This window comes from Martes martes (assembly GCF_963455335.1).
Source record: "Martes martes genome assembly, chromosome: 16".
NCBI lineage: Eukaryota > Metazoa > Chordata > Mammalia > Carnivora > Mustelidae > Martes > Martes martes.
The window spans coordinates 39,928,067-39,997,854 of record NC_137904.1 but is presented as its reverse complement, the minus strand read 5'-3'; the positions used below and the strand labels follow the sequence as shown (position 1 = coordinate 39,997,854).

The 69,788-nt window shown below is 54.0% G+C and overlaps 2 protein-coding genes across 2 annotated transcripts in view; one reads left to right on the top strand and one right to left on the bottom strand.

Annotated features, from left to right (window-relative positions):
• Positions 1-2,353, bottom strand: part of DLX3 (distal-less homeobox 3) — a 5,189-nt gene extending 2,836 nt beyond the window's left edge. Inside the window, exons 1-2 of the mRNA XM_080826492.1 lie at positions 1,804-2,353; positions 577-767 (exon numbers count right to left, since the gene is read on the bottom strand). Coding sequence (XP_080682618.1) covers positions 577-767; positions 1,804-2,128 — 516 coding nt within the window. The 5' untranslated portion in view covers positions 2,129-2,353. The remainder of the gene's footprint in view (positions 1-576; positions 768-1,803) is intronic.
• A 35,726-nt stretch (positions 2,354-38,079) lies between these two features.
• On the top strand, positions 38,080-68,557 carry ITGA3 (integrin subunit alpha 3; the record flags this gene model as incomplete). Its single annotated transcript, XM_080827424.1, has 25 exons — positions 38,080-38,285; positions 45,982-46,109; positions 46,425-46,504; positions 48,216-48,465; positions 49,976-50,062; positions 50,446-50,653; positions 51,104-51,300; positions 52,963-53,051; positions 53,179-53,315; positions 53,479-53,565; positions 54,720-54,787; positions 54,859-54,995; positions 55,615-55,764; positions 55,861-55,958; positions 56,310-56,457; positions 56,722-56,790; positions 57,852-57,931; positions 58,041-58,118; positions 58,653-58,755; positions 58,896-59,078; positions 59,279-59,401; positions 60,172-60,285; positions 61,252-61,350; positions 64,217-64,342; positions 65,611-68,557. 25 exons carry the CDS (start codon positions 38,080-38,082, stop codon positions 65,764-65,766), a joined length of 3,201 nt encoding a protein of 1,066 aa, XP_080683550.1. The 3' UTR covers positions 65,767-68,557.
• Positions 68,558-69,788: the final 1,231 nt, after the last annotated feature.

Genomic DNA, 69,788 nt, shown 5'->3' with positions numbered 1-69,788 from the left:
TTTGGGTAGAAACGAACATTTTTGTACACATGCTCGCCAGTGTGCACAGCTGTGGACACAGCCATGTACACGTGTCCCTCCATCTATAAACACAATGACCCTTGAAAGGTCACACTCCTGTTGCGACCCTTTCCACATGTACACTGGCCCATTGGCGTGTGTGCAAATGTACACGCATACACACGTGTATGTACGCTGCTACCCACACAGGCCTGGCCTTCTGGCCGGGAGGGGGTGCCCAGACGGGAGGTGAACTCCTGTTAAGTGAGGACGAGCCCTGCGGAGAAGCGTGGGAGCCAGGGCGTCTGGAGTAAGGGGAGGATACCTCTCCTTGTGGCAGACAGACACAGTTGCACAGGTTCACAAATAATGCACGCCTGTACACGTTTTAATGCAGAAACTTCCGACAGCAGTTGTGGTTCGGCATGGGGGAGGGGTGGCCTTCGCTCTATGAGCGAGGGTTTCAAGGGCCTGCCGGCGATCTCAAAGGCCAGCCAGTTTGGCGGCGCCTGGGGAGCCCCCGGGTCCCGCGCGGCCCCACCAAGCCCCAGCGGCCGTCGCCGGCCCCTCACTGACCTGTGTCTGCGTGAGGCCCAGCTGCGCGGCCAGCTCGGCGCGCTCGGGCAGCGCCAGATACTGGGCCTTCTGGAAGCGGCGCTGCAGGGCGGCCAGCTGGTAGCTGGAGTAGATCGTGCGCGGCTTTCGGACCTTCTTGGGCTTCCCGTTCACCATGCGCACCTCGGCTTCCGGCTCCTCCTTCACGGATACTGCGGGCAACGCACCGGGCGGGGGGCAGCTCAGCCTGGGCCTGCGCCCCCTGCGCCCTTCGCGCCCCCACGGGCAGTCCCAGGCTCCCGCCCAGCGACTCGCTCCGGGCCGCCCACTGGCGCGCTCCGCCGCCCGCACCCCGGCAGGGTGCTGCGGCGACCGAGCCGGACGGGGGGTTGGGGGCGGAGACCCGGACCCGGCGGCCGCCCACGACGCGCGCCCCCAGGCCACAGCTCCGCGCCAGGGCCCCAGAGCGCTGTCCCTGGCGCCGGCCACCCGGGCGAGGACAGCCGAGGCTTCGCTCCGACGCCTTCCCGGCTCGCCTCCCAGCCTCGCGGCTCCTTGTCACCCTCCTGCCGGCCGCCCCCTTCCCGCCCCACCTTGCCCTCTGTCACCTCTGTCGCTCATTCCCTCCTCTCACCCTTCCTTCCTTTTTCTTTTTTTAAACTTTTTTTTTTAATCTTGGAATCGTTTTAGATTCTCAGAAAAGTTGCAAGCATAATACAAACTCCCTCTTCCTTCCTTCCTTTCTCCTTCTCTTTCTTTCTTGGCCTTTCTTCGGTTCCTTTCTCTCACTTTGTCTCTCCACATTTCTCTTTCGCTCCTTCTCCACCTCTTCTCTTTTTTTCACTTTTCCACTTCTCAGTCTCTGCTTGCGTGTGTGTCTGCCTTTCTCCAAGTTACCCTTACCATTCACCCCTATCCCCGGCCCATTTCCAGAGGATCCCTGGAGTTTCCAGTCCCCCCTGCTTAACCCCGAGCCTTGCCACCCGCTGGAAGAGTTGATGTGCCCGAGAAAGCAACTGGGGTCCCCTGACACCCCTCTTCTCCTCCCTCCTCTAGCTGGCCCCATCCTCACCTAGACCCCGGCGCACAGCCTTGTGACTGAAAGGTTGTCTGACCCCTCTGGGGTCATTTAGCCCACCCTGCCTAACTTTAGACAGCACTTTCTTTTTTAATCCCCTCAACGCGTCCCTAGATCTGGGGTTCAATTCCCCGTCTTTCTCTCCCTAGGGGAACCCTCCAGGCTCTCACCTGGATCCTGGGCGGGCAGCGGCTGCTCCCGGTACGCCCCGTATTGCCGGTAGGAGGCTCCATAGGTATATTCCGACTTGGGCGAGTAAGCGCCCGTGCCCGCAAGCCCGTTGAGATTGAACTGGTGGTGGTAGGTGTAGGGGTTCACGGTCTGGCCGTAGGGCTGGCCCGAGTAGTAGTCGTGCTGGGGAGCGCTGTAGTAGCCCAAATCGGTGACAGAAGATTCGGGCAGGGTGGGCGAGTCCTTGGAGCCCGCATGGCAGCTCAGCGAGCTGGAGATGTCGGTGAGGATGCTGCTGAGCTTGCGATCGAAGGAGCCACTCATCCTGGCGGGCGCCGCGGGTCCCGGGGCCGGCCTGGGCCGCCGAGCCGGAGCGGGCAGGAGCGCGGAGGAGGCGCAGGAGACGAGGCGGGGGTGTGCGTCCGGGGGGCCGAGGGGAGGGCCCGCAGGGTCTCGGGGGAGGGGAAGCCGAGGGGCGCCTAGACCATCGCCGGCCTTCCGGCGGTCGCTGCGCGCCTCTCGTCGCGTCCCAAGCCACAGTCAAATGCTGCCAGCTCCGCCCGGCCAGCCGGTTATAGACTCAATAGTGGAGTCGCGGAGGGAGGCTCCTGCGCTCTGATTGGCTGCAAGTCTTGCCTTCGAGGCAAAACATGCTCTTGCGCTCTTTCGTTCTCTCTCTCTCTTTCTCTTCTCTCTCCCCCATTCTTTGTTGTTACCCAAAACACACACACACACACACACACACACACACACACACACCCCTTGTTACTCCTCCTGTGGCTCCCACCCCCAGTTCAGATAACCCCTCCAGTGTCTCTGCAGGAAGGCGTGGGGGGCGGGTGTCTCTGCCCGGCGCCCCCGGGATTTGTCAGTCTGTCTGTCTCCCTGGCTGCGGCTGGGAGGTGGGCTCAGGTGCGATGGAAAAGCAGGGGAACTTGCCCATTGGGCGTTTGTAGAGGGAGGTGGTCCAAGGTGGTGTGTGTGCGACACTATGCAAATGATGGGCGGACAGATGTGCCCAGAATGAGAAGGACCCAGGGCTCATGAAAATATTTTTAATTTCTTTTACAATCAGAAGAAAAGGGATAGACACTTTAGGTTGAAGAAAATGTTTGACTATAGGATATTGATATATTTACAACGATGCAGTCATAAAATGTAACCTTGAATGTTTTTCCAGAGAAAGGGGCCCATCAGGACAAAGTGCCACAGGACTGTGAATGTCATAATGGGGCCGTGAGGGTCCTGTTGGAGAGGTGGGGGGGGGCGGCTGGAGTGGGGGAGCAAGTGGGTGTGGGTTTAGGGGTTTATCCAGAGGGTGGAGGGGCATAACCTGTCGGGCAATACAGTTTCAGAGACTGCCTGAGCTTGCTGGAGGAAGCAGGGGACCTGAGTCCCCATGAGGCTGGGTGGGACACAGGTTGGCTCTCTGTGTGTCTTGGTAAGTCTGGGGGGCTGATTCTGGGCACTGGGGACAACATTAAGGGAATGCGGGCATTTTTAGAGGTCAGGTATATGGGACGGGTGGACTTGGGGCCTGTGGTGTAAGGGTTTCACGTGTTCCACAGTATACAGACATGCACAAAAATGTAGGAGTGTGTGTGTGTGTGCACGTGGGAGTGGGCATGGGGGAGAGTATAAGCGGTGTTGAGTGGAGGGCCGTGGGAGGGGGTTTCTGCAGGTGAATGCGTAGTTGTATGCAGATATGTACAAAACTCTTAGCGCCTTCCCAGTCTCCAGTAGCTCCAACCCATAATGTGCCATTGAGTCCTGTCCCTCGGAAAGGGCCCTGAAGAGGCTCCCCTTCCTGCCGGCGGGCGGCTCTTAAGTCCTATCTGGCCTGCAAAGTCATCCAAGTTGTTTCCAAGCCTACATTTCTTCATTCCACCCCCTATTCTGCTCTCCGCCTTCCTTTGGGGGGAGGGGAAGGTCCTCCAAATCTCAGTTCTTGGCCGCGTACGACCTTCACACAGGGCAGCCCCGTCAATTCTTCCCTGTCTCCTTGGGGGGCACGGCCGAGCTAAGGCCACCAAGGACACGCAGTGCCAGCGCGCCACCTTGTGGTTATTTCTGGACTCGGCAGCCTCCCATCGTCTCGCCAGGCCCGGGGGGACGGGTTTCCCTTGCAGACTCCCCCGCCTGGCAGATAAGTGTGCAGGGGGCTCTGTGCCCCTGTCCAAATTTAGACTCCGTGGGCAGGCTGCCAGGGGCTCCCAGGGCTTTGGGAGCTGCAGCTGGCGGAGGCAGAGGGCCCGGTCCTCGGGCCGAGGGGTTGGAGGGCCCGCCAGGTCTGAGCGGCTCCGGGGAGGCCGCAGCGTGGGAAAGGTGGGGGCGGGGGCCGGGCGAGGGGAGCGCTATCTGTCTGTCTATCTCCGCGTCCCCCTAGCGCCTATCGCCCGCCGCTCTGAGCCCGTGGCGGGGCGAGTTGCCACCCGCTCGGGATGCCCTCTGTTCTGTTGCCAAGAGGGCGCCTAGAAAGCCCGAGGCGCTGGGGGCAGCGAGGGCACTGGCCTGGCCGGCTCCCCTCCCAGGATGGGAGCAGGGGAAGAGGTCAGGGCCTGCTTTGGAGCACCCAGCTCCCCCCAGAAAAGAGACAGCCTATGGCAACCCCCCTTCTCATGCCTTCATTCATTCATTCACCACCTAGGCAAGGAGGGCTGGGTGATTGGCAGATGGCAGGGAGTTAGTCTGCCTTCTTTATGAGGTCCTTGAAGAAGCTTCCCTCCTTTCTCTCCTCCCCCCACCCCAACCTGCAGCTCCCAAGTTCAGTGAGTGAGCACTGGACTGGGAGTCCGGAATCCTGGAATCCTGCAAGTGTGGTGGTGGTGGTGGATTACATTAGGATAGTTTCTGTGCTGCATTCGGCTCGGAGAGTCTGAAAGAAATGGGCAAGAGCACACAGTGAAGACTTCAGTGAGCAATTTGACAAGGTTGGGTACGGTGAGATTAGCATCTGGTTTTCTGTTGCACTTTATGCTCCAAGACTCTAGGGACTGTATCTTGCTGTTCACTATCACCTCCCAAATACCTAGAACAGGTCCTGACACACACAACCTCAGTCCTCAATAGATGTTTGTTGAATGAATAACTGAGATTCTCTAGTCCTAGAGAGGGACTGAATCATCTTGGCTGAGTGTGCTTGCAGAATGAGAGAAAGGGGAGGCGTGGAGCCGGCCCTGGCGTCAGGCTACCTCCCTCCAGGGTAGAAGTAGCAGCAGCTTCCCAGATAGGGCCACGTGTGGCCTCAGAGGGGCCCCGTCAGGTCACTGGGACTGGGGCCACCTGCCTTTGCCCAGGACCCTGCAGGCTCGGAGTTGGCGAGGCAGTGGGAGGATGTAGTGGGATCAGTGCCGCCCAGTGCACCTGCTCTGGGCCAGCATGGTGAGCAGGTGTCAGCCGGGCCAGAGCCCCACCCCTGGTGCTGGGATGCTGCAGGGAAGTCTGTTGGGAGCCTCTGCGAGGCTGGCGGGACAGAGGAGCTGTGGTCCATTGTCCACCCTCTCCCTGGGCATGAGAAAAGGTAGACTGTTGAAGCAATCTGCTTCCTGGAACCCAGGTATTGTGCTCTCTGGGCATGGCCACAGCAACCGGGCTCAGGAGGTGCTGGATCCCAGGGAAGGAGTTCAGGAGGAAGGCTGGAGGCAGAGGGGGAAGCGGTCCAGCCCTTGCTCTCTCCTTTGCCTGGGGAGCAGACGCCATCTAGTGGTCAGTATTAGGAGGCCAGAGCCCAGCTCCACCAGGGAGACCCTGGAAGGGAGTTTCGTGCAAAAGCCCCACCATCATACTCAGAAAGAATATTGTCTTCACTGATTTTAGGAGCCCTATCAGCACTAAATATTCACTTTTCCTTTTTTGTTTTTAAAGATTTTATTTATTTATTCACGAAAGACAGAGAGGCAGAGGGAGAAGCGAGCTCCCTGTGGGACCTGGTCCCAGCAACATGGGATCCTAAACTGAGCCAAAGGCAGACACTTAATGACTGAGCCACCCAGGTGCCCCTAAATATTCATTTCTCATCATCACCTTGCTTTACTCTGCAGCTGCCATCTCCCTCCCCCCCACCCATCCTTGTCCAGCCAGTGGGTCTTTCTCTTAGGTTTGTCATTTGTAAATCAGAAAGTCAATTATTACGGGGCGCTTAGGTGGCTCAGCTGGTTGAGGGTCTGACTCTTGATTTCGGCTCAGGTCATGATCCTGGGGTCGTGAGATCGAACCCGATGTCCAGCTTCTCACTCAGCGGGGAGTCTGCTTCCTCTCTTCCTGTCCTTCTGTCCTTCCCCCCACCCTGTACTCTCTCTTTCCTTCTGCAATAAATAAATAAATATTTCTAAAAAGTGGACTATTAGATGGTCTCTAAGTTCCCTTCAAACTCTGATTCTAAATTCTCGGACTCTTGTCATTCAAGAGGGAACTCGCCTTCACCGTCTCACCAACCCCCTTGGACATAGACCCCAGACCTCCAGCCCTTGGCCGTCTGGATGTCTCCTGGAGTCCTTCATCCACCCAATAAATCCCTCCCGACCCTCTACTGTTCTTGGTGCTGGGGACAGAGCGATGAACAAGACAGAGACAATACCCTCTCCATGAAGTCCAAGGTCAGCAGGGGGAGTGGACACAAAAGCAGCCAGTTTTGCTATCATGTGACATGTACTGGGACAGGTGTGGCACTCACTGCTGTGACACGGTGACATGGAGGCAGGAAGATATCTGGACTGAGACCTGAAAGATGTGTGAGATTCAGCCAGAAAAAGCAGGGATATGGGGAAGAAGGGAGTTCTGGAAAAAGTCTTTGCAAAGACTCATGGGACTGCCTGGGGCACAGTGTAGGGGGAAGATTGGCTAAAGGGAAAGCTGGGGTGGACCCGGAGACCCAGAGCACAGAGATCTTAGAACCCCAGAGCGGAAGAATGGACTTTATCTAGTGGTGACAGGGAACCACTGGAAGATTTTAATCAGGGGAGAGACATGATTGGGTGTTGGTTCTAGAAGGGTCCCTCTGGCTGCTGTGTCGGGATGGATCAGAGGGGACAAGAATAGAAGCTGGGGGGACAGCCCGGAGGCTACTGAAGGAGCCTAAGCAAGAGAGCTATTGGGTCCAGGGTAAGGAGGAGGCAGTGAGGGGATGGAGAGAAGCAGATCGGTTTGAGAGACAGCGAGGGGGAGGAGCAGTAGTGCTTGGAAATGAACTGGAGGTGAGTGAACAGAAGAGGGGACAGTGGGGACTAGTGGCAACTAAGTGGAAAGTTGAGACCATTCTCAGTGAGAGAGGGAGATAGAACAAAAAGAAGAGGGGCTGCTTGAAGAGCAGCACTTTTTGTTTTGTTTTGCTCTTTTAAACCTTTTTGCAGAAAAGTGCACAAATCATAAATAACGAATTTGTGCGACCCAAACACAGCCGTGTAACTGACAGCCAGGGTGGGAAGTGATGGTACCAGCCCTCAGAAGCCCCCTCAGGCTTCCTTCCGGTTATGACTCCCCAAGGCTAAAGTCTCAGCTCCTAGTGCTAAAGGTCAGTTTTGCAAGATTTTGAACTTTGAAATAAAGTTCAAATAAGTAATCATGAAATAATGAAATAAATGGAAGTATACAGCGTATACTCTTTTATGTCTGACTTCTTTTGTTCAAGATTATGTTTGTGTGAGTTTGATATTATTGGATGTATTGTAGATCATTCATTTTCGCTGTTATATGCAGGTTTCTATCCTGTGAATATACCGCCATTTATTTATATGTGCTGCTGTCGGTGGGCATTTGGGTAGTTTCCTGTTTGGGGCCATCATGAGCAGTGCTATGAGCATTCTTGTACATGTCTTTTGGTGCATGCTGCTGTTGGGTACCTAACGGTGGACTTGTGGGGCCACAGGATGTATGTTTGGCTTTTAAAGATACTCCCGGGGCAGGGAGGGTACCTGGGTGGCTCAGTTAGTTAAGCGTCTGCCTTCAGCTCAGGTCATGATCCCAGGGTCCTGGGATCGAGTCCTGCATTTCCCGCTCCTCTCTTGTCTCTCAAACAAATAAATAACATCTTTTTTAAAAAAAATTTTTTAAAGAAGATACTGCTGGGGCCCCTGGGTGGCTCAGTTGGTTGGGTGTCCAGCTCTTGATTTCAGCTCAGGTCATGATCTTAGGATTCAGGGTCGAGCCCCACATCAAGCTCTGTACTCAGTGTGGAGTCTGCTTGAGATTTTTTTCTATCCCTCTCCTTCTGTCTCTCCCCTGGCCCTCCCTCTCTCTTTCTCTCTCTCTCAAAGAAATAAAATCTTAAAGAAGAAGAAGAAGAAGATTCTGCCTAATCATTGTCCCAAGCGGTTAGGCTCGGTCAGCTCAGCTCTGACCATGTTGAGTGTGACCGGCTTTGCGGGGGTTATCCAGCAGGCAGCTGGCTTCATGGGTCTGAAAAATCAGAGTCTGGGATGGGAGATGCAAGTTGGGGGTTTGGGGGCATCTTGTGGTAAGTGAAGCCACAGGCGTGGATGAGATGGTTCTGGAAGGGAGGGAGAGAAGAGAGCCAAAGAGGGTTCTAGGGCGACACCTGGGAGAGAGTGGCCAGATTGGTGTCAGGCAGTGAAGAGGGACGTGTCTGGGTGGCCCTGGGTGTGTCTGCGGGTGCTGCTGCTGCTGCTGAGCATTTCGAGGAGGAGGGAGTCGTCAGCAAGGTCAAATCCTGCTGGGGACGTGCGTTGCGGTTCAGGCAGGATGAGGACGGAGATGTGCCCTTTGGGTGACATTTCAAGGGGGGCAGTCAGTAATACCAGGAAGAGCGGGTTCGGTGGAGGGGAAGTGGGAAGGTTGTTTACAGCTGGTTGAGGGGCAAGTAGGAGGGGAGGAGATGGGGAGAACAAGTGCAGGCAACGCTTGCCGAGGAAAGGCAGGAGGGAGCGGAAAGCGCGGTCGCTGGAGGGTATTTGGCATATTAGGAAGGGTGTGCATGTGTGTGTGTGTGTGTGTGTGTGTGTGTGTGTGTGTATTTTAAATGGAAGCAAGCTTGTTTAGATGTCAATTACAGCAGCCAGCAGAGAGGGCTTAATCAAAAGATCCATCCTTGAGTAAGTGGGAGGGGAAGGATCTGGAGCGCCACCCAAGGGGGTAGACTCACAGCAATTTCTCCCTGCCCTTGAGTCAAGAGGGAAGATGCAGTGACGAGGGCTGGCTTTCATGCAGCACTGACTGTGACGGGCACTGGTCAAACCTTCTACACCCGAGTTCCTGCCCCACCACTCTATAAGGTGGCCACTCTCCTTTCCACCTTTTGACAGGGGGGAAACTGAGGCACAGAGAGGCTAAGTAATTGGCACATTCAAGATTTGGACCCAGGCAGTCTGCCTTTTGTTTTGTTTTGTTTTGTTTTGTTTTAAGGAAGCAGGCTCCTTGCTGAGCAGAGAGCCTGACGCAGGGCTCGATCTCAGGACCCTGAGATCGTGACCTGAGCCAAAGGCAAAGGCTTTAACCCACTGAGCCACCCAGGCGCCCCGGCAGTCTGACTTTTACCCCCTCTGGGATGGAGGTACATTTGCAGGTTTGGAGTCAGAAGTAAATGGAAACAACTTTAACTATTTTAAAGACTTTTAAATATTTTATTTATTTATTTTTTTGACACAGAAGTGGGGGCGGGGTAGAGCACAAGAAGGCAGAGCAGCAGGCAGAGGGAAAGGGAGAAGCAGGCTCCTGCTGAGCAGGGAGGCCTACCTGGGGCTTGATCCCAGGACCCTGGGATCATGACCCAAGCCAAAGGCAGATGCTTAACCAACTGAGCCACCAGGCGCCCCCATAACAAACATTTTTAGTCGTGTTTCAGTTTCCTTGAGATGTGCAGAAGCACAGTGAGATTACTGATCTTATACACGTGGAAGGAGATTCTCCTTAGACACCTGCCTACAAGACGACTGTCAGAGTTGCTGTCCACGGCACAGAGGTCAGAATGTTGACCTGTGAAGTCATTCTCAAAGGTTGAGAGAAGAGAAATGTCCTTCTCTAATTTGGAAGCATATGAAAGACCAAAATGAAGAAAGGAGGGGCGCCTGGGTGGCTCAGTTGGTTAAGCGTTTGATTTTGGCTCAGGTCGTGATCTCAGGGTCTTGGGATCGGGTCTGGGGCTGGCTTCACGCTCAGCGGGGTGTCTGCTTCTCCCTCTCCCTTTGCCCCTCCCCCCCATCCCTCTCTCTCTCTCTCTCTCTCTCTCAAATAAATACATAAAATCTTTTGAAAAATGAAACGGTTACCTGGTAGCTCAGTTGGTTAAGCCTCTGCCTTCAGCTCAGGTCATGATCCCGGAGTCCTGGGATCGAGTCCAGCATCAGGCTCCCAGCTCCATGGGGAGTCTGCTTCTCCCCCTGACCTTCTCCCCTCTCATGCTCTCTCTCGCTCTGGCTCTCTCTCAAATAAATAAATAAAATCTACAAGAAAATGAAATGAATCAGAGCAAAATGGAAATCTATATGCTATTTCTCCAAAACTGTTTGATGATCCTTGGACAGGCCATGAAGAACCTACAGAAGGATGAACTGACTGCCTTGGAATTGTTCCGTAACATGTATAGGCTGTGCTAAAACTCATACAGTAAAAAAAAAGACTCATATTTAGGAAACAAGAGTGTTTCAGAACTCAAAACAAAACAAAACAAGACTTTCTTAATTTTTTTAAAAGATTTTATTTATTTATTTGTCAGAGAGAGAGAGAGAGCGAGCACAGGCAGACAGAGTGGCAGGCAGAGGCAGAGGGAGAAGCAGGCTCCCTGCTGAGCAAGGAGCCCGATATGGGACTCGATCCCAGGACGCTGGGATCATGACCTGAGCTGAAGGCAGCTGCTTAACCAGCTGAGCCACCCAGGCGCCCCCTTAATTTTTTTTAATAGAAACTGTAACTTATTTGAAATTGACCTTAGTCTGGGTTCTCCAGAGAAAAGAACCAATATGATACCCATCCATCTATCCATCTATCCATCTATCTATCTATCTATCTATCATCTGTTTAAGGAATTGGCTCATGTAGTTATGGAAGATGGAATTTCAAGATCTCTGGTTAGCACGCTGCAGAACCTTGAGAGCTGACTGTGTGAGGTTTCAGCCTGAATTCCAAGGCCTGAGACTTGGGACCATGGATGGTGTAAGTTCCAGTGTGAAGGCAGGCAAAGACCGGTGTCTCAACATGAAGATAGCCAGAAGAGAGAGTGTCTTCTCTCTTACTCAGCCTTTTATCCCATGCAGGACTTCAACAGATTGGATGGGAGGACCTCCCTCCGCGCCCCCTCCCACATCCCCCCCACTCCTGTCTGCCAACCGGGACATGGGGAGAGTAATCTTTATTCAGTCTACTGATTCAAATGCTAATCTCATTCATAAACATCCACATGGACACACCAGAATAGTGTTTTGCCAAACAGCTGGGTGCCCTTGACCTAATTCAGCCCACATAAAAGTAACCATCACAGAATCCAACTTGGATTTCACACTACAGATCACCTCTGTGGGTTTTATTAAAGATTTACCTATTATTTGAGAGGGGTAGAGACAGAGGGAAAGAACCTCAAGCAGACTCCCCACTGATTGTGAGCCCTATAAGGGGGCTCAAACTCATAATCCTGGGATCATGACCTGAGCCCAAATCAAGACAGAAGCTTTAACTGACTGACCTACCCAAGTGCCCCCAGATCACCTCTGTGTTTTAAAACCATTTTTCCTAAGAAAGAAGTCAACCAGGGCACCTGGGTGGCTCAGTCGTTAAGCATCTGCCTTCAGCTCAGGTCATGACCCAAGGGTCCTGGGATCGAGCCCCGCACCAGGCTCTCTGCTCAGCAGGAAGCCTGCTTCTCCCTCTCCCCCTGCTTGTGCTCCTGCTCTCGCTGTTTCTCTCTGTTAAATAAATAAATAAAATCTTTTTAAAAATGATGGACATTTTAGACGTGGCTAGTCTATATGATTAACTCATAGACACAAAGGACCAGTTGATAAACAGCAGATCTACAAAAAACAGGATCGTAGATGCAAAGTAGCTGGGCATTTTTGAGGAGCCGTAATATATTCCCACAAGTCTAAAATCCCGCTGTTGCCAGTAAGTAGAATCCTAAATGTTCCATGCCCATATGTTTTTGTTGAGGACAGATTTAGTTGGAAGTTATCACACTGGAGGGACACAAGGAATCCTATGTTGTGGGCTTGTGAAGCACAGAGCTGTGGGTCCAAGTGACTTTGACATTTGACTCTGTGAAGTTTCAGCACTATATATAAAAGGAAAGGAGGCTGTCCTGAAAAAAGGTGCAGGAAGTTCAAAGAAGTATTATTGGAATAGAAAACCGAGAGTCACATTATCCTACCATGTCATGGGTCAGACAGAAACATGCCATTGTTGTATGATTATTATTGTTATTATTATTACTAAATATGAACAGTATCTGCTCTATTTGTCCTATCACATGTATGTTCTCCTTTTTAAAGTCTTAAACTTCTGTATCTTGAGAATAGGCAATCAGGGATGCCTGGCTGGCTCAGTTGGAAATCGCTTGATCTCAGGGTTGTAAGTTTGAGCCCCACATTGGGCGTAGAGATGACCTAAATAAATGAATAAACCTAATTTTTTTAAAAAAAGAATACACAATCATGTAGCTTGCAGAATTTAAATGTCCAGCACAGAGTTCTTAAAGAGTTCAAATAAATTTTCCTACATCAGATAAAAAGAGATGTCCTAAAAATATTGTTATATTTTTCTCACACATATTATTTAATTGGTTCTATTATCATTCGGCACTAATTGCCTCTTTTAACTAGTCGTATTATTTCATTTAAATAACAGCATTTATGGACCAGGAAAGAAAATAATAAGAAGAAAACATAATTTCAAATAACTCCATACTTTTATGTTAAAGTCATAAAACATGCTTAGATCAAATATTATCAAGTTTTCTTTTTTTCTGGTATGGCTGCATCCTTCTAGAAAGATTGGCCCTCTGAAAAGCTAGTCACTGTGGTTGAGGGCCTTCACTGCCTTCTGGAAGCCCGGAGCTTCACAGAGCCCAAATGAGGTGTACTTGTCTCTCTCTCCATCTGCTTTCTGTGGGGCTCCCCCTGCCCAGGCTCCTTCACCTAAAAATCCTAGCCAGGAAAGCGCTTCTCCAGACACAGTCTTGGGATTGGGTCTCAGTGGGTGCCCTGAGTTCACACGCCTGTTCCTGAACCCCTTACTGTGTCCAAAGGAGCCTGGGTTATCAGCTCTCCCCAGAGCAGGAGAGAGCCTGTGGGAAGCCAGCTCCCTCAAAGACAGCTAGGGGATAGAGAAGTGGCAAAGGGAAACCCGGGACTCTTCCCAGAAGAGGGGAGAGATGCTGTGCAGGCAAAAGCATCCTTAGCCATCCATTACCCTGCTGGTGGCCCGCCAAAGTGCTTTCTGCTAAATTGCTTTGGGCCAGCTCCCCGAAGCCAAACAAACATGCATCCTTTTTATCACTTACCATATTATATTGAGATGATCTGTCACTGTGTCTCTCTTACTGATTGGACCGTGAGTTTCTCAAGGACAGGGGCCACCCCTGATTCCCGCTCTGTCTCCTGCACCTTGCACCCAACCAGGCACGTCACGGATGCCCTGGGATCCCATTCTTGGCTCTGTTCTCAGCCCTCGGCTCACTGGTTCCTGGCACAATCTCTTCCGCTCCTATGGCTTTCGATGACAGTTCCAGCACAGGTCCCCCTGGGTCCAGAGCTGGGTCTCCTGCGGCCTTCCGGATGCTCTAAGTTGGACATCTCACAGACAGCTCAAACTCTTTTGGAAACGGAACCTCCCATCTTTATCCCTAAACACTAAGCATTCTCCTCCACTGCTCCCTTTCTCAGGGACCATCAGTCACTCAATTTACTTTGCTCTCACCTGCCACCATCAGTCTACCCCCACGTGTTTGTTTGTTGTTTTTGTTTAAAGATTTTATTTATTTATTTGTCAGAGAGAGAGAGAGAACGCACAAGCGGGGGTGGGGGGCGGGGAGCAGCAGGCAGAGGGAGAAGCAGGCTCCCTGCTGAGCAAGGAGACCGATGTGGGACTCGATCCCCGGACTCCAGGATCGTGACCTGAGCCCAATGCAGCTTAACTGACTGAGCCACCCAGGACTCCCACCCTTACATGTTTTTGATCCTGCCTCCCAGATATCTCTCAATGTCCCGTCTCTCTTCATCCCACTGCCCAACCTCAGGACGCCTCCCCTGGTGGTACAGTAGGCCTTCTGCTCCAGACCTCCTCCAGCCTGTCCCTCGGTGCTCAGCACCCGTCACCTTCACCTCCCAGCCACACCAACAGCACCTGCAGGCTCTGGGCCAGCCGCTCTGCTCGTTCTCCACAGCTCTAGCCCTGCCAAGGGGTCTGTCCTCCTTCTCCAGGTGGCTCACTCCTTCTTGTCCTGGGAGATCAGTCCAAGGAGAATCCCTCTATGTGGCCTCAGCCCTCAGCCGAGAGCCCCGCGCCTTGCCTTTCCGTGCTTTCCATCCCCTTACTCATTCAGTCCTCCTTTCAGCGGTGCATTTGACTGTGAGGCCGTTGTGGGACTTGACAGCAGTTCGACAGCCTGTGGTAAAGCCTCTGCTTAGACAGGTGGTCTCTTTGCTGGCCGGTTTCTCCCTGTAGACTGTGAGTGTCCAGGGAGCAGCCACCGTGTCCCTTATCTCTGTGACTCCAGCCAGAGTTTATCCCGGGACTGGCACGTAGTAGGTGCTTAGCAATTGCTCCATGGGTGAATCCGGAGGGCGGCTCCCACAGAGGTTGGCAGACTTGGAAAGGGCCAGGTAGAAAGTATTTCAGCTTCCATAGGCAGGGTGTTCTCCGTTACAACAAGAAAGCCACAGAGGATATGCAAATATAACACTGTATTTACAAAATCAGGTGGGCCACCCCGCCTCAGGCTGGCCCTCCCGTCTGGGTGAGGGGAGGGGAGCCCTCTGATTCTTTCCCTGCCTTGAGGACAAGAGGGAAAAGAGGAAAACATGAAGGTCAGCTCACAAGTAGGATTTTCTTTTTTTTTTTTTTTAAAGATTTTATTAATTTATTTTACAGAGAGGCACAGTGAGAGAGGGAACACAAGCAGTGGGAGAGGGAGGAAGCAGGCTCCTCGCGGAGCAGGGAGCCCGATGTGGGGCTCGATCTTAGGACCCTGGGATCATGACCTGAGCCAAAGGCAGATGCTTAACAACTGAGCCACCCAGGCGCCCCCATAAGTAGGATTTTCTAAGGAACAAAGGTTAGGGAGGAATTTCTTTCCTTAGAAGTTTTTTTTTTTTTTAAGATTTTATTTATTTATTTGAGAGAGAGAGAGTGGGGGGGTGCAGAGGGAGAGGGAGAAGTAATCTCCTTGCTGAGCTGGGAGCCTGATGTGGGGCTCCATTCCAGGACACCAAGATCATGACCTGAGCCGACTGAGCCACCCAGGCAGCCTGGAGGTTTTAAAAATAAGAGAAAACTGCCCAATTATAGTTTTTTTTTAATAAATTTTTTAAGCATTTTTAAAAAGATTTTATTAATTTATTTGACAGACAGAGATCACAAGTAGGCAGAGAGGCAGGCAGAAAGAGAGGAGGAAGCAGGCTCCCTGCCAAGCAGAGACCCTGATGCAGGGCTGGATCCCACTGGGATCATGACCTCCGATGCAGGGCTCGATCTCACTGGGATCATGATCTGAGCCGAAGGCAGAGGCTTTAACCCACTGAGCCACCCAGGCGTCCCTGCCCGATTATAGTTGAAAAACAAGGTGGTGAGGCGTGGGGAGGTGCGAAGAAAGTTACAATCCAGGCTTGTGCCGTTGACGAGGGCTCTGGGCCCTGACTACGGGCTGCAGTTAGCACAGTCGCCACCAGGTGGCAGGCCTGTCCATTTCTAAATGCTGAGGACTCTGGCTGCTGGGAACTCAAATTGGTTGATAGATTTATTTATCCATCATTTATTCATTCATGATTTGTATTCCCCCAAGCACTTTGGACTCCTCCTATGTGCCAGCAGGCATTGTGCTAAGTGTGGGGAGGAAGCAAGTGGCCAAGACTAAGACTGTGTTCAAGGCACCTGCCTAATGCCTCCCTACCCAGCGGCAGGTCAGATGCCCTGATGAGGGTCCGTAGTGGGGGTTAGATGTCTGTGGGGCAGGCCTGCTGTCGGGGTCTGTTCCGACTGAAGCCTTGTGGAATTGTGCCCCTTGCCCTCTGTTCTCATTCAGCAAGAGCCAACGGGCAGCAGGCCCTGAGCGAGGTTTGGATTGTCTCCCACCTCGATCTCAGGTCGCCCACAACGGGTCTCAGGTGCAGCCACACACTGGTCCCTGGGGCTGAGGTTTTCTCCATCTCTGTTCCTCTTCCAACCAGGCCCAACCTCAAACCACCAGTTCCCCCCCCTCCCCCGTCCCTCCCTTCCCTTTGCTCCGTTCTGGCAGCTTTTCTCCTAAGCGTCCATGCAGAGAGCAGGAAGTGGGCACTGGAGCAGGCCCACGGCCTGGATGTCTTGAGGTCACTGTACCCCTTCTGCCAGAGGGAGGCCCCACAGTCTACAGAAAGGCAGGGTGGGCAGGGGTGAGCTTGGAGGCTAAGAACACACCTGAGAGTAACTGCCCTGAATTGAATCAGAGGCCCCCGTGCACCTGCTTCCTTGAGGACCTCAGGAGCCCCAGGCTGCTCCTTATGCACTGGGACTCCAGACCCAGCAGGGATGGGGTAGCACCTACCAGGATCACTTTTTGGACAGGGTCCCCAGATGGCTTCCTCGGCCATCAGCCAGGGAGCCCAGTCCTCTGGAAGAGCGCCAGCCACTGTTGTGCCTTATTTCCTTCTCCCCTCTTGTCCTGCCCCAGCTTCCCTGGCAACTGGGAACCCCCTCCTTCAGCCCAGTCCCCGTGCTTTCTGACTCACTGTGCAGCTCAGCTGAAAAGCATCTGGCCATGCCCATGGCTCTGGCATCCAGCCCGTTGGCCCTGCCTGAGAGACGCCCCTTCCTCAGACCTTCTACCAAGTGCCTCCGTGAGGATTACGTCCATTGAAAACTTCCCCACCTCATCCCCAAGAAGAAAATCCCCTCTGATGGGGGGGTGGCAGAGCACCCCCCTGCCGTATCCTGTGCCAGGTGGAGTGGGAGTCCCAATCTTATCAGCTCATCACATTCTGAACATTCCTCATGTGCAGGGGGAGGAGGGGTGGCCAGAAGAGGAGAATGCTACTGGATGGCTTGACTCCAATATCCCAGGTCTTGGGGTACGCCAGTTTCTCCCCCCACCCAGGGCTCAGGTGCCTGCCAATCCCTCGTGTCTTGGTCTCTGTGTCTATCTCCTCATCCTCTCCTGGTCTGTTCTGTTCTTCCTTTCCCTCCATTTTCTCTTCCCTCTCTCAGCCCTGTCATCCCAGGAATTTGCAGTAGAAAGTGAGGGGGACCAAGCTAGGGCTCTCTGCAGGACTTTTGTCCCTGTTCTAGGCAATCAAGGACTCAGGGCTAGGTCCGCCCCTAGCTCGGCCCCACTTCCCTGTGGATCTTGGGTCTGGGACATGCCCTCTCTGGTCATGGGCTCATCTTACTGCATGAGTGCTGGTGTTATAGGGTTTGAGTCTTTGATCTCTAAGGTCTTCTCAGAGTGATGGTCCAGATCTGCCCTGGAGAGAGTTCCACAAAGCCTCTTTCCAAACTGCACAGGACCAGAAGTGAGGGCCAACTCCTCCATTGCCTCCCACGTCCAGCCCAGGACCACTCCCTCTCTTGCTGCCTGACCACCTTCTTTACACAGCATCTGTTGGTATGGATCCAGTACTTGGACAAAGTTGTTCTATTCCTAGAACATATGCACATCCCCTTGACTTCTGGCCGCCTCCCAAATCCTGACCAGAGTGGTGGAGGAAGGGGTGCTGGAATCCAGCAAACTTGAGTTCTAATGCTGGGTCTGCCAGTAACTTACTGCGGGATCTGAGACTAGTCACCACCGTACTCTGAGCTTTAGTTACCCGAGAAATGATGGGAGTGGACTGGTCGTCTCACATTCCGGAGCCAAAGGGGAACACCTGGGGACCTAGACTGAAGGTTAGATGGAGGACATGAAGGGGAGTCATCATGGAGGTGCTTTCTTTTGGAGACAACTCCTTTTTGTTTTTTGAGTGCTGAGCAGGCTACTCCCAGGGTAAGTGTTCCTTACCCCAAGCCCTTAGACCATTCTCTTATCAGAAAAATGTCCAAAAGTGTATTACTATGTAGAGTATCTCCAAACACACACAGCCAACCTCAAGCTTAATGGCGCAATATTGGAAGCTTTTCTACTGAGATCAGAAACCAGACAAGGATCTCCCTATCCCCACTTCTGTCCAGCATGATACTTAGAAGACCCGGACAGGGCAACATGTCAAGAGAAAGGAGTTATGAGAATTGTAAAGGAAAAAATAAAACTACCAATACTTAGATAACATAATGGCACAGAGAAAATCCAAAAAATATACAAACTATTGGAATAAATATGTGAATTTAGCAAGGTCACTGGATACAAGTTCAGTATAAGAAATCAAATGCCTTTCGAGGTACTATCAGTGCACAATTAGAGAAAGGAATTCAAAAGAAAATCATTTACACACCATAAAGATATCAAATTCTTTTTTTTTTTTTTAGATTTTATTTATTTATTTGTCAGACAGACATCTCAAGTAGGCAGAGAGGTAGGCAGAGAGAGAGGGGGAAGCAGGCTCCCTGCTAAGCAGAGAGCCTGATGTGGGGCTCGATCCCAGAACCCTGAGATCATGACCTGAGCCGAAGACAGAGGCTTAACCTGCTGAGCCATCCAGGTGCCCCAACATATCAAATTCTTATTGAGAAATAAATCTAAACAGAAGAGTAAAATATCACTCAATATACAGAAAATCATAAAACATCATTGAAAAATACTATAAAATATCTACATTAACAGAGGGAAATACATTGTTCATGGCTTGGAAGACTCAATATTGTAAAAGTATTAATTCTTCACAAGTCAATCTATAGATTCAATGCAATCCCAATCAAAATCCTAGCAGAAATGTGTGTGAGTTTGTATCAACGAGTTGATTCTAAAATTTATATGGAAATACAAAAGACCACGAATAGCTAAGAGACTTTTTTTTTTTTTTAAGAGAAGGGAGGGGAAGGGTCAGAGGGAGAGGGAGAATCTTCAGCAGGCTCCACACCAGTCTGGAGCCCGACAAAGGGCTTTGAGCTCACAACCCTGAGATTATGACCTGAACTGAAATCAAGAGTCCGATGATTGGGGCGCCTGGGTGGCTCAGTCGGTTAAGCCTCTGCCTTCAGCTCAGGTCATGATCTCAGGGTCCTGGGATCGAGCCCCACATCGGGCTCTCTGCTCAGCAGGGAGCCTGCTCCTCCCCTCCCCTCTGCCTGCCTCTCTGCCTACTTGTGATCTCTCTCTGTGTCATATAAATAAATAAAATCATATATATATATATATATATATATATGAATAAAAGAGTTGGATGCTTAACCAACTGAGCCATCCAGGTGCTCCCAGACTCTCTTGAAGAAGACAAAACTTGGAGGACTTCTAGCACCAGATATTAAGACAATGTGGTATTAGTGCAAGAATAGACCAGTAGAACAAAAATAGAGCGCCCTGAAACAGATCCACACAAAAATGGCCACTTGATTTTTGACACAGACATTGCTTCTTCACTATACGGAGAAAAGCATGGTCTTCTCAATAAATGGCGCTGGGTTGACTAGATATTCATATGGAAAAAAGCTATAAAAGATATCTTGATACCGGGGCCTGGGTGGCTCAGTGGGTTAAGCCTCTGCCTTTGACTCAGGTCGTGATCTCAGGGTCCGGAATCAAGCCCCACATCGGGCTCTCTGCTCAGCGGGGAGCCTGCTTCCCTCTCTCTCTGCCTGCCTCTCTGCCTACTTGTGATCTCTATCTCTGTCAAATAAATAAATAAAATCTTAAAAAAAACACTTAAATACAGAAAAGTAAAACAACTAGAAGAAAACATTAAAATATCTTCAGAAGATTGGGGTAGGCCAAGTTTTCTTAAATAGGACACAAAATTCACTAACCATAATGGAAAAAAAACTTGATAAATTATTCTCCATTAAAATGAAGGACTTCTGTTTATCAAAAGTCACCATTAAGAAAGTGACAAGGAGGGGCTCCTGGGTGGCTCAGTGGGTTGGGCCGCTGCCTTCGGCTCAGGTCATGACCTCAGGGTCCTGGGATCAAGTCCCGCATCGGGCTCTCTGCTCAGCGGGGAGCCTGCTTCCCTCTCTCTCTGCCTGCCTCTCTGCCTACTTGTGATCTCTCTCTGTCAAATAAATAAATAAAATCTTTAAAAATAAATAAATAAATAAATAAAAGTGACAAGGAAAGCTACAGAGTTGGAGAAGATATTTGCAACACATAAGGATTGTATCCAGAATATGTAAAGAACTCTTACAGATCAATAAAATTAAGATGAAGAACCCAATGGAAAATGGGCGAGTGACTTGAACAGGCACTTCACAAATAAGGCTTTTCAAATGGCCTGTGAACCTAAGGGAAGGTGTGACATCATGTCAGTAGGAAAATGTAAAAATCACAATGAGCTAAAATGAGAAGACCAATGGAATATGGCAGGGATATGAAGCATATAGCACTTTCATACCCGACTGAGGGAGTATAAGTTGGCAGAACTGCTTTGGAAAATCTTATGACAGCATCAATTAAAGCTGAACATATTCAGCCCCTATGGTCTAGCATTTCCACTTCTGGGCATGTGTCCAACATGAAAAGCATACATTATGTTCCAAACGATACACACAAGGATGCCAGGAGCCCTGAACTAAAACACACCCAGATGTCCGTCGGCAGTAGACTAGATCAACAATGGGTGATCTATTCCTATGACGGCATATAATACAATACGAAGGAACAAACCTCAACTGGAAGAAGCAATACAGATGAATCTTGGGCAACATGGGTAGGAGGAGACAGAGACGGACACAGCAGAGGACAGAGAACCAACAAGATCACAAGACAACAGGCAACCAGGGTGAGATGGAGCATGGCTGTGGGAGGAGGGGCAGCTGGGTGCTTGGACACCAGTGGTGTCCGAGAGTCAGTTGTGGGTGGAAATGTAGGCCACCTCCCTCCTTTGTCACTCCCACCCCTCAGGAATGACACCCTCCCTCTCTGCTGGTGAGCAGTATTTAGGGAGGAATTAAAGAGGGAGGGCCTGACCAAGGGCAGAGCCAACAGCCCATGGGAGAGGGGCAGAGAGGACACAGAGAATCTGGCAATCGGTGGAAATTGGAGGGGAAGGGGAGGCCCCAGACCCCTCAGGGTGAGGGCTGAAGCTTGGAATCCCAGCATGGGTTTTCACATGAGAGGGGCAGACTGAGTCTGGAAGCCTAGAGAGCTCATGAACCCGGGCGATTGACCCTGGGGTTTCATGCGAAGCAAGCAGAGGAGAGAAGTGCGGCGTAGGGCCCTCTGCTCCACGAATTTCCCCCAGCCCCTTCCTGCATGGGTGCAGGGCTGCAGAAGGCCAGCCCCTCTCAGGCGGACAGGACATGGACATGTGGAGGATGTCAGTAGCCAAAGGCCAAGACGGCTGGAGGAGGCCACTGAGATTCACCTCAGTGACACTGGGAAGCTTGAAGGAGAGACCGCCCCTCCGAACCCGCCCTTTGGGTGGAAGGACTCTGAGCTCCCAGTCCTCTGCAGCCCTTGTTTATGCTACTTCCCCCCAGGGTCTGGTCTGTGGGGAGGCACATTGGACGAGATCTCGCCTGCAGGGAACCATCGCCAGCATGACCCCAGCTGATCAGCAGGAAAACCAGCGGAGGCAATGTCTGACCACCTCTGTCGCGCAAATGAGGCTCCATCCCAGGCCCAAAGTACCCAGCTGGGAAGCCGTGGGGGTGGGGGTCCTTGGGTGGTGGGGGGCTGTCGGGAAGAGGCGGCACCCTGGGTGAGTTGGCGGGAAGACAGGGAGCAGGCTCTGCTCCTGTGGTCAGTGAGGCTCTAGTTCAGTGTGGGGGTGAGGGGGCAGCAGGGCTGGATGGAGCCCCCAAAAGGGATAGGACTCTCCTCATCAAGGCCCATCTCCAAACGCCACCTTCTCCAGCAAGCCCTCCTGGATGCCTTCATCAGAGAGGATTTCCCTAGTCTCATCCCCATCCCCCAACCTCCCAAAAGGTAGAGCACACCAGCCCCCCACCTGAGTGGAACACCTGCTCCGTCTGTCTCCCCACATAACTCGTGGACATCTGTGCAGCCGGGGCCGGGGCTCCTCCAGGCTGGCACAGAGCAGGGGCTCACTAGCACTTTCTGAGTCAGCCAGGGAGGGGTCGACTCCACCTGGAGGACTTCTTGAGGGAGGGGGCCCTGGAGCCTGGGAGAAGCCAAGCACCTTCCAAATGTTGGGGGGAAAGGGAAGAGAGAAGAGGGAACCTGCGTGCTGGGAAGGAGTGCCACAGCTGCTGGCACAGCCACATTTCCCACCAAACACCCCAAGTCTAGGGCAGACCTGCTCTTGCTGCCCTGGCCAAGAACCCGCAAAGGTGTACAAGGACTGGTCTATTCCCCTGACCAGTCCCAGCCAGGGAAGCCCAGGTCTGGGCAAGGAAAGGCCATGGTGAGTCAGAGGGCTTGTCCTTTATTGGTGAGCTGGACCCTATGGGACCTGAGTGTCCCTCCCAGCACTGACCATGAACAGATGGGGGCTCCCCCTGGGGCAGGTGGCAGCTCCTCCCATTGTCTTCGGGGGTGGCATGTTTGCTGGAAAGGGGAGCAGGTGTTTACTTGGTCAGGAGAGACTTGGCCAAAGTTCAGACTTAGCTACTTAAAGCAGACCGTGAGGGGGAGAGATGCTGTTTGTTCCTGTGCTGTTGCCCCAAACCTCCCAGGCACGGGTGGGGACAGGCAGACACAGAGAAGGCCGGGGGTCTAGGCTCTCCACACTTTGGGAGAATCCGAAACCACTTTTCCTGGCCCAGCCCCGCTCCTCCCCGCAAGCCTTTTGGGTGGGCTGCGCTGCGCTTGGGTTCCTGTCCTAGCCTGTCTGTGCAGAGAGATGAGGATGGCGGAGACTGAGACACAGAGGGAGCCAGGACAAGAGGGCAGAAGTAGGGTGGTGGAGGTGAAGGGGGAGTAGGGAGAAGGGTCCAGAAGGGCCCTAGGAGTGGGGCAGGGCAGCCCTTCATCCTGGCCCAGAGGTGGGGAGCTGCACAGGGCCGGCCCTTGTCCACTGCCCACGACCTGGGTCTTTACTTTCCTGGGGCCCGCCCCACACTTGCAGGTGGTTCTGGGCTTGTGTCCAAGGGCTGTTGTGGGTGATGTGACCATACTCTGGGAGGTGGCTGCCCATCGGCCCAGGACAGTGCCACCCCCCCTTCTGTCCAGCTCCTTGATTATCTTTTCCCGTCAGCTCTGCCTCGAGGGACAGCCTCCAGCCCAGGATGGAAGGCAGGCAGCAGCTTATCTGCCCCAGCCTGGCCCTGGGGGAGCCCCGGCTCCTGGGGGCCTGGATAATGTGAACCAGGGAGACCAGAGAGATGGCTCCCACCCCCATCCTGGGAGCCTGGGAGGCCCCCTTCCTGCCCAGTTTCCCAGTCACTCCTCTGAGAGCAGGCCTGAGGCTTCTGGGCGGCAGCCAGATTCCTGCTGGGAGGGTGGGCTGTGGGAGGGATCTATGGGCAGCCGCTACTGTTCTTCTATGAGTCCCATCCCCCACGTGGGGTGAGCCAGGCTCCTGCCTCCTCCAGCTTCCCCCCCACCCCTTGTCCAGAGTCTGCTGGCCCGTGTGAGACAAGAGTAATGGACACAGCCAGGGCCTGACCCGAGAGCCTTGGCTCCAGGCCCAGCACTAGGAACACTGTCCGTAAATATTTGGGGAGTGAATGCTGCCCGCCCCCCTCCGCACACAGTCGACTCTTGACTGCAGCCCCACTAGGCTTGCGGGAGCAGGAGGCCGCCGCCTTGTGCATCCCCCAGCCTCCAAGCTGGGATCAGCATCAAGAATCAGCTAGCTGGGCCCTCAACCAGTCCAGCCACAGACAGGAACGCCATTCTTCTTCGCTACCCACAGTGGTACCACTTCAGCCATCCCCTTGCCTCTAGGCTGGAAAGAGTCTGTTCCAGCTGGGAAACCCCAAGCCTTCTCTCTTGGGTGCAGAATCCTTTGCTGATGGGCATTCTTTCTGAAATCTAGCTGCTGCCCCTCTGGGAGCCCTTGGCTTGGTATTGGGGTGGAAATGAACCCCGTCTGGACTTTGGGAAATAAACTATGGTCCTTACGCTGCTCTATTGTGCCCCTTTCTGGAGAGCTGTCTGCCCGCTGTCACCCTGGCTGGAAGGGCTGATCTCTGGGCAGATGCCCTGGAACTCCTTGGGAGTCCCCTTCCCTGCCCTACCAGGAGCCTGGAGGGGAACACGCAGGCGGACCTCTCCACTTTCCTGCAGAGTCGGATTGAGAAAATGAGGATGTCTTTTGGAGGACATCTCTGGACAACTCCCTCATTAGGCAGCTGGGAGTTTACCTGCCACAGGGGGATGGCTGCAGTGGTCTCAGGGTGCTCCCTGCCCACACTCCCAGGGATCCAGGAGAGGCTGTAGATGCAGGGCTGCCCAAGACTGGGCCGTGGGACAGGAATGCTGGGGTCGCGGCTGGGAAGAAGGCAACTGCGTGGGCTTTTCCAACGTCACTCCCTTGTCTAGAGCTTGCTATCAAACCTCATTTTGTGAGGCTGCCTTGGCCCGCTGTCTCATTGTGTAATATCAGGCAAGTTACTGCAATGCTCTAGAGCTCAGTTTCCTCATCTGTAAAATGGGGGTAATAATAGTACCTGCTTCATGGGATTGTTTTAAGGAGCAGATGAGGGGAACTTAGCATGGGATAGAGTATATGCTAAGTATGCGATACATGTTAACCATTATGACTGAAGCTTTCAAGTCTTAAAAGCCAGGTTCCCCACGTTCTCTGAGCTCTGGGTGTGCTTCTCATGGCCTGGGGGAGGGGGGCTATGCAGGAAATAAGGTACTCTGGGACCGGACCGGCTACTGCTCCAACCAGGCTCTGATCAGGTCAACCTGCCCCTACCCTCTATTGCCCCCCACTGCCCCAGCTCCTCTAGGTCTCCAGATCTAGGTCTCTCCCAACCCCCTCCAGCCTTGCCAAGGCTGGTGCCCAGCCCACTTCCAGGAAAAGGGACATAAACACAGCCAGGATGAATGAGAGCCCCCAGCATCCTCTCCGGAAGCGCCAGGGTGGTGGGGAGCTCCTGTCCAGGTCAGGGAGGGTCTGGGAATTCCTAGGGCTTGGGTGGGGGAACCCAGGGAGGAGGGAAGCACCCTTTCCAAGAGCCAAAGAGAGGTGAGGCAGGATGGCTCCACAACTCCCCCCCCTCCACACACACAATCAAGGTCAGGTTCAGACCCCTGCCGCCTGCCTGCACATTCAGCAGGTGTGAAGTGGTATCTCACTGTGGTTTTGATTTGCATTTCCCTGATGACTAATAATGTTAAACATCTTCCTAAGTGCTTATTGGCCATTTGTGTATATTCTTTAGAGAAAAGTCTATTTGGATGCTTTTAAACCATCTCTCTGGCACCAAGTCCCTAAGCTGTCCTTTCTCCTTCCATTCTCCCTACCGCCGCCCGTTCTCCTTCAGAGCCCAGCTCTAGCCAGACCCTCTCCCATGCGTGAACCTTCAATGGCTCCCCATTCCTTGTGGCTAGACTTCCCAAACTGTGTTCTGTGAAACGTATTTTGGAAAAAGCAAAGAGAATTTCCTCTGAAAACGGTTCCACGGTAAACTACGGTCATCCTCTTGGGAAATGCTGCAAACTCAAAGACACTCCAAGTTTGCCAACACAAAGCTTTCCCCAAGCAAAAACTCCCCTCTCAGACCCAGAATTTCCTAAGTAAACATGACGACAGCTTCGCACCCTGCCTTATGTTTTCTTTTTTACAGCTTTATTGAGATACAATTCACATGTCACACAACTCGCTCAAAGCGTACAGTTCAGTGGTTTTTAGAATATTCACAGTCACGCAACCCTCACCGCAATTACTTTTGGAACGTCTTCTTTACCCCAAAAAGAAACCTCATACATGCCCTTTAGCCTCATCCCCAGCCTGCTCCCGCATTCCTCCCCCTGAACCCTAGGCAGCTACTAATGTGCTCTGTGTCTCCCTATTTGCCGATTCTGGACATTTCATATAAATGGAATCATACTATATATAGCCTTTCATGCCTGGCTTCTTTTGCTCAGCAAGGTGTCTCCAAGGTTCGACCATACTGGAATGTATATCATTTCATTCCTCTTTGTGGCCACATAACAGTCTGGTGTGTGGAGGTGACACATTTTGCTTGTCCATTCATCAGTTGATGGACATTTGGGTGAGTTTTACTTAGGGGCTATTATGAACAACGCTGCTATGAACACCCGTGTACAAGCTTTTGCGGAAACGTGTGTGTTCGTTTCTCCTGGGTGTACGCCAGGGAGTGCAATTGCTGGACCAAAAGGTCACTCTATATTTAACTCTTTGAGAAAATGCCAGACTCTTTTTTGAGGCAATTGCATCATTTAACATCCCCACCGACGGCGCACGACGGCTCCGGAATCTCGGTGTCTTTACTGAAACTTACCTAACTCTTTGGGTGTACCCATTCTCGTGAGCATGACGTGGTGTCTCCTTGTGGCTCTGACTTGCATTTCCCTAACGACTAGCATCTTCTTCTAGGCTTGTTGTCTCTCTCTATGCCTTGTTTGGAGAAATATCTATTCAAACCCTTTGCCCCTGTTTCAGCTGAATTCCTCATCTCTTTACTATTGACTCGTAAGTGTCCCTTGTATATTCTAATACTGATCTCTTATCAGATACGTGATCTAGAACTATTTTATTCCATCCTAGGGATTATCTTTTTGCTTTCGTGAAGGTGTCCTTTGAAGGACTTTGAGGTTTTATTTTTTTTTAAGATTTTTATTTATTTATTTGCAGATAGAGATCATGAGTAAGCAGAGAAGCAGGCAGAGAGGGGCGGGGGGGGGGAGGGAAGCAGGCTCCCCGTTGAGCAGAGAGCCACATGTGGGGCTCAATCCCAGGACCCTGAGATCATGACTTGGGCTGAAGGCAGAGGATTAACCCACTGAGCCACCCAGGCGCCCCAGCTTTGAGGTTTTAAAGTGTGAGGCAGGGACGCCTGGGTGGCTTGGTGGGTTAAGTCTCTGCCTTTGGCCCAGGTCATGACCTCAGGGTCCTGGGATTGAGCCCCACATCGGGCGCTCTGCTCAGCAGGGAGCCTGCTTCCCCTTCTCTCTCTGCCTGCCTCTCTGCCTACTTGTGATCTCTCTCCCTCTGTTAAATAAATAAAATCTTTAAAAAAAAAAAATAAAGTGTGAGGCACAGTGCCTTAGTCCCTTCTGGCTGCTGTGACAAAATACCATGGACTGGAAAGATTCTAAACAACTGACATTTGCGGCTCGAAGTTCTGGAGGCTGAAGGGGAAGCTCAGGGCGTGAGCACGGCGGGGTGAGGGCCGCCTTGCGGGGGCAGATTTCTCCCTATATCCTCACACGAGGCTAGGGCTCTGTGGAGCCTCTTTTACAAGGGCACTAATGGGGCACCTGGGTGGCTCAGTGGCTTAACCGGCTGCCTCCCGCTGAGGTCAGGATCCCAGGGTCCTGGGATCCAGTCCCTCATCAGGGTCTCTGTTCAGTGGCGAGTCTGCTTCTCCCTCGGCCCCTCCCCCCACACTCATTCCCACTTCCTCTCCTTCTCTCACAAAAATAAAGAAAATAAAATCTTAGAAGATAAAATAAGGTGCTAATCCCAATCGTGAAGCTCTAGGCTCTCAATCTAATCACCTCCCAAAGACCCCACCTCCTAATATCACCACCTGGGGGATTAGCTTTTTAACATATGAATGTCAAGGCCGGGATGCAAATATTCATACCCGGCACCGGGTTTCCCTATATTTTCTTTCAGTTGCTTGTGGTTTCAGGGTCCTCGCATCTGAACCCATTCCCAAATCCAAGATGACAAAGATTTACTCCTGTGTTTTCTTTGGAGAAAACCTAGTTTCATAGGTTTAGCTCTTGCATTTAGATCTTTGGTGCGTTTTGAGTTCATTTTTGTCTGTGATCTGAAGTAGGGGTCGAGCTTCATTCTTTCGCATGTGGACATCTAGTCCTCTCCGCCATTCCCTCTTGTATATATATATTTTTAAAGATTTTATTTATTTACTTGAGAGAGAGCGAGAGCTGGAGAGAGAAGGGGAGAGAGTACACACAAACTGAGAGGGAGAGAGAGAGAAGCAGACGCCCTACTGAGCCAGGAGCCTGATGGCGCCTGATCCCAGGACCCTGAGATCATGACCTGAGCCCAAGGCAGGCTCTTAACCGACTGAGCCACCCAAGCTCCCCCCCACACCTCCCTTACCTCCCCTACCTATGTTTATAAAACATCCAGTAGCAGCTCATGGAACTCTGGGGGAGCATCAGTTAGGAAATGCCAATCTGCAAGGTCAGATCCAAGTTTCCTAGCCTGACCAAAGCCCTTCACCATCTGCTCTCCACTTAGCTCTTTCCACCTTGTCTGGACTGGCCTCTTGCTACTCCTTAGACTCCTACTGGGTTTTCCTGCCTCTGTATCTAAGGACACACTGTTCCCATGCATCACCCCCACCCTACCATAAGCCCTGCCCATACACACACCACCATCTTTGCCTGCTGAAATTCACGCATCTCTAAGGAATAATATAGCTAACATTTGCTGGGCACTTGCTATGTACCATTTTCCTTTATTCGCAGTATCTCATTTAATTTTTACAATAACCCCATGAAGTATATACTCCTATTACCTCCCTCTTACAGATAAGGAAGTTGAAGTTCAACAGGAGTAAGGGACTTGCCCGAGGTTACTCAGTCAACAGGTGATGGAGGGAGAATTTGAACCCAGGCCACCTTGCTCTTAACAAATCACCACACCCCGCCACAGCCTTTGCTTATTACTGCCGCTCTGCCCACCACTTCATTAGTACCCAAATATACTTACTGAGCTGTACTATGTATTTCGCTGAAATAACAAATTAGTGAGCAAGTCGAAAAATTAATAGAACTGCATTGTCAGAGCTGGAAGGGACCCAAGCTGTGATGGGCATTCCAGGATAACAACTTGATCTGATGGATAGGGAGGTTCTGAGACTCGTCCAGGGTCACGAGACGGGGGTGGGGGGCGGGCAGGAACTGGGTCAGGACCGAGTGTCTTTACCTCCAGCCTGACGGTTTTGACGCCACACTTGCCGTCCTTCCTTTCAACACACATCTCTCCGAGTGCCTTATCTGCGCCCCGCCCCAGTCTGAGCTCCAGCCGAGGCAGACAACACAAGATCCCGAGGATCCTGCTCTGTCTCTGCTCCTGGGACCGGGTGGCGGTGGGGGTGGGGGGTGTGATGGTGGCTAAGGTCTGGTAGGGCTCCCCTCCTGGGCTTCAAGACCCTCCTGGCCATCTCTGGCCTCTGGCCCAGCTTTCTCTGTTCTCTTGCAGAGAGCACCGGGAATGGGAGGCAGTAGTTGGCCAGGGGCACAGGGCGGGCCGGGAGGAAGGACCCCGGGTCCGGGTCATTTCCTGGCATCCTTGTTTGCCGCGTGCCCCTGGCTTCTGGTGGCTGTTTCCGCCCCTCCCACCGCCTCCCTGGATGCGTGGGCAGCTGGCCCAAGGCTGGAATTCTCCCACCATTCTCAGTTTGGACTGCCTCTCGGCTGAGCCCTCCCCTCAGAGCCCAGCAGATCAGGATTGGAATCTTGCTCCCCTCAACCAGTGCTGTGATCTTGCACATGTCACTTTGCCAGTCTGAGCCTTTGTTTTCTTCTGGAAAAGGGGATAATAGGACTGAGCTCACAGGCTTGTCATGAAGAATAAAGGTCACATAGGGCTTAGCCCAGTGAGACTCCCAGTGAAAATGGCTATCCCTTTTCTCAGCCCAGTTCTCTCCATTTTCCTCCTCCAAGAAGTCTTCCAGGATGCTCACTCTCCACTGTCTCCCCATCCCTCTCCCACTCTGGGAGCCCTGGGGAAGGCCAACCAGGCTCCTCAGGGGTGGGGGTGTAGTAATGGGGTTCCCCAGGTGCTGATACCTCCACTAGCTCTCAGGGGTTCACTTCCTGGACATAGAAATGTCCATGTCCCACAGGAATGGAGCCAAGAGGAAACCACAAGAAGCACTATGAGTTGTTTGATGGACCAGAGAAGATTCAATTTGATGCATATCATTGACCTCCACTCCAAGCAGAGCACTGTAGCAGGAGCTATGAGAAAGGTGGAGAGAGGGTCTGAGCTTGCTTTGCCTGGGAGTCAGGGCTGTTGGGAGACAGAGAGCCACTGTCACCCCCTTCACCATCTTAATAAAAAATAGCATTTATTGGGGTGCCTGGGTGGCTCAGTGGGTTGGGCCTCTGCCTTCGGCTCAGGTCATGATCTCAGGGTCCTGGGATCGAGCCCCATATGTGGCTCTCTGCTCAGTGGGGAGCCTGCTTCCCCCCCTCTCTCTCTGCCTGCCTCTCTGCCTACTTGTGATCTCTGTCAAATAAATAAATAAATAAATCTTAAAAAAATAGTATTTACTGACTTACTCACTATGTTCAGGTGTTGCGCAATTCCCAATTACTCTTCACAATGACTGCACGGTTAGTGCGCGGCTGTTCACTCCAGCGTATGGCGGAGAGACTGAGTCACAGAGAGCTTAAGCAATTTTGCCCAAGCTAATAAGTGACACAATGGCCCAACGTGACAAGCACTCTATCTGAGGGAAAAACAGGGTTATCCTGGAGCAGAAAACATCTGTGGAGGCCCAGGGAGCCTGGAAGACGGTAGACCTCAGTTGGCTTTGACAGAAGGGGAGCTGTCAGTGGGCAGAAAGACACCGCAGTGCTGGTTGCAGGTGGAGGGAACACCCTGGACAAAGCTCTTGAGAAAGAGGTGAGAATTGGGGGGATGAAGATCTTCCTCCACCCCACCCCCATGGGCTGGGGCCATGTGGAAAGGACGGGAGTGTGGAGGGCAAGGACCAAAGGTAAGCAGTGGTCTTGGAGGACCTCCAGCCCCAGACTGAGCTGAGCGGCTGGGTGTTTTAGGCTTGATTCTGCAAGTTGTCCAAGGTTTGGGGTTTTTTGTTTGTTTGTTTGTTTTTGTTTTTTAAGATTTTATTTATTTATTTGAGAGGACCATGAGCGGGTGCGGTGGGGAGGCAGAGGGAGAAGCAGACTCCCTGCTGAGCAGGGAGCCCAACTTGGTGCTCCATCCCAGGACCCCGAGATCACGACCTGAGCCAAAAGCAGATGCTTAACTGACTGAGCCACCCAGGTGCCCCCAAGGTTGGTTTTGAATAGGGCCAGTGTAGGAGAGCCTCTGAGCCAGGTAACGATTATCTCCGGGAAGAGAGGGGAAAGGCCTAGTGTCTGGCCCCATGCCCCATGTTCTCCAGATATGCTCTCACTTGGTCTCCCAGCTGTCCCTAGAGCTGGGCATGATCATCACCCTTTGCAAAGAAACTGAGGCTCAGAGGAGACCAAAAGTGAGTTAGAGGTCGATGCGCATTGGGGCAGCAGGTCCCCCTGCCTGGCACGCTGGCAACGAGCGTGGGGGTACAGTGTTCTGAAGCCTAAAGCTGTCTATGGGAGTAGAGAGTAGAGAAGGCATGGAATGAATGAAGTGCGGGCCCCTGGGGTTGTAAATGGGGCCACCAAGAGAGCGAGAACAACAAGGGGGCTAGACAGAGCAAAGGACAGAGCTGGAGGGCCTGGAGTCCCGGGTGCGGATGGCAAGGGTCTGAGGGAGACGGTGCCCCAGGAACCATCTCCAGGGACCTTGCTGTGACCTGGGCCTGACCACTAGGAGCCAGACTGCTGTGGCCCGGGTCATGTCCAGGCTGAGGCTAGTGCTTCTGGGGAAAGGCCCCTAAGAACTTCCCTCTGCTGGTAGGTTTGGAGTGCACTACTCTGGGGTCCATCCTGGGCTCTGGCCTTCTTGTCTCTCTCCGTCCCTGTCCTGGGGTCCCTGGCGGATGGCTGGGGCGACCTGTGCCTCCACCTAGGAGGCCTTAGACGTCCCGCAGACTCACGAACCATCCCTGCCACTGACCTCTCCCCGAGTTTCCTGCACCATCTCCCGCCCCCACCTCACCCAAGCATCTCTCAGGTCCATGTCCACCTCTGCAATAAGGCAGGTCCTCACCCTTCCTCAGGTCCCTCCCTGCATCAGCCCCAGATGGATCTTTGGAATCCACAAAAGCTCTCAGTTCACTGCCAGGTGGGAACCCATCCCTTCCCTTCCATTCCAAGGCCGGCATGCTGAAGTCTTTCCTGAGCATGTCCCTTCCAGCCTCTGTCCTTGTGATCTCTGCCCTGCTGCCTGGCCCATGGCGCCTCCCCGGGTCCGTGCCCTTGTATGCGCCTGCTCGTCCTCCCCCAGGCTGTAGCCCTGGGTTCCATCCATCTGTCTCAGCTATCGAGCCTCCCAGCTACCATCAGGACGTTGCCCAGAGCAGTTCTGCCACTGAGGGAGTGAGTGGTCTTGACGTACCTGGCTCAGAGGCTCTCCTACCCTGACCCTATTCAAAACCAACCAAACCCAATGACTCTTTTCTTCAGAGGATCCCAGGACAAGGCAGGGAAGGGGACCTTCCGAGGGAAAAAGCCAGGACTCTGGGTGTTGTTTTGCAGGAAAGTGAAATCTCTTCCTCATTACCCTATCATGCCAACCCTTACCCAGGGAGGGCAGTGCCAGGGGTCTGTCTGGAACCCCTGCCTGCCCCTCCCACATCCAAGAAGTTATTCTTTGTCCCAGCTCTGGCCTTCCCCCCCCCCCCACCTTCACGCTGCCTGAATCATTTCTCCCCCAGGGCCCTGGTTTCTGTGGGCGATGCTGTAATATCCTGCCGGTCTCCGCCAGGGAGCCCACGTGCTGCCCTGCCAGGTAGAGCTCCCCGCCTTTTCATAGGAACCTTCAGGAGACAAGGCCTTAGGCTACAGGGAGGTTGCCGAATGGTGAGAATTTCTGTGATCCTGGCAGGAAAGGAGAGGGCCCTTAATAAAGAGGGGAATTTCTGCTACCTCCCAGATCAAACTCCAGAGGGTGCCCTGCCTCGCACATCAGACTGGGGAGCCTGAGAGCAGGGCCTCTGCTCCCCCAACCCCGCACCCTTCCCTGCCCACCCCCCCCCCTCCACTGCCCTGTAGTCTGCTCCTTAGCTCATGGAAACCTGCAAGCAGATTGCAAATCAGGGGTATCTGGCTTCCCTGTCCTGCTGCAGCCTTCCACGGCAGGGGTGAGGTCCACAGTGAGGCCCCAGGGGGGTGGGGTACTGGGAGGAGGAGCAAGGGAGGAGGCTCCAACCTGTTCCTCAGGGCCCAGCTGGGTCCGGAGTGGGTGGGGAGGAGGAAGTGAGTCAGTGGGCACAGCGATTCATGCCTCAGAATTCTGACTTTCCTTTTCAACCCACTGAGCCAAGACATTTGTCCCAACAGGATCCCAGCCTTGGGGAGGGGACAGGGACAAGAGGATATTTATGAGGCAGAACTGGCCTTCCACTCACCTCTCCTGAGTTCTCTGTTTTAAGGCCATAAAGAACACGTGGCTGGTTGAATTCGGCTGTACATGCAGTGATTGAAGATCTCCCGTATCCAAGGGACTGTTATGGCTTCTGGAAACGCAGCTGCCGTAAACGGTGACACAACGACCACGTCGTGAGCGACTTCTGGGCCCCTGTTCTATTTTCCCACAGACCTGTGAGTCTATAATCACGGGGCAAGCCCAGACTAGAAGTCATTGTAAGGGCTGAAAGATTCGAGAGTGACTGCGGGTCACCCCCTCTACCCCTCCACCATTGCCCCCCAAGCCCTAAAATACAATGTGGTAAAGGTTCAGACTGTTTACGTTTGAGAGCTCTCCGAATGTGGGGTCCGAATGAAAGCTTGGGCCCCCCCCGAAGATGCCCTTGAGCACGCCTGGGGGTTCCCAGCTCTGGGCCGGTACACAGGGGCGTGTCAGTGGATGTTTGAGGCTGGCAGATTCCAAGGCAGGGACGGGGCATCTGCCTGAATGTATCTAGGTCGCAGGAGAAAGGAAATCTGATAAACCCATTCATGCTTCATTGCTCCTCCTTCCTTCCTCAGTAATTTGCATTTTCAACTCAGATCAGAGATAGAGACCCGAGTCTTAATTCAATAGCAAAGATTTGGTCCACTTAGTTCCACAAATCTTAGGAGCCTTGGGATACACGGGCTGCTGGCTGGGGAATAAGGAGATATTTCCTCCAGCCCTTTCATGGTGCAGATGGGGAAATCAGGCTTGGAGGAAGATAGTAACTTGCCCAAGGTGAGAGGGCTGAAGAGAGCCAATGCTCAACGCACAAGGCGCCTTAATTCTGCTCCATCTCTCTCTCCTCCAGCCACCCATGCGCAACCTGTCCGCGCTCAGAGCTTCCTGTGAGGAGGGAACGAGCAAGCGGTCTGGGGCTCTGAGACAGCGATATGGGGGGAGGGGTCCCCCAGAGGAAGGCTAACGCAAACCTAGCAAGCGTTGAATAAACCGAGTCACCTTGATAGAATCTCGACGTTGGGGCACCTGGGTGGCTCAGTTGGTTAAGCAACGGCGTTCGGCTCAGGTCATGATCCTGGAGTCCCGGGATCGAGTCCCACATCGGGTTCCCAGCTCCATGGGGAGTCTGCTTCTCCCTCTGACCTTCTCCCCTCTCGTGCTCTTTCTCTTTCTCTCAAATAAATAAATAAAATATTTTTTAAAAAAAGAATCTCGACGTTGTCATCGTTGTGACTCAGAAAACTTCACCCCAATCCAGACCCCAATAACTCTTCTTCTCTCTTCTCTCCCGAGGCTCTGTCCTACTAGTCCTTCCCTTTTCCCTTGTCCAGATACTCCTCCTCCAAGAAGCCTCCCTTCCTCCACAGCAGAAACCATAGTTGACCTGTTTTCACCGTCCCTGGCAGAAGCAGACAGACCCCACCCAAGGTTTTGCTTGATGTCAAGACTGATGACGTCACACACAGGCCAAGAGGGTATTAAAGAGTTTATTATTTACATAATCGAGGTCTCTGGGGGAGAGCAGGGCTGGCCTGTTGAGCAAGGTCTGAAATGGCTTGAGAGAGCAAGGAGAGGAGAAAGCCTTATTGCGGTTAGGGACTGAGATCAAGGTGAGCATTTGTGCGGGAAAGGGGTTCGAATCCCCCATGGTCACCAAAGAAGGGAACATGCCCATGCCCACCCCCCCCATGGGCTTTGTTATCAGTTTGTCCAGGTGTAGGGCACAGGGGGAGGGGTGGGGCTTATAAGCGTCAGCAGTTAAACATCAAAAAAAGGACTCTGATTCCTTCTCACGTGTGTTATTCATGTGCCTTTGTTTCTCTCTGTCTACCTTTCTAGGTGGGCCCTTTTCCACCGAGAAGAGTTGCCATGACAAACTCAACTGAGGGTTGAGATCAGGCAGTGGATGGTATGAACTTGAGGCTTCTCTTTCTGCCTCTCTCCAGCTCAGAGACCCTTCCAGGTCCACATCTCCCTCCATCCCCGCTCCGTCTCCCCCAGATCTCTCTGACGCTCCCCCACATTCCTTCGCTTGAGCCCTCCCCCGCTCCCAGGCAGTCCTGCTCCCACTCCCACATTCCCTCAGGATACTCCCCTGGAATGGAAAAACCATCCCTCATCCCTTTCCTGCTCCCAGCCCTGGGATCGGACATACTGGTCATTCCTGTTTGGGATGGCCAAAGAGATAACAACTGGCATAGAGCCCATCTGTCATCACAGGATTCTCAAAGCTGTTTCAGGTGGGACTCCTTGCCCACACAGAGCATCTGCCCTGGCCCCTGCCCTCCCGGCCCCAAACATCTTCTCTCCTCCAAGAATAAGGCAGCTGTGACCCAGCAGCCAGCCCAAAGGAGAACAAGGTAACTGGTCAACCTCCACCCAGCTCAGTTTTCTGTTCCTTATGCCCAGATGTCTCCTAACCCCTGCAGGCCATGGGCCACAAGGCAGACCATGGGGGGAGGCTGGGTGACTCTGGGAGTCACAGCTTAGGAACCTTAGAGAACACTGTTGTTGTAGTTGCTTTTGCTCCAGTGCATCTGGTTGTGGGACCAACATCTGTCTGGGACTTGTCTCTTACAGATGCAGCCGTGGTGAGTAGCTTCCAGTCCTAGTTCTGCCCCCTCCCTCACCCTCACCCCCTTGAGCCATCTGAACTTGGACATTGGAAACCTGAGGGTTCCTCCTAAGTTAAATGAGGATGGTAATCCCAACCTCACAAGGAGGATAGGAGGATGATATAGGAGTCTGCATGTGAAATGATTCATAAACTATAACGTTCAAGTCCCTGTCCAGGTTCTTAACATAATTTTGTACTCCGAGTCCTTCTTCCCTTCCTTAGGGAGTTGCCAAATGGTACAAGCTTCAGGTTCCCCCAAACCTAGACCTGCCCCAAGTATCATACCAATGATAATGATTAGCATAAGGGGTCAAGAAGGACTCCGAGGTTAGATAATACAGAACTAAAATCCAAGCTGTGTGGTCTTCACCAAGTTGCTTAACCTCTCTGAACCTCAGGTTTCTCATCGTAAAGCAGATAACCCTCAAAGATTGTTGTGAAGATTGAATCTAATAATCTTTGTAAGTCACTTAGCATAGTTCTTGCTGCGTGAGCACTTCTTTTTTTTTTTTTTTCTGAGCACTTTCTACACAGTAGTTTTCTTTTTATTATTATAAACTCTCAGAGACAGGGACTCTAAATCAAACTGCAAGAGAGTGAGGGCTGAAGGCTGAACTTCTGGGCCAAAGTTCCTTCAGCCTGGAGAAAAGAATGTGCAGGGGAAGTGAGTCTCTGTGCTGAGGTATGAGAAATCTGAGTTCAATTCAAGAAAGTACATCGTTTCCTCTTGAAGTTCTCTTCCAGTTAGTTTCTTCTGAGGATGACCAGAGCTTTGGGCCCCGCCCACCTACCGCCACCTGGGGCCACCCCCTACACACCTAGGGAGGCTGGCGTTCTGCCCAGTCTCCAAACACTCAGGCTGAGCCTGGGTAGGAGGAGGAGACCTTTGGGAATCTGCTGGTCTGGGCCCTGAAGGCAGGAGTGGATGAGACATGGTTAGAGTCTAGGCCCCGCTCCCGGGCCACACAGTGCATTTTAAGGAGAAGGGACTCATTTCCACCCCGAATCGTTTATAAGGGATACCAGAAGGCGGAGCCTTTTGTGGGGAAGCGCTGTCTTGCGGCTCATCACAATTAGCAATGCTCATCACAATTCAGCAATGCTGAATATCCGTCTGGCTTTGCGGAGGGACCGTATCCAGCCCGGATCAGGGTGGGCGGGGGCGGGCGGGCAAGAGAAACACATCTCGACAAGGACAGCGAAGGGCCTGGGTGCGAGGAAGAACGTCCAGAGACCGCTAACAGCCTCTCAGGGACTCACAGCGCTGCGGAGGCGAAGCCGGCATTCCACCCAGAGGCGCGCGAATGTCGCCTCCCAGATGCGCCAACGCCGGGGCTCTCCAGCGGGCCCGCAGAGGTGGCCGCGCCAGGAAAGGCCTTTCCAGCAGCGGTAGCAGCCGGAGCAAAGCAGCCGGACAAATCCCACCCCCCGGCCCCGCCCGTCCAATCCATCTTGCTCGGGAGGTGACGCTCCCTGAGAGAAGCAAGGGGCGGAGAGGGGAAATCCAAGCCTTTGGGGGCTCCCGACAGGTGTTTGGGGGAGAGGGCGGAGCCTGATTAGGGAGGATGAGGAGGGAGGGGCGGTGCTGCCCCTTTAAGAGGCGGTAGCGGAGCCGGGACCTTTTCTCTTTCCCCGGAAGGAAAGCGGAGCCGGGGCTGGGCGCGCAAGGTGGGGAGGTGCGGGCTTGGGCGTGGGGAGGCGGGGCGCGCGCGGAGGCGACCGCTCCCTCCTGTCTCTCTTGCGGTCGACCGGTCTGCGTTCCCAGATCCGCTGCCGAGCCGGGATCGAAGGCTACAGTGCGGCGAAGGGGGCGCGGCCGGGACGAGCTGGGGGCACGGTGCCGGGGGCGGGGGGGCCGGTGACCCGCCGGCCGGGCAGGCGGGAGAGTAGACCCGCAAACCTCGAAGAGGAGTCTGAGAGCGCAGACCCTGAGCGGACGTGAAACTGACCGGGGCTGGGGGCCAGAAACTTCTCAGCGCTGCGGGGCTCAGCGACGCAGCCCGCCCGAGTGCTCTCCGGTGGCGCCGGGAGCAGGTGAACAGGTCCTCACTCCCAGCTGCACGCCCTCACGCGCTTTCACCCCGGCCCCCGCCCCCGCCCCCGCAGCCATGGGCCCCAGACCCCGCCGCGCCGCCTGCGTCCCGCGCCCGATGCTCTGTGCGCTCGCCTTGATGGTGGCCGCCGGCGGCCGCGTTGCCTCCGCCTTCAACCTGGACACCCGATTCCTGGTGGTGAAGGAGGCCAAGAACCCGGGCAGCCTCTTCGGCTACTCGGTCGCCCTCCACCGGCAGACGGAACGGCAGCAGCGCTACCTGTAAGTTGAGGTTGGCTGGGGGTGGGGAGGGGCGTTGGGCGGGGGGAGAGAGTGTGTGTGGAGGGGTGCGGGTGGATCCAGAGCCGAGTCGCAGCCTGGCTTCCCCGCCCGCGAGGCGCGGGCTCTAGTGAACTGGTATTAAGCGGGGTGGGGGGAAACCTGGGCAGGCCTTCTCTGCCCAGGTCTGGCGGGAAGCGGAGGGATTGGGTGTGGGATGGGGTCCGCAATCCCTGGCAAGTGCTGACCCAGCCAGAACCTGTCTAAACTCAGCCCCTCAGCCCTATAAAGCTGTCTTGAAAGTAGAAGTGGGATCCCCGTTTCCTGAGCCTCCTCCCACGCCGTCGACCGCGTACCTAATGTAGGAATACTTCTCTCCAGGGCTGGGACCTGGGGAAAACTGCAAGGTAAACACCCAGTGGATCCTTCTTCCCGCTTAACTGGGAAGAACCTGTGGCCCCCTATGTTTAAGCGCCAGGGCCTTGCCAGCCACACCCTCTGCAGATCCAGACTGGAGGGCCTTGCAGGCGCTGGGAGCTTGGTGCTTGGAGGGTGCAGGGTGAGGTGATGGGCGAGTCTGGGCCTTTGGAACTGTCCAGGAGCTCCCTCTGACCGCTTAAAGATGGGGAAGTAGAGGGAGCTGTCCCAACTCCTGCTTGCACTCCTGCCCGCCCACCCCACCCCTGCAGGGACGCCCTCCCACCAGACATCTTCCCTGCATTCCACAGATTCATGTTGAATCTTCAACCCTGAGTGTGTTTGTTTTGGTTTGAAGAGGGAAATGGTGTTTTTCTCTTCTGTTCGCCTTCCCGGACAGCTGTAAGGAGAAGGAGGGGGAACAGCTACCCATAGGGGAGAGGAGCGAAGGAGATGGCATCCAGCTGTTCGGGTTTCCTATTACCCCCCCCCCCCCACTGCCACCGACACACTCCTGCCTAGAGGGGCAAGTCTAGGTTTTAGAAGTTTCTCTGCCCTGGGCTCAGGTGCTGAGGTTGGCAGCTGGGGAAAGAAAGCAGCTGGGAGAGGGGAGGCTACCGAAGGAGGGAAGGAGTTGGGACAGGTGAGACAGGTCCCACCTACCTCTTTGGGCCGGGGAACCTATCAGACAGCTACCCCTACCTGGTGTCTAGCTCCACGAGCAAGACGACGGGGTCTCCTACAAGGTGTATTGAAAACTTTCCCAGCTCTGGCTGGGGCCTGCAGAAACTTGAGGAAGTTTGGAATGTCCAAAGTCCAAACTGCCTCAGTCTTGGCCTCTGCCCTGCTGGCCCAGCCCTGACCCAGTCTACCTACCTACCTGGCCTCCATCTCGCTTTTGCAGAGGCTAAGGCCACCACACCCTTCCCAGCACAACGCTAGCAATTGTGGGCTGCCCTCGGCCAGCCCTTCATCTTTTGGAGACCCTGAAAGTGGCTATCAGCCTGAGTTTCTGTATTGGCACTCTTTCTGCCCCAGCACAGAAAAATATTTTTAGAATTCCTTTTTTTTTTTTTTAAGATTTTATTTATTTATTTGAGAGAGAGAACAAGTGTGCACAAGCAGGGGGAGGGGCAGAGGGGAGAAGCAGGCTCCCCACCGAATAGGGAGCCGGATGCAGGACTGGATGCAAGGGCCTTGAGATCATGACCTGAGCTGAAGGCAGCTGCTTAACTGACTGAGCCACCCAGGTGCCCCAGATTTTTTTAGACTTCAATACTGAATCTACATGATATAAGACAACACAGTGGAAAAAGAAGTTGGGGAAAACGAGAGTGAATAATGAAAATCTGAAAATCTGGAGTAGATAATGGCCTCTGTAAACCCCACCTCCAACCCCCTACCTGCTATGTGACCTTGAGCAAGATATTTCCCTTCTCTGGGCCAATTTTCTCCAAAGAGCGGTTGAACCTCGATCTATGTCCTCCTTCCTGCCTCTGTTGGCCTATTAAGAGGCAGTCTGGCACTGGGAAGGGAGAAGAGGTGCCCGAGTCCCCCTGCCAGTTTCCAGTCTTGGGTCTGTCACTAATACCTGAATCTTAATGTCCCCACCTGTCGAGGGTGAGGGGAGGACAACATGCCTTCTTCATGAGGTGCCATTGGGGCTGTAGTGAGACAGTGTGTGTACATCGCTTTGCACGTGCCTACGTCTCCAGGGAGCAGCTTAGGGCTCTCATGCCAAAGCCAGGCCCTTATACCCATGGGTCTCACCCAAGATGGCTGAGCAGAGGGGCTCTACTGTTCTTCCTGGGCAGCTAGAGATGTCATTAGGCCTGGTGAGAGCCCAGAAGGTTCTAAAACTAATGAACTGTGGAGAGGCAGGTAATTCTAGATCAAGTTCTGGGCCATTCTCTTTGGTAGTGTGTCTCTCCCTGTGGTTCTCTATCTTGGCTCATCTCCTCTCGCTGAATTCTGCCCCTTGGCCCTTTGGAAGGGCCAGCTGGGCCAGCTGGGCTAAGCTGCAGCCAGCTGTGTAGCCAGATGTGAACAGCTGTCTGAGCGCACAGCTTCGGGGAACGAACCAGTCAGGTATTATATTCTGTTAGCCTACGAGCCCTTTTGGAAAAGGAGGGAGGTCTCCTGGTCCTGAACAAACTCTTAGCCTGCGGTTCATATAAGTTCTGCAGGAGGTTGGGGGGGGGGGCGGTTTCCTGCAAATACACGGAAAATCCTGTATCTGTGCATCCTTCGGGGGCAGGGGGAAGGGAAGAGCACGGTTCTCATCCTGTTTTCAAAGAAGGCCTTATTCCAGAAATGGTTAAAACCCCGGGTTCTTATCTCGTTCCCATCATCTTTATCTCTGGACCCGATTTAGGGAACTCCCACATCAGAGTTCACCCCAACCCAGGCCCCAGCTTCCCTGTCGCCGGAAGTGTGGGTAAGGAGGAGGCCCAAGGACCAAGGTGCTTCGGGCTTCTGGGTAGGATGTGTGACGGGCCCTGGGGAAGCAGAAGGACCATTCCTCTGGGATCTGGTCTCCACCCACTGCCCCCAGCACCTACTCTGTGGTTCCCTCCTGGGAATCCAGGAGGGATCCCCTGGTCCCTGGTCCAGATCCTGGTCCGGCCTGACCTTGTGGGCTCTGAAGATACCTCTGGAGCTCTCTCTCCCCTTTGTGCTTGTATGAACTTGAGGGTGTCTACGGAGCCTGGGGCGGGCGTGGCTGTGCCTCTGGCTGATGAGGTCACATCTGAGGTAGGCAGGAACCAGGCTTACCTGCCGTGCTCTCCTAAAACACGTTTCCCTGGGCAGGGCAGGCACCTGGCAGCCTCCAAGGCTCGTGCTGGAGATGGGCAGAACAGTTGTGGCTGCAGGCAGGCCTGCACTGTGGAGCGCCCTGTTCCTTGGGCTCTCTCCAGTGACCCGCCCAGGACAAGGAGCTTTAAATGGGGCAGGAGGCAGGGGAAGCCTGACTTTGCAGAGAAAGAAATGAAAGGGGGTTGCCCTGAGCTAAGCTATAGAGGAAGAAGATGTCTGTTGTAGCAGGAGGGATGGAGGATAGATAACAGGGAGAACCCCCCCCCCCCCCCCGCAGGGGATCAAAAAGGGAAAAGATACTAAGGAGCCAGCAAGAGGGAGAAGAAATGAGAAAAACAGGCTTGTTTGGGGCCAAGGCCTCTTTCTCCCGTCCTCTCTCATTCTCTTGCTTCCTCCAGCCTGTTGCTCTGGTTCTAGGGCTGAGTCACCAGGAGGGAGAGGGGGCTGGGTGGGCAGTGTCAAGGCGACGTAGGGGAGGATGGAGAAGGCTGTTGTTCGGCTGCCACAGGAGCAGCCTCTAGGGAGATGGCTAATTCGGGCGGCACTTTGGGCACAGAGCTGGGACCCAGCATCCGAGGGCTGCCTGCGCCTGCACCCCTGGTCTCAGGGCTGAAGCGGCGCCTGGCGCCACCCACCCACCTCCCGGCCCAAGTGGGTAGGAAACCCTGAGGAGTGCGGCTCGGGGGCCTGCGGTCTCTCTGCTGGCCGCTGTTACTCTCCAGGTTAACTGGAAGCTTCCGAGGTGCCTCCCTGAATTGTACAGGCGGTTTCTCTGAGCATCACCCCACCCCAGTGCCCCCCAGGGAGCCTTCTTCTCTTTGGGGTGAGCCAGCCTGGTGCCTTGAATGCTCCTGGGCCCCATTCCCCAGCCTTCTCCAATTCTGCTGTTTTCGGCTTGGCTGCTGCATTAGCTTTGAACCCTCCCCCACCACCCCCACCCCAGGAAGAATGATGGAACGGGGGTGAGGAAGTGCTTTTATGGAACTTGGAGTTCAAGGGCTCCCCAGAGGCCAGGAGGGGCTGTCTGGCTGGAGCCAAAGACGAGGCTGAGGAGCTGTCAGAAAGCCCTTGAGAGGTCATTTCATCCATCCCCCCAGTCCCGGAGGGGCCCAGCCCGGCTCCAGAAGAGGGAAAGTCAGATCTCCTTTCTTCTGTGCTCTAAGAGCTGGGCAGAGCATCCTGCTGGCCTCCCTTCTGACAGCTGCCTGGAGTTGGACTCATTGATGATCTGGGAGGGGTCAGCTTTTGGACCCACTGATCTGGAGCAGCCCCAAGAGCAGGCAGCAGAGGGGCGCGTTTGCATTCTATTTTCCGTTTCATTTCCGCGCCAGGGAGACCTCTCCCACACCTGGCTGTGGCTTGAGGGATCTGGATCTGACCCTCTGCACAGGCCTTCCCCCATCCAACTCTCAGTCCCCTGGCTGGGGACCCATTGGATCCTGGGCTGGGAGCCAGAGGGCCTTAAAGGGCCTCTGAGCAGGCCAAGTAGGAGCTAAAAATATCCCAGGGGGGTTAGAGGGGGGCTCCCCATGGAATCTCTGGGGAGGGAGGGGCCTGGGATGTGGGGCTGGAATTTAGGGCACCCGCCCTGCCCCACTGCCCATCAGTGGGCACAAGGCTGGGGCAGGGTGAGGGCTGAGTGAGTATGGATGGCAAACAGATTGATTTCAATCCCAAATGCTACTCATGGCTGGCTTTCCCTGCTCGGTACCCCAGGAGGCTAAGAGGAAGGGTCCCTCAGCCCACTACCTCTGAGATGAACAGAGCTGGGAAGTCATGGTTACCCTGCTCCCCGGCCACCCCATGTCCCCACAGCTCGGTCCCCCCTGCCACCCAGCCTGCAGCTGGGGGACAGCAACACTTCCACTGCGTGTCCCACCCTGGAATGTAGCCTGGGCTCCCCAGGGACGCCTCGCCCCCTGAGGCCTGGACCTACCCCTTCAAGTTCATCGTAGCCAGTGCCCCACCTGCCCCCCAGTGATTCTGCCATCATGGAAGGGCTCCTAGGTCCCATCCTCGGCTCCCTCTAAACAGCCAGTTTTTTCTTTGCCCTCTGTTCCAGACTCCCTAACCAGGTGAGGCACAAACTCTTGTGTGCTTGGAGGAACACCTGGGGGTGACGCAAGTCCAGTCCTTGATGCCTCCAGAAGTCGCACTAAGTGCTCACATTGGCCATGACGTCATAGTCCGAAAGCCCTTCTGAAGCATGGACCCATTTGTTCCCCTCAACAACCCTGGAAGTTGGTGGGACAGCCGCTGTCCCCAGTTCACAGATGAAGCACTCACAGCTCAAAGAGGGAAAAGAAACTGCCCTCCCGAGGCAGAACCAGGCCCCTCGGTTCTTTTCCCACAGGCTGAGACGTTTCCTTTCCCGCGGGCTTTTGCCTCCCTCTCTTACCTGGCAGTCACTGAGGGCGGGGGGACCTGGGTGGTCAGGCAGTGGACTCACCAGGCACCCTCTCCAGGCCAGACAGAGGGTGACTAACCGGGCCCGGGCTGCCACCCTGGCGCCCTGCCAGCCTTCCAGCCCGCCCCTCCTAGCGCTGCTCTGCTTGGAGAAGCTGCACCCGTGCCCCCAGGGACACTTCCCAGCTGAGGTTGGAGTGGAGAAGTGAGGTGCAGGCAGAGGTCCCACCCCCCTTCTGAGCACCCTCAGGCAGTGCATTCCTGACAGCCAGTGGGCGGAGGCACCCCAGGTCCCAGCATGCCCGGGCCCAGCCCTGCCCACTCCCCCGCTGCCCTCACTCTTGGGTCCCAGGCAGGAGCTGTGGGCGGGGATGTTGCTATGCTCCTCCAGACTCTGGCGGGTAGCCCAGAGTCCAGTTCTGAGCTGGGAGCCTAGGGATGATAGTGGTGCAGGGGCCAGACGGAGGAGTACCTAGGAGGTGCCTGCCACCCAGAAAGCTGTGTCCGTCGGGATCCGGGAGGCCATCCAGGCAGAATGCCCACAGGCTACAGACAGGGAGGTGATGCCCAGGGAGCAAAGGGGGTAGAGCTGTCTTGACCTGAGGTGCACAGTATTTGTTAAATAGGCTGGTTCTGGGGTTCTGCCTCCAGGTTCAATTCTGATGGTCTGCAGTAGGCTGAGGAGTTTGCCAGTTTTTAACAAATCGGCCAGGGATTTCTTTCTTTCTTTTTTAAGATTTTATTTATTTATTTGACCGGGAGAGAGAGAGAGAGAGAGAGAGAGAGGCAGCAAGAGAGGGAACACAAGCAGGGGGAGTGGGAGAGGGAGAAGCAGGCATCCCTCAGAGCAGGGGGCCCGATGTGGGGCTCGATCCCAGGACCCTGGGATCATGACCTGAGCTGAAGGCAGGCACATAACCAGCTGAGCCACCCAGGAGCCCCAGGCCAGGGATTTCTGATGCTGGTGGGCCAAAGACCATCTTCTGAGATACTGCTCCCCGGCTGATCTGCCTTCCTGTCCTCTAGCCACCTGTCTGCAATGGGATGTGTGACCAGGGCCCTAAGTACCCTTCTAGGAACTTGCGGTCGGTGTCCCCAAAGATGGGTTCTGGGCATGCTGGGGGCAATCCCCACTCTCAGGCCCACCTGCCAAGAACTCAGCCCTGCAGCACCATTGTCCACAAAGTGTCAGGTGCCCATCCCCCAATAGCTTGTATACCTGTCTCTAGGGGGTGGTAGTGCCGTGCGGCAGGGGGCAGGGATAGACATCACCCAGGTCGCTTAGGGGCCTTGCTGACCCCAGCTCACCTGGCTCTGCTTTCAGGGACACTCCCTGCATCCAGTGTCACCTTTCAGTGCTAGCCGCTGGGCCTGAGTCCTCATATAATTTAGAGAGGAAGGACCGATGCCTCCTGTGTCATCTCCCACAGCCCCCACCCCCTACCAGAAGTTGAACCCTGTGCCAGGATTCCCCCAGTCATTCTCTCTTCCAGTCTACCTTCACCTCAGAGGCCAAAGCACCCCTTCCAAAACCCAGATCCGATCATGTCACTGCCTTGCGAAACCCCCTTCCCACCCTGCCCTCCCCACCCCACCCCCACCATGTTCCTGGCTCCCACCACACTTAGCGCTGTGCAGATCCTGAGTCACACTGCTTGTTCATGCTTCCTGGCCCTCAGGCAGGTCATACCTTTGCCTACTGTGCCCTTCCTCCCTTTCTCCTGGTGAGCCCTGGCCATCCTCAGACTCAGTCCCGTTCGCCTGTCTGTGAGCCTCCCGTACTACTCCCCATGCCACTGCCTCTGGGCTGGTTTGTGCCCCGCTTTCCTCTCTGGAGGCACTGACTGCAGATGTCTGTTTTCTTGCCTCTCCTGCACTGGCCGCTCCCGGAGGACCGGGGCCGGGATCCACTTGTCTCCTGACCCCAGAGCCCGGCACACAGCCTGGCACTGGTACACAGCAGGTGCTCAGCAAACATGTTGAACAGAAAGTTGTTCAAAGCACGCTTTGGGGAGTCTGAGCCCACATCCACCAACCTCATTGGATCCCCCCCACCCAGGCTCCTGGCTGGTGCTCCCCGGGACCTCGCCCTGCCTGATGGCTACACCAACCGGACTGGTGCCGTGTACCTGTGCCCGCTCACTGCCGACAAGGACGACTGTGAGCGGATGGACATCTCAGAGAAAAGTGAGGGGAGGGTGCTGGGGGTCAGCACTGGGCAGGCGTCGGGTGGAGGGGGTAGCACAGAGGGTGACCTGGAGGAGCTATCTGGCTTAACTGGGCGGTTTCCAGTCCCTTCTTCTCCCTCTGGGAGGAGGGAGTGCTAGAGGAAAGTGGGACCACATGGCATCTGTGGCGCTGAGATTAATGGCGGGCTGGAGAAGGGCATAGGGAGGGTGGCCTGCGGCAGCGGAGGGCCAGGAAGACCAATCCCTACCCTCTAGAGGCTCTGAGCACCGGGAGGACGGGTGCCCCGGCTCATGATCCCTCCCATGCCCACAGGTGACCCTGACCATCACATTATTGAGGACATGTGGCTCGGGGTGACAGTGGCCAGCCAGGGCCCTGCAGGCAGAGTCTTGGTAAGTGGACCTCACTGTCAGCTCCCCCGACGCTAGTCCTCTCCTTCATCTCTCAGGAGCTGGTGGGGGAAGCAGAGGGCAGGAGAGGGGTCTTCGGTGAGTGAGCTGGGACCTTGCAGATGTCCATTTCTGTGGCGGGATGTCTCCACGGTCCTGAGTGTCTCCACGATCTGCACTTCTGGTGTGCTTCCAGGGCCTGGCAGGGCCTGGGTCCTGTCTGAATCACTCACTTCCTACCCACCCCCCCACCGCCACCCCCTCCCGGGGTGCTCACCCTGCGTGGGAACGAGCTGAGGGAACTGTGAGGAGGAAAGGGCAGAGAGAGCCCGGGGCAGTGCGGCCTGGGCCCTCTCCTTCCTGACAGGCTGGCCGGCGGAAGAGGCACAGCCCTGCTGACCCCAGCTCACCCCCGGGGGTTTGGGGGCCACTCCCTGCTGTCACTTGTCACTTCCTGGCTGCCTTCTTCAGTGTCGGCCCCTGGGGTCTCAATTTCTGAATCCCAGATAGGCGATTTTTTTTTTTTAAATTGATGTGAAATCTACAGACAGTGAAACATACAGATTTTAAGTTTTAAGGAGGTCTGACCACCAAGACACCTGTGAAACCGACACCCATTAAAGAAATATTGACATCACTCCAGAGAGTGTGCCCCTATCGAATCAATGGCCACCCCCATAGTCATCTCTGTTACAGTTTGTCACCTTTGAATACCATTGTAAGCCCCGGGTTTGCCTCAGTTCACAGAGATGCTATTTTAGGACCGTGTTATGGAAGGCCTCTGTTGAGGGTGGTTCTAGATCCTGGGCCCTTCTTCAGTTGCAAGCATACCCGCTCCACAGATGTTCAGTGAGCACCTACTATGTGCCCCCCTTCGGCTAGCACCAGCAGCCTGACAGTGACTCCGGCCTGCTGCTGGGGGAGCTCACGGCTAGAAGCAGACACAGAAAACAAGCAGACCCAGTTCCGGGTTTCCCCTGGCCCCTGGCTGTTTTACAAACACCCTTTTCTGATTGATTTGTCCCACCACTGTTTGTCGAGCCCCTCCAGTGTATGGGGAGAAGCTACAAGAGAGGCAGGAGCAGCCTAGCTCTTAGGAGCTCAGACTTGGGAGCCTGACAGCCTTGGTTTGAGGATTCTCTGTGTCTCTCCAGATGTGAGATCTTAGAGACTTAGCTCTCTGTGCCCCTTATCTAAAATGGGGGGGTTGGTGGAAATTATCCCTACTCCGCAGGGGTGTGTTGGGAGACCTACTGGAGTTCGTATGTGAGGAGCTTAGACTTCTGTCTGCCGTATAGAAAGCACTCAGTAGGTGTTCACTGCTATTATTAACTGGTGTCATTGCTATGATTGTTTTAACAATGGCCCATCCATTAAGAGGGCACAGCAGAGAGGTTAAGTTCCTTCATCTGCTCTGTTTAGACCCGAGAGCCTGGACCCCGCATCCCCTCATCCTTTCCCCTTTTCCTTTTGCCAAGATCTGTAAGCCACTCTCAAATCCAGGACCTCCTGGCCTTCCCCAAAATTGTTCCCACCCTTCAGAACAGATTTCCGAATCCTGGAAAGCAGAGGCAGGTCCAGGCGTCACTGTGGGATGGCAGAAAAGCTGGGAGACCTCTTCCAGCTCCTCCCTGGCCAAGCCAGCGGTGCCCAGGGCCGAGGAGACAGCCAGCCTTCGGTCCCTGCTGCGGGCTCAGGCTGTGTGTATCCCCAGGTCTGCGCCCACCGCTACACCCAGGTGCTGTGGTCAGGGTCAGAGGACCAGCGGCGCATGGTGGGCAAGTGCTACGTGCGGGGCAACGACCTCGAGCTGGACCCCACTGATGACTGGCAGACGTACCACAACGAGATGTGCAACAGCAACACAGACTACCTGGCCACAGGCATGTGCCAGCTGGGAACCAGCGGCGGCTTCACCCACAACACTGTGTACTTCGGCGCTCCGGGGGCCTACAACTGGCAAGGTAGGCACCGCGGGGGACACCGGGAGGAGCGGAGACCACCCGCTCCCAGGCGGCAGAAGAGACCTTTTTGCCCCTCTCGCGCCTCAAGCGCTTATTATGTTAATTAGCCTAAAACTACCCTCACAAGGCAAAGCTTCCTTAGACCCATTTTCCAGAAAACTGAGCCTCAGAGAAGTGAAGTCAGTTGCCCAGGGCCAACGGTAAGTTACGAAACCTGAACTGGAATGCAGGTCTGTCTGACTCTGCTTCAAGCATTGAAAGCCTTATTAAGACAATAAAACATGCTCCTGGTGCAGCTACTAACTGGGACAGTAGGATTTGGTGACACAAAGAGCGAGGGTGCCCCTCCTCTCCCACCCACCTCCCTTGCCCTGCTTCCCCGTGAAGACTACCGAGTGTCTCGCGGAGCCTCTGACTTATTTTAGAATATATAGATGTCTTTATTTTTTTTAAGATTTTATTTACTTATTTGATAGAGGGAGAGATCACAAATAGGCAGAGAGGCAGGTGTGGGGGAGCAGGCTCCCTGCTGAGCAGAGAGCCCAATGCAGGACTTGATCCCAGGACCCTGAGACCATGACCTGAGCCGAAGGCAGAGGCTTAACCCACTGAGCCACCCAGGCGCCCCTAGAATATATAGGTATCTTTAAAACACACACACACACACACACACACACACACACACACACACACAGGATCACACTCAACACACTGTTCTACTTTCTCTTTTCCACTTCTCGATGAGCTGGAGGCATTTTTTTTCTCATCCGTACGTAGAGGGCAATCTTTGGGGGGCCCGGGGAATATTTTCTTTGGATCAAGAGCCGTGCTTGTAAATGCTATGGCCACACTCAGACACTCGGGTGTCTGAGGCTCACAGCCCCTCCACCTCTGCCTCTCTCCACCACACAGGTTGTGGTCCCAGTGAGCCTTCTCTCCTTTCTGCATCCTTGTTAATTGCAGAATCAACAGGCAGAGGGAGCCCCGAATCTCCTCCTCTTGACCAACAGGTAGCCCAGGGCATAGTCATAGGGGCAGACTCACCAGAGGCCAAGGGCTCTGCTCAGTCCTCTGGTCCTGCCTCCCCCGCCAACCCCTAGTCCTTTAGAACCTCAGCAGGGCAGTAGGTGCCCTCCAGCAGCAGCCCCAGGGAGCAAGGAACAGGTGGACAGCCGAGTTTGGGGGCAGGACCAGGAGATAATGGCGTGGAGTCCGGCCTCAGTGTCTAGAGCGAGGGTAATGTCATTTCGTATCCAGGAGCCTAGATGACCAGACTCCAGCCCTGGCTCAACACCTGCTCCCTGTCCCTGAGCCTTGCTTTTCTCAACTGCAAAATGGGCATCGTCGTTCTACTTTACAGAATTATTAAAGCGGACATGATTTGCCAATGGCAGAATGCTCACAGATAAAAGGGGTTATTATGTCCTTATTGGGTGGGGGTGGCAGGGGGACCTGGACATGGTGGTTGAAGGGAGTGGTGATTTAAACCCCTTCCTCCCCCTCCTGAAAGGAAATAGCTACATGATTCAGCGGAAGGACTGGGATTTATCCGAATATAGCTATAAGGACCCAGATGATCAAGGAAACCTCTATATTGGTGAGTTGAGCTGTGGTGGGTCATGGGGTGGTGAAGGAAGGAGGGGGCTCAGTTCGTGGCATGCTGGCCTCTCACCTTCAGTGCCTGGTGGAAGAGTGAGGCCGCGGTGCAGGTGTGACTAGCAGCATTGAGCTCAACTAGCACACACTTATTGAGCACCACCTGTATGCGAGGCCTGTTCTGAGTGCCCAAAATGCACAGTCCCTACCTTCATGGAAGTCACAGTCTGGTGTGCAGGCAAGACTGGAGGCTAGACATCCAGGGTCCATTTTCTTGTCCAACTTGGAATAAAGGAATAGAAGATATTTGGGAAGTCTGGGGGGCAGAGTGGAAGGGGACCAAGTTTACTGGACTTTGACTGACTACCTCCCTACCCATCCTAGGGTACACAGTGCAGGTGGACAGCGCCATCCTGCACCCCAAGGACATCACCATCGTGACAGGTGCCCCCCGGTACCGACACATGGGCGCTGTCTTCTTGCTGAGCCAGGAGGCGGGCGGAGACCTGCGGAGGAGGCAGGTGCTGGAGGGCACGCAGGTGGGCGCCTACTTTGGCAGTGCCATTGCCCTGGCGGACCTGAACAATGACGGGTGAGGATCCAGGGACAGCCTCTGGGGCCCTGCGGCCTCGGGGAACGGCCAGGGGGGCAGGCCTGCCCAAGCCTGGGCAGAGCAATGGAAGGTCACGATTGTCCAATTGTCCGACTGTCCGTTTGTTTGCCTGTTCCTTACTGGGATTTGCATGTCGACTGCACTTAGCCTTGATGAGATTCTGGGTATTTCCACGTCAATTGCAGGACACCTGCATCTCCTTTTGTCCTTGTATGGTTCTCAGGGATGTGGATTGTCTGGGTGTGATCTGCGCTCCCTGTCTTTTCTGTGACGTGTGTCTTCTATCAGACAGGTCCTGTTGGCATTGCCACGTCCTTCCCAGGAGCCACGGCCAGAGATGCCATTTGTATAGCCTTGGACCCTGATGCAGTTGTGCCCACTAAACAAGAGTTGTGTGGTCCCATCTCTCCCTCCTTCTCTCCCGTGCAGGTGGCAGGACCTCCTGGTGGGCGCCCCATACTACTTTGAGCGGAAAGAAGAGGTAGGGGGTGCCCTGTATGTCTTCATGAACCAGGCAGGCACCTCCTTCCCTGCCCACCCCTCCCTCCTTCTCCATGGCCCCAGTCGCTCCGCCTTTGGCTTCTCCGTGGCCAGCATTGGTGACATCAACCAGGATGGATTCCAGGGTATGAGCCAGCGCTCCTGCCCCAGCACACCCATGGACTGGGTGCCTACTGCATACCAGGCTTGACAGGACCCAAAGAGAGGACGGGATGGGGCCCAGGCCCAGGGAGTTCATGGCAGTAATAGAGAGAGGCCGTGCAGGGGGAGTGACCTGTGGTAAGCTCGGTGGGCCTCCCGGAGGAGTGGCTGTACCACTGGGGTGAGTGTGCACAATGGAGGGGAACCGAAGGGGCCCCAAGTGAGCATGGGATACTTGCTCAGTCTACCCAAATTTAGTGGATGTGGGGTGTTCACGTCAGAGATGAGTGAGGCTGGAGAGGCAGTGTGGAGAAGGGGGTAGATGCTTTGAAATCCAGGCAGAGGAACTGGGGCTTTACATTCGGGTAATGGCAGAGGGGTGGGTGTCCAGAGGAGGTTCGGAGGCAGGGATGTGATATGATAGCTTGGTACCTTGAAAGATGGTTCTGGAGGGTGATATGGGATGGATGGGGGAGAGCAAGCTGGGGGTGTTAAGGTCATGAATGTATTCTATCAAGTGTGGGATGCTAAGGGCTGGGACAAAGTGGGTGCCCCAGATATGGAGGATGTCCAGTGCTCTGCAGGACTTGGGGATCAATCAGATGTGGGGTATCAAGGAAAGAGACAGATTAAGGAAGAGCCTCATTGCAATGACAGCCCCTGGCTTATCTGGAAACCACTTTTTCTGATGACCTCAATTTCCCAGAACGTCCCTGAGAACCAAAAGGAAGGCAGAGGAGTCGCTGAAGAGCGAAACTCGGTGCTAGAAAGTTCAGTTAGCAAAGCATTTTACTGATAGGAAAGCATTTACTGATAGAAGAGCCGTCCGGTTTCTACTCAGGACCTACTTACTTTTCCTTTACATACTTTTCTAACAAGCTTGGCTTTCCGGTTACCTAGGCTTTATCAGATCAAAAGCGGTGAACTAGAAAGGGTTTAGTAAAGCTTAAGAAGATAATAAAACGTGTGGGGTTTATTTGTGGAAACAATGGTTAGAATTTTAAAAGTCTAAAATCTAAGGAATTTTTAACAAGGAAAGTGATAGTGTGCTTAAAATTACAGCCCCCAGTGTTAGACAGACGTGGACTCAAACGTCCCCTTTCTACTCATTAGCTGTGTGACTTTGGGTTTTCTGAGTCTGCTTCCTCCTCTATAAGATGGGACAGCAGTACCCAACCCCAGCAGTCTTGTCAGGATTAAAGGAGATCAGCGCTTGGTAACTACCTGGCAAAGTCACCAACGGGGAACACTTGCTTTTGTGACCATGCTGGTAAATGCCATTGGAGGAACCGGGCGTCTGAAGGGGAGTCTGGTGGAGGAGAGGGAAGGGACTGTAGTAAGGGAAAACACACACTGGGCCAGTGCTCGGGAGCGTAGACCTGCCTGTCATATTAACTTGCTGTGTGACTCTAGGTAAGTCCCTTGTCTCTCCTAGACCTGCTTTCCCACAATATAAAACGAGGCACCTGGGCTCACAGCGGTCCCGGTTTTAATCCTGAGCGGTCGAGCTCTGTTCGGTGATGTTCTGAGCGCTGCCTGGCAGTGTGAGGTCTGTTTCCTGCTGGACCCTGTGGCTTGGAGTGCCAGGTCAGGGAGACATGGGGCCCACAGGACTGAGGGTGACCTGTCCTGCCTCTCTTCCCTAGACATTGCCGTGGGAGCTCCGTTCGAAGGCTTGGGCAAAGTGTACATCTACCACAGCAGCTCCAGCGGGCTCCTGGGACAGCCGCAGCAGGTATGGGTGGACAGGAACAAAGGGGGCTTTACCTCCTTCCCCTCACCTACCCTCTCCCTATTCCCCCTGGGCGCCGCTCCCCAGAGCTCACCCTGAGCCTGTGCCCGCTGCTTCCCTCCACCCCCAGGTAATCCAGGGGGAGGAGCTGGGACTGCCCGGCTTGGCCACCTTTGGCTACTCACTGAGTGGACGGATGGATGTGGATGGGAACTCCTACCCGGACCTGCTTGTGGGGAGCCTGTCTGACCGCATCGTGCTGCTGAGGTAAGCCAGGCCAGTGGTGGATAGGGGCCTTTCTCCCCTCCAGCCCTGTCTGCACGGAGCCCCACCTCTGTCCACCTTCAGCACTGGGTCCACGCAAGCCGGAGCCCTGGGCCTGGCCTGGCAGGGGCCAGGAAGGAAGCACTGATGTCTGTTTTCTGTGCAGGGCACGGCCTGTCATCAACATCCTCCATAAGACCTTGGTGGCCCGGCCATCCGTGCTGGACCCTGCGCTCTGCACAGCTACCTCCTGGTGAGACTCTCAAGCCCTTCTCTGTGCATGCACTCCTCCTTATGTATGGGCAGGCCAGGAAGGGAAACCCCTCCCCTGGCAACTCCTGCTACCCCACCCTTAGCAGGTTGATTTCTGGGATAAGCATTGCCCCTTCCTACCCAACCTCATTAAAAAGCCAACTTCGTTGCAAGAGGTAACGGGCAAATACTGGAGGGGTGGGAGAGCGTGGTGGTTAGGAGTGGGAGCTCTGGACGGTCTTGTTCAAATCCCAGCTCTGCCCACTGCAGTGGTAGAGGTGGGCTCTGGGGAGGGAGGTCCCAGAGGAGGAGGGAAGAAGGAGACACTTTGGTGGATGGGAGAGAGCCTCCTTGAACAAATTATCTCTCCGAGTCTCAGATTCATTCCCTATAAAACAAAGTTAATAATAATAATGAATTTATGGGCTCGTTGTGATAATTAAATGAGATAAAGTACAAAAAGCCCTTCACATAGCACCTCGTCCACCAGCAGTGCTCAGAATATGTTAGTTGCTAACATGGTCATGGTAATGATGGCGATGACCCCGAGGCCTTTGTGTGAATGAGGCCTGGATCAGAAGGCAAAGGGTCCCAGAGCAGAAAGCAGGGGTGAGTGGGAGAGGATCTGGACAGCGTGTCCTGTACAGGACTGGGCAGGGCACCAACCAACTGATGACTTCAGGCAACTCATTCTTGCTCTCAGGGCCTCAGTTTCCCTATTGGTGACCTCTAACCCTGTTTTCTTTAAATTTTTAAAAAGATTTTATTTACTTTAAAGGGAGGGGGAGCTGCAAAGGGAAAGGGAGAGAGAGTCTCAGGCAGACTCCCCGCTGAGTGCAGACCCCCAACCCCCACAATGAGGGGCTCGATCTCATGACTCTGAGCTCATGACTGGAGCCAAAACCAAGAGTCGGTTGCTTAACGAACTGTGCCACCCAGGCGCCCTTCTAACCCTGTTTTCTATGGCTTTCATGGGAGGGGGGAGGGAAGAGGCCAAGGACACCCCAAAGCAGTTCTGTGGACCCCCCAGGTTTGCCCCTGCCTTTCCTCCTAAGGATCCCTATTTCCCCTGGCCCAGTACAGGGGTGAAGGCCAGGGCCTGGATAACTGGGTCCCACCGTAACCTCCCCGTCTGTGTCTCCCGCCTCCCAACAGTGTGCAGGTGGAACTGTGCTTTGCTTACAACCAGAGTGCCGGGAACCCCAACTATAGGAGAAACATCAGTGAGTGTGGGGGTGCGGTGGGGGGAGGGGCATGCTTGCCCAGGCACTGATAACACCCCATCCTCCCCCAGCCCTGGCCTACACGCTGGAGGCTGACCGGGACCGCCGACCGCCTCGGCTTCGCTTTGCCCGCAGCCAGTCAGCCATCTTCCACGGCTTCTTCTCCATGCCCCACACGCGCTGCCAGAAGCTGGAACTGCTCCTCATGGTGAGGGAGGGGCTGGGGCGGGACACCAGCTCCAAGATCTGGAGGAGGGAGGTAGACACCCCCCAGGTCAGGGGCAAGGGACTGGAGTCTCCCCAGAGACAGAGGTCAGGGAGGTGGACCTGGGAGGCCATAAGTCTGCAGCGGGTACAGTGCACAGAATGTGGTGGAAAGAGATAGGGCCTCAGAATGGGGATGGGTGCCAAAGGGCTCATCACCTCTTACAAAAGTGAGGGGTGTGGGACTCTTGGCTTAGTTGGTGTCTGGGGGGCAAAAGGGGCCCGTGAGTGCGGGACCAGCTCAGCCCCTCTCTAGGATATCTAGGTTGAAAGAGCTCATCCTGGGGACCCTGGGGATGAAGGGAGGCTCAACAAATCCCATCCCCAATACACCCCCCACCCCCACTCTGGAGAGAAGGAGTCCCATCACCTTGCTTGCAGATCGAAGTTGTAGGAAGGGGGTCAATTTGGTGATCGGACCAGAGGGGGTTCAGCTGTACTGGAGTTTTTCAGGGTGGGTGGAGGCTCAGCTCCTCCTTGAGGGTTCAGGTTGGTGTGAAGAGTCAACTTGGGGAGAGGGGAGAGGAGCGCAGTGCTGGGCTCAGCTCCCCCTCCTTCCCCAGGACAACGTCCGCGACAAACTCCGTCCCATCATCATCTCTATGAACTACTCTTTACCTTTGAGGATTCCTGAGCACCCCCGGCTGGGGCTGCGGTCCCTAGACCCCTACCCGGTGCTGAATCAAGCGCAGGTTCTGGAGAACCACACCGAGGTGAGTGGGGCCGGGTCCTGAGGGCGGGGACCTGGAGGCCCATGAAGCCAGAGGTCGCTATGCGGGATAGTTCCTCACGCCTCCCGCCACCCCCAGGTCCAGTTCCAGAAAGAGTGCGGCCAGGACAACAAATGCGACAGCAACTTGCAGATGCAGGCGGCTTTCGTGTCGGAGCTGGGGCAGCCGCTGAGCAGGTGAGCTCCGGGCCACGCTGATTGGCCAAGGGTGGGCGGGGCTTCATTGATGAGGGGCGGGGCCCTGCGGGTCTAGGAGATCCTAGGGACCTTGGAAGATCCGAGGGGAGGGGCCTCAGGGAGAGGCGCCCTGAGAGCAGGGATGTTAATTGGCCAGCTGGATGCTTCTGGCCTTCGCTGGCCGGGAAAGGGGCTTTCTTCTCCAGGGGAGGCTGGAGGGTGGGGCTTGGCTATCCCGAGACCGAACTTTATTCACTCAGTAGACCTGAGGGGCGGGGCCTAACTGATCAGGGGCGGGCCTGGGGCGGGGCTCTGGACTCAATCCCGGGGTCCTCCCCACTCCGCCCCCAGGCTGCAGTACAGCAGAGATGGCCGGAAACTGCTCCTGAGCATCGATGTGACCAACACCCCCAGCAGGGAGCGTGCTGGGGAAGACGCCCACGAGGCACTGCTCACCCTGGCAGTGCCTCCCGCCCTGCTGCTGTCTTCAGTGCGCCCCGTGAGTGCCCCCCGCGAGTGACCCCTAGAGGGCTCAGAGCCCAAGCAGGGCCCCGCGAGCGTTTACATCCTTATATGCATGTCATTTACATGTGTTCCCGTTAGTCCCGTGTTCACCCTGCTTCCCCTCGGCGGGGCTTCCTCAGGTGCTTGTGGCGGCTGTTAATGCTATAGGAACCTCTAGGCATCAGACCCAGTGCCACAGGGAAAGGGCCGGAGATGCCCGACTCTGACCACCCACGCTTGATTCGTCTTCTTTCCTCAGGCTGGGACGTGCCAGGCCAACGAGACCATTGTCTGTGAGCTGGGAAACCCCTTCAAACGGAACCAGAGGGTGAGTGCCGGCCACACCTTCCCAGGCCTGTGGGTCCCAGGCTGCTACACTGATGAGCTCCTTAACCCTGCTTCTGCCTGCCTGCTTCCCAGGCTTCCTTGAAGGAAAGAGCCAGGGTAGGGGACAGGGAAATATAGGAGGACATGGGGAGAGGCCCAGAGACTAAGAAAAATGGGGCCACTGGCGATGCACAAAACTAGAGCAGGTGGAGATGAAGAACTTGATTTTGCTGTGCACCTACTATGTGCCAGGCCCCAAGTCCAAGACTTCACACTTTTTTATACTGCAGTTCTCACAAACTTTTGAGGAGGTAGATGCTGTTTTACAGAAAGATAGTATAGGCTTCGTAAGTTACAGTAACTCAGGTGCCTGGTGGCTCAGTCAGTTAAGCGCCTGACTCTTGATTTTGGCTCAGGTCATGATCTCAGGGTCATGATCTCAGGGTTATGAGATCAAGCTCCCCTTGGGGCTCTGTACTTGACATGGGGTTTTCTTGAGATTCTCTGCCTCCCCCTCCCCCTCTGTCCCTCCCCCTGCACATGTTTTCCCTCTCTCTAAATAAATCTTTCTTTTTTTTTTTTTTTTAAGATTTTATTTATTTACTTGACAGACAGAGATCACAAGCAGGCAGAGAGGCAGGCAGAGAGAGGAAGGGAAGCAGGCTCCCCGCTAAGCAGAGAGCCCGATGCGGGGCTCGATCCCAGGACCCTGAGATCATGACCCGAGCCGAAGGCAGAGGCCCCAACCCACTGAGCCACCCAGGCGCCCCTAAATAAATCTTTCTTTAAAAAAGAAAGTTACAGTAACTTGCTCAAGGTCATGTCGTTGAAAGTAGCAGAGATGTCATGGACAGAGAAGAAGGGGAAAGGGAAGCTGGATGAGGCTAACAGGGCAAAAGTGTGGACACAGGTGGCCAGGAAGAGGCTCCTTGCCCAGAACAGGGGTAGGGGGGAGGCCAGAGAACCAACTCCCTCGAATAGAGTTCAGCCCCTCTCTCCCCCATGGCATCACCCCTGCCCAGCCCCACACGCCTCTCTCTGCCTCCCTGGTCCTCATGGCAGATGGAGCTGCTCATCGCCTTCGAGGTCACCGGAGTGACCCTGCACACAAGGGAGCTCCAGGCGCAGCTGCAGCTCTCCACGTGAGTGACCTCAAGAAGCCAGTCCTCAGCAGGGTGAGGTGCCCTGGGACCTCCTGCAGCCCTGGCCTTAGCTGACAGCTCTCACCTACCCCCTGCATTCCCTCCTCAGGTCAAGTCACCAGGACAATTTGTGGCCCATGACCCTGACTCTGCTGGTGGACTACACGCTCTGGGCCTCACTCAGCATGTGGGTACCATCCCTCCCCCAGCCTTGCTGTGATGTGCGGGGGCTGCCCTGTCCTCGATGTGGCTCCCAAGCTCCTCGGACACACCTCTCTAGGCCTAGTATCCTCAGGCCTCTGCTTCCCCTGGGCCACGCCGTCCCCTAACAGCAGTCACTATTATTACCTCCCTTGGAAGGCAGGTAGCAGTGGAGGAGTCAGCCATCCTGGGGCCAAGGTTTTGGTGTGGCCCTACCATTTCAAGAGAGCTCATTGTGCTAGGAATTTTACATACAGCAGCTCATCGACTTCCCACAGCAGCCCCATGTTATAGCGACTTCAGTGAACTCCATTTTACAGATGGGGAAGCTGAGGTTCTGGGAGGATACATAACTTGCTCGAGCGATAACTGGTACACAGTGAATGAATGCAAATGAATGCAAAGCTGGGATTTATCTCCGGTCTGCCTGATGTCCGAGGGGCTGGAGTTCGCCTACCTTGGTGCCCACCCCCTCTGCCAGGGCCCCTCCTGCAGACTCCAGCATCTTTCTTATCCTTAGAGTGAATCACCGACTACAAAGCTTCTTCGGAGGGACGGTGATGGGTGAGTCTGGCATGAAAACTGCGGAGGACGTGGGAAGCCCCCTCAAGTATGAGTTCCAGGTAAGGGGGCCACAGGGACCCTGGGCGGGGACTTCTAAGGCAGGGAGGGGCCTGGGGTCTGAGGGTGTGCGGGTTGGGGATGGGTGAGATAGAGGTGGTTTGCCAGGAGGCAGTGGCCCTGACACCCCTTGTGCCCACAGGTGGGCCCAATGGGGGAAGGGCTGGCAGGCCTGGGGACCCTGGTCCTAGGGCTTGAGTGGCCCTATGAAGTCATCAATGGCAAGTGGCTGCTGTACCCCACAGAGATCACCATCCACGGCAATGGGTCCTGGCCCTGCCGGCCACCTGGAGACCTCGTCAACCCTCTGAATCTCACTCTCTCTGTAAGGACACCACTGGGGGTCTTGCATTTACATCTCATTTGCATCATATCTCATTCGCATGCTGCAGGGCAGAAAGCCCAGTGTCTTGCCCTCCCTCTCCTCATATACCTTTAGGAATCTCCCTCTCCCCTAGCCCTTTCTGCCTCTCCCCTGCCTACTCCCACTCCTTCCTCCAAGACAACATCTTCCTCCCTCTTCAGGTCCCTGGTGACAGGCCACCATCCCCACAGCGCAGGCGGAGACAGCTGGACCCAGGGGGAGGCCCGGCCCCCCCACCAGTCACTCTGGCTGCTGCCAAGAAAGCCAAGTCTGAGACCAAGCTGGTGAGTGGCCAGGACAAGGTTGGGAGGGATCGGCCGCACCATCACAGGGCATGTGGGCACTAGAGGGCACCGAAGCAAGGGAGACTGGGCACGCTAGTCACCAGGAGATCCTGGTCTAATGGGGTGGTGTGACCCCTGTGCCATCAGGAGCCCCTAGTCAGAGGGAGGAAGACTCATCTCCTCCCTCAACGGGCATTCCACTGCTCTTGGCCTTGGGGAACAGCCAATCCGGAGGGCCAAAGGAAGAGATGCTGGTTTAATTCCCAAGAGCCTCATCTTTTTGGGGGTGCTATAGCGGCCCAAAATCTTGGACATGAGAGCTGGGGAATGGGAGAAGCAGGATGGAGGGGAGGCGGGGAGATGTGGGTGGTGCAAGGCACCCTCTGTTGGAAGGGAGAGAGGAACAGGCCTGGGAGGCAAGTTGAGGTGTAGCTGGGTGGAGAGGTAGGAGGCAATGTCCCAGGTAGGGGAAGGTGGCATGAACAAAGGCTCAGTGTGGGACTGGGGTGGGAAGGAAGTATCAGGTGCTGGGCCCCATTTATATGCAAAGGGACCAGATTTCATATCGTCTACATCCCTGGCATTCCTATGTGCTTCAGTGTGGAAGTGTGGGGGTGGGGTGGTATGCGTGAGCGGATGGGTGAGGTGGGGCCACTTGGGGTCAGCCATGGGTGGGACTAAGCCAGAGGAAGAGCCAAAGGGAAGGGGTGAAGCAGGAAGAATGTGGAGCCCCAGACTGTCTCATGTCCCGTTTCCTCTGCACACCTCAGAAGTGCGGCGGTGACCAGGCCCGCTGCGTGTGGCTGGAGTGCCCCATTCCCGACAGCCCTGTCATCACCAACGTGACGGTGCAGGCCCGAGTGTGGAACAGCACCTTCATTGAGGTCAGTGCCTGGGTCTGGATGTCTCTACTGCGCCCCCTCCAGGGTGGGGAGAGTAACAGGGAGAGAGTGAGGCCAGGGTCACAGCCAGGCCTCGTGCGGGTCTGTGTGCCCCTGTGTGTGCATGTGTCAGTGACAACATCGGACTTCACCCAGGAGGCACTGTACACCTGCCCCTTGTAGGCCTGCCGGTGTTAGTTTGTGCGTCTGTGTGTGGACGTGATGTCATGTTCATCTCCAGCCAGAACAACCTTCTCCCAGGAGTCCGTTCCCTCCTGTGTCTGTTCCTTTCCCACCCCCACATTGCTGTGGTGCCGCTCCCTCCTTCTGGAAGGCCAGCTCCCCTTCTGTTACCTCTGCACGTGAGCTCCTTTTCAGCCTTCAAGCTCTCCCGGGCCGCTTGACCACCAGTGAGGTCTTTGCTGAGGTTTCCAGCTGCAAACGACCTCTCCAAAACTTTCTCCGAAGCCGCACGTGCCGCCGATCATGCTCTGCTCTGGGTCGTCCTTACTCCCATGCCAGCCCCCTAGACCAGATTTTTTCTGCAAACGACGAGATTATCAATCTTTTCAGCTTTTGTGGGGTGTGCAGTTTCCGCTGCAAGTCCTCAGTCCCGCCACTGAGCACCAGCCACCGTAAACAATGTAGAAAGGAACGGGCGTGGCTGTGTGCCAAAAACATTTTATTTACAAAAGCATGTGCCGGGCCGGATTTAGCCCAGGGACCTGACCCTAGACCATGACTTTCCTTGTCCCTGCTGTCCCCCGTATCCGGCGTCGGACCCGATGCATGAATGATATGGATTTGTGTGTGCAGATGTCCGGCTCTCGGAGCCCTTGGAGTGCTGCTTAAAGATGCTGAGTGGTGGGAGGGTGCCCTGGGGAGGATGCTCAGGGAGAGGGAGGCTCTGAGGGGCTTCAGATGCTTCTTTGGACCCACCCCTTTCCCCCCATCCCACCCCCCATCTAGGATTACAGAGACTTTGACAGAGTCAGTGTATCGGGCTGGGCTACCCTGTTCCTCCAAACCGGCATCCCCACCATCAACATGGAAAACAAGACCGTGTGGGTGAGTGAGCACGTTAAGGAGCCAGAGTGCCTGGCCCGGGCATGGGGGCGCGGGGCAGATTTTCAGAACACCCGCACACATGTTAGCTACGTGGTTCTCCCTCCATCTTGGCAGCACGTGAGACTCCTCTGGAGGGCTCCTGGTGTCTGGACTATACCCCTAAGCCATGAAATCTGTGTCTGGGGAGGTGGGACCCCAGGTGGCATATGGTTATGAGTCCCCCGATGACTCTGCTGGGGCTTACTCGATCTGCGCAACTTGTCTGTGAGGATGTTCCGTCTCCGTGGAGACTTGAAAACAAAGTTCTCAAACTTGATTCTGAGTTACATCAGAGAGGGGGATAAAAAGGACAGAATTGTCCATTTTTTCATATAAAAGCTATAGTGGAGATATGGAGGATATAATATAGGAGATGAAGGGAGGGTTGCTTAAATGTATTGTGGTATATCTCCTAAAATAAATTGAAGTAGTGAAGGAAAGCTGGAAAGACCAATGGAACAGAAGAGATATTTACGTTACTATCCAGATGGCATTTTTAACCAATGGAGAAATTTGGATTATGAAGTGGTGTTAACACATTTGGAAAGTAAAGACAGACCCCTTCCCTCCCATGATAACCAAAAACTACACTGGAGTTAGATTAAATATTTACATAGAGGAAATAAAACTTAATATACCAGGAAAAAACTCAGAAAATAATTTAATAATAATCTTTAATTACAAGGAGAAGGAGTTATTTTACTACACCCAGAAGTTGCAAGGGAAACATTTGACCAATCAGATGGTATGACATTTTAAATCTGTATACAGTGAAAGAGAGAAAGAGAAACTAGAAGGGCAAACGATAGGTTGCTTTTAAAAGAGTTTCCAGCATGTATGACGAAGGATTGATGTATATTTTTAGTGTGTCAAGGTAAAGGGCAGCGTAAACATAAATAGGCAGTGTCCACAGAGTGAACTAGAAATGGTCACTTCAGTAGTGAGGTCATAAAAATAACAGCAACAGATTTTTTTTTCCATCAGATTGAAAAAGATTAAAAAATGCTAAGGCTGTCTGGTGCCGATGAGGTAGAAGGAAATGCTATTGGTTAGAGTATAAATGGATGGATTGTTTTTGGAAATGAATTTGTCAATATCTATTAGAGTTTAAAACGCACACTTCCTTTGATCCAGCCCACGATAATATATCTTAAGGAGCTAATAGGACAAATATGCGAATATAAGTGTACGAGGATATTTGAAAGCGTGGTTTATAATGGCATGAAATTGGAAACACTCTACATGTCTTTTGGTAGGAGATCGGTTCAATAAATTGTGGTACATTTTGAATGGCTATCCAGTCATCAGAGATTAGGTCGATCTTTCTTAATTGACATCAGGAGATGATAATTATAGCTGAAAGAGGAGGCAGGTCAGGTCGCAGGAGGATATGTGCAGCACAGAGACCCTGCTTATGTGGAAGAAAGGAAGTGTGTTTAACCTATGCATTAGAAACGATGGAAAGAGATTCACCAAAATGTTGAAGAGTTACTTCTGGGGAGTAAAATTACTGGGAACCTTTAGTTTCCTTGATATCATCTGTATTTAAACAAAAATAATAATCAAGGGCGCTTGGGTGGCTCAGTTGGTTGAGCAACTACCTTTGGCTCAGGTCAAGATCCCGGACTTCCAGGATCGAGTCCCGCATCAGGCTCCCAGCTCCTTGGGGAGTCTGCCTTTCCCTCTGATCTTCTCCTCTCTCATGCTCTCTCTCACTCATTCTCTTTCAAATAAATAAATAAATAAAAACTTTTTAAAAAATGTGATAATAATCAAAATAATTTTAAAGAAATAATAATGTATAGTCAGAAAAAATTTTCTCCCAATATATATAAAATATATCATATGTAATATAATTTTATGTTATAATAATATATTCTATAACATATGCTACATGTGTTATGTTATATTATATACAATATTGCAGAATATATGTGTTATAAAATAACATATTGTATATTATATATAATATAATGTAACACAATTGTATATATATTATAGTGTTTGATTACATATAGTGTATGTAATATAATTTTATATAATATAACTATATATATGTGTGTATGCATATGTATGTGTGTGTGTGTGTGTGTGTGTGTATATACACACATATATATGTGTATACACACACACACACACACACATATATCTCCACTATAGGGGAAGAAAAATAATGGTACTATATGCTCTTCATTCTTTGTTTTTTGTAAATATTTATGGACTGCTGGTTGTGTACCAAGTATTGTTCAGAGCAGTTTACTGATAGTAAACACATTTAATCCTCACCAGCAACCTATGAAGTAGGTATCATTCTCATAACCCCCATTTTACAAATGAACAACAGAGAGGTTCAGTGATTTGCCCAAGGTCACACAGCTAGTGAGTAGCACAGCTGGCACTTGAACCCAGGTAGTCTGGCTCCAGAATGCTCTTGACCACTTTGCCATACCATGAGGCAGGTATTATGATCTCCTTTATCAGAGCGCATGAAATGGAGATTCAGAGAGGTGAACTTACTTGTCCAAGGCCGCACAGTTCAAGATGGAGCTGGTACTTAAGCCCGGATGTGTGGGTTACAAACCCAGACTCCAAGCTGCGTCCCAGATCTGAAGCCGGTCCTCTGGGGCTGGGTCTGCACAGAGGGAAAACCAGAGGATGGAGGTATCTGCTGCTCTCAGTGGGCAGACAGGGTCTTTTTCTGGTCCCTGAGTGCCCCCTGCTGGTAGTAGGTCAAACAGCAGAGTCCGGGGTCCGCCTGGGACCGGATGAATGAGCATGGGGTCTAATGGGGCGGTCACAGGGCTGAGCCCCTTGTCACCCCCGCCAGTTCTCCGTGGACATTGACTCTGACCTGGTGGAGGAGCTGCCAGCGGAGATCGAGCTGTGGCTGGTGCTTGTGGCCGTGGGTGCTGGGCTGCTGCTCCTGGGGTTGATCATTCTTCTGCTGTGGAAGGTTAGGACCCCAGACCACCCCTGGGATTCCCACTCCGGGACCTCCTGCCAGCAGACCCTCACCGGCTCTCCTGTCATCCCCTTCCTCATTTCCACCCACCCCCACCCTTCTCCCATGTTGTCCCCACCTTCTCCCCAGCTTCCCATTTCACCCCTTGCCCCCCGCCCCCCCATCCTCAGCTCACCCACCAGGACATTCCTGCCGGGTTAATGGGGGGGATCTGCAAGCTGGAAAGGGGAAGCCAAAAGCTCTGGCTTCTGGCTACACCACCAAGCAGGGGCTGGGATCCAGGCATCCAGGCTCCCCTGCCCTAAGCCCCAGCCCATGAGTGCTGCTGGCCAGGACCCCCCCCCCCAGCGCCCCCTGATGGCCCATCCCCACCTCCTCCCCTCCGCAGTGCGGCTTCTTCAAGCGAGCCCGCACTCGCGCCCTGTATGAAGCTAAGAGGCAGAAGGCGGAGATGAAGAGCCAGCCGTCAGAGACAGAGAGGCTGACGGACGACTACTGAGGGGGGCAGCCCCCTGCCCCCGGCCCACCCTGGTAACACGGCCTCCGGGCCCTCTTCCCTGAGCCCCGCAGCTGGCCAGGGCCTCTGAATCTGTCCTATCTGCTCTTCTTCCTCATGGGCCCTCTCTGCACTCCACTCGGCCCCCCAGCACCGCCCCAAGGAGCAGGCCACCGTCTCCCTCCACGCCCTGGGAGGGCTCAAGAGCTCTTCTCACTGCCTCCCCCTGAAGATTTGGGGCCCTAAGAGGGAGTCATAAAATGCTCCCCATACCCTCTTTGTTTTCTGGGGATCAGAAAAGGACCAAGGCCAAGGCTAGACCCCATCTATAGGCTCCACAGCAAATATCCAGAGTGATTCTGCACCTCCATTTCCACCTCCAGAGAAGGAGGGCACTAGGAGAGTCCTCCTGGACCTAGTACCTTTCCTCCTCGGAGCCCCTCTGGGGTGACACGCTGGCCCCCCACCCCCACAGCGTGATCAGGGCAGACCGGCACACTTCCTAGCATCAGCAGCCTCAGTGACCGCCACTGTCTCCAGCTGCCTTCCCTCTCCTCTCTGCCTTCCTCAGCTCCTCCTTCCTCTGGGGCCGAGGGTGGACAAGCTTGCCCACCCTGTCACAGTGCAGGGAGATGGCATGTGTTTGGGTCAGGGGTCCTGGCTTTGAGGGCTTCTGGTGGGGGGTGGGGCTAGGTACATCTTCCTGCAACCTCGAGGGCTGGATGCTGATGCCCTTCCTTTTCTCCGCCCCCCCACCCCCCAGTGTGACTTCTTTAAGCGGACCCGCTATTACCGGATCATGCCCAAGTACCACGCGGTGCGGATCCGGGAGGAGGAGCGCTACCCACCTCCAGGGAGCACCGTGCCTACCAAGAAGCACTGGGTGACCAGCTGGCAGACTCGGGACCGATACTACTGATGTCCTCCCCGATCCCACCCCTGCTCCCCCAGCGCCCCTTCTATTTATCATAAGTTATGCCCCTGACAGTCCACGGGGACCACTGCCTTTGGCCGGCGCTGGCAGGTTTGGGCACACACACCCCTCTAGCACAGGCATGTGCCGTCTGACCGCAGGCTGCTCCCCATAGGAGGGCTGGGGCTGGGGGGCCCACCACCTGCGGACTATGCCGGACACCATGGATGGTACATGGACATAGGTGTTCCCGCCTCTGCCTGTGCCAAAACCAAGCCAAAGGGCCTCCGCCAGAGCCAGGAGGAAGAGGCCCCCTCTGTGGTGACCACCCCCACCACCATTCACACTGGACCCATCTTGAGCCATAGTCACTGGACTGACTGCTACTGAGACTACTGCTGCTGACAGGGAACCACGCACCAGGCTCCCCCAGCCACGGCTCCCGGAGCTCCTGCCCCAAAGAGCAGGGGCCCGCCTCAGGTTGCCCATGGTGGCATTTCCAGGCCCTGGCATGCTCAGACCCAAGAGCAGAGTGGACTAGAAGGAAGGTCCCCAGGACAGCTTTCCTTCACAGATCTTTGCAAGACCTCTCTCCTTGGAGGAGATGCCTTCTGGGGAGGAATGCTGTCTGAAGGAACAGAGACAGACAAGTCACAGGACAGCCCTGGGGGCACGAAGGGATGCTCAGTGGAGGAGGCGGCCCGTCCTCTGCTAAGGAGCTGTTGGAAAGAGAGAGGAGACCCCACTTCTCACTGGCCACTAGAATCCAGGCCTCTAGTGACCAGAGAGACCCCCAGCCACCCATTCCCCACCCCCCAAGATCATGGAGGGAGCGACACTTGAATGTAGGACAGGGAGGGAGCCCTGTCCCTGCCCCATTGGCTGGACCTTGCTCTGCCCTCACCGACCACGGGTAGGGGGCCTAGAAGTGGGGTTCTTGGCTGTCCTTGGCTTTGAGAGCCAACTTAGCTCTGCCTCCTCCCCCCATGGGCTAAGTCCTGAGGCCCATTCTAGAAGTTGAGGCTGGTTCCAGGAAACCTCTCCTGACCCCTGCCTTTTGGCAGTCCCCCTTTTCCAGTCCCTACCCACTTCCATGGTACTGTAGCCGGGGAGCTCTCTCCCCCTCCTGTGCCTTCTTTGTATATAGGCTTCTCACGGCAACCAATAAACAGCTCCCTGTTTGTACGCTCTGCTTCACCCTCCCTTCACCACGCCCCCCCCCCCGTCCTAACCCCTGTTCAGTCTGGTGAGTAGTGATGTCAAACAGCTGACCTCTAGGTGGAAAAAGGCAGGGGCAGGGATCTGAGAGGCGGGGGGAAGATGGATGCAGGACGCACCAGTCCCTGCTCTCAGGACGTCCTGATCTAAAGGATGGTCATGGACATCTAGCTGAGATCCAGAACATAAGGTCTGGGAAAACACCTGAGTAGACTGGATAGAATCCAAAATGGCTTCTTGGTGGACAGTGTGCTGGCCCTGGGGAGGGAGGTGGGAGGTGGAGGTGGTGGCGTGCCAGGTCCAGAAGAAGCAGAAAGCTACTTGGCTGTAGAAGCAGGTGGTCCTGGATAATGGTGGAGGGAGGTTGGGTGCCAGGGTCGAGAGCCAAGGGCCCTCATCCAGTGGCTGGATTCAGATAAAAGCCTGCTTTTCTGCCTCAAGCCCACCCCGAGACACCATGATGAGTAGATCAGAGGGTGAACCAGTGACTCAAGACTGGAAAGACTGAAAGGTCATAGTATTCCCCAGTGTCTGGGCAGGAGTACCTGGCGTTCTAGTCTTGTGGCCATTCCTCCAAGGGTGCTTCAGTCCCGAGCCCCCATAGCCCACAGCATTGGATCAAGCCCTCTGCTTCCCAAGGTCACTCTTCCCCACAGGCCTGGGAGAACAGAGCGGGGCTGCGTTCCCCATGACTTCTTTGTCCTAAATTGTGGCATAGGTCCTTCCGTCAGTTGTCCTCAAAGCTATGACCTTAGGAAGACTTCACTGAAGGCTGAGAATTACTACTCAGAGAAGCCTAGCGGCAGATCCTCAATTCAGCTGCTCTCAGAGCCCACAGACCCAGGCTATCCTCCCAGGAGCCCCTCCCAATGACTGCCTCGGTGTCCCCCAACTTGCCTTCCTGCCCTCTGCTGCCCCCACCAGAGCCCACACCTCCCACCCCTCACTTTCTGTGCTGGGCCTGCCCCTTTCAGGGTGAATTAATAGCAGAAGGTCCAGTTCCTCCGGGAAAGCCCCAGCCCCTGCCCAGAGGTCTCAGAACTAGAAATCAGAACCCCCAGGTCCTTTTCCAAAACCTGGGTTATTCACCCGGTCAGGAGTAATACTACACGTGAGGTTGGCAAAGCCCAGCTCAGGCTGAGCAGAGCTCAGGCCCGCTCAGCCCTGTCCTTTGGGGACACTTCCTGCTTAAGAAAAAGGTAGGATCTAGGGATCTACACATCCCTCTGGCCAGTTCCACAGGCTCAACCCCAAGGCGTGTGTGTGTGTGACACTGTTTATGCTTGGATGAGAACACAGTCCTCTCTCTCTCTCTCTCTCACATACACACACACATACACCCTGCAGTATAAGTAGTCATTTTCAGGACTGATGTTATACTTTTATAAAAGAAACATAATGGCAGGGGCACCTGGGTGACTCAGTCGGCTAAGTGTCCGCCTCTGGCTCAGGTCATGATCCCAGCGTCCTGGGTTCAAACCCCCTTGACGGGCTCTCTGCTAAGCAGGGAGTCTGTTTCTCTTTCTCCCTCTGCCGTACCCCCTGCTTGTGTTCTCTTGTGCTCTGTCAAATAAACAAACTTTTTAAAAATCTTGCAAGATTTTATTAAAAAAAAAAAAAAAAGTAGAGAAGCAGCAATGCCCACTTTATATAAAAAGGTCCTCGATAATGTCAAGCTTCTGGAGCTCCTTGGAGCTGTAGCACCTCCAAACCGTTCCCAAGGAGGGTCTTGGCTTTTGTGTCACTAGAAGGACCCATAAGGTGATTCTCCCCCTCTGGACACAGGTCTGGGTTGCACTTCCTGGTTCCCCTCCTGGTTGGATGAGATCATGTGACTAATTCTGGCCAATCAGTTGTGAGCAGGAGGGACATGCCTCAGTTCTGGGCTGAGACCATTAAATGTTGGGTGAGAGTCCCCACAGTTCTGCTTTCCTGATTCAGCTGCTGTAGAAGCCTGCCTTGAGATAAAATGTCTGTCAGTCTGAGTCCCTGAGAATCTCCCTCCCACCACCAATCTCCCTTGTACATGTAATAGGAAATTTGGGCATGGTGGGATGGGGAGGAGCTTAACCTCAGCATCATCTAACTTAGCTTGACTGAGCCGTGCCACTCCCATTATCACCCTGAGACAATCTCTGCAGAAGGGGTTTTGATCCAAGCATGGAGGCCACAATATAGAAGTCCAGCACTAAGGAGAGATCGTGGGCAATGTCCTCTCCTACACCTAGTGTCAGAGTTCACAGCCTTTTCCTCATTACTTACATTTTTTAAAAGACTTATTTATTTATTTATTTATTTATTTATTTATTTATTTGAGAGAGAGCAGGGAGAGGGGCAGAGGGATAAGGAGAGACTCCTCAAGCAGATTCCCCACGAAGCCCGGCACGGGGTTCAGTCTCATGATCTTGAGATCATGACCTGAGCCCAAAAGCAAGAGTCTGATACTCAACTGACTGAGCCACCCAGGCGCCCCTCCTTACTTAAATTTTGACAATAGTAATAGCTGTGAATGATTGATTATTTATTACGTTTACGTGCGAGGCACAGGGCTGGGTTTTTTGTTTTTTGTTTTTTGTTTTTAATCTAAGCACCTATATGCAACCTGAACACGGCACCCTCCAAATCATGAGTGATTTAATTGCTAGCTGGAAGGATGTTTGGTGGTCCTCCCTGATGACTCTGTCGCATGTCTGCCTGGTGGTCCCCACTCTTTTTTCCTTTTTTATGTGCCTCGTGCTGTGCCCGGTGCTGGAGATAGAGCAGTGAATTATACAGACACAGCCCTGCCCTCCTGGAACTCAAAGTCTAGT